The 72,089-nt window shown below is 39.3% G+C and overlaps 2 protein-coding genes across 3 annotated transcripts in view; one reads left to right on the top strand and one right to left on the bottom strand.

Moving 5' to 3' along the window:
* Window positions 1-11,553, top strand: part of LOC148044503 (carboxymethylenebutenolidase homolog) — a 13,813-nt gene extending 2,260 nt beyond the window's left edge. Inside the window, exons 2-6 of the mRNA XM_087721956.1 lie at window positions 1,733-1,947; window positions 4,321-4,428; window positions 7,786-7,928; window positions 8,729-8,820; window positions 10,297-11,553. Of these exons, the coding sequence (XP_087578082.1) occupies window positions 1,733-1,947; window positions 4,321-4,428; window positions 7,786-7,928; window positions 8,729-8,820; window positions 10,297-10,476 (738 nt within the window). The 3' untranslated portion in view covers window positions 10,477-11,553. The remainder of the gene's footprint in view (window positions 1-1,732; window positions 1,948-4,320; window positions 4,429-7,785; window positions 7,929-8,728; window positions 8,821-10,296) is intronic.
* A 7,750-nt stretch (window positions 11,554-19,303) lies between these two features.
* On the bottom strand, window positions 19,304-71,873 carry NFX1 (nuclear transcription factor, X-box binding 1). Of its 2 annotated transcripts, XM_087721954.1 has the most exons (25): window positions 71,706-71,870; window positions 69,099-70,097; window positions 65,458-65,619; window positions 64,342-64,419; window positions 61,084-61,189; window positions 60,433-60,504; window positions 58,590-58,729; window positions 55,290-55,371; window positions 54,975-55,192; window positions 53,661-53,758; window positions 51,900-51,930; window positions 50,568-50,650; window positions 46,090-46,198; window positions 44,468-44,587; window positions 42,474-42,553; window positions 41,002-41,232; window positions 37,599-37,672; window positions 35,534-35,635; window positions 35,029-35,070; window positions 34,775-34,873; window positions 31,656-31,722; window positions 28,026-28,171; window positions 26,247-26,348; window positions 24,024-25,228; window positions 19,304-19,581 (listed from the first exon to the last, which is right to left on the bottom strand). In XM_087721954.1, exons 1-24 carry the CDS (start codon window positions 71,731-71,733, stop codon window positions 25,156-25,158), a joined length of 3,342 nt encoding a protein of 1,113 aa, XP_087578080.1. In that variant the 5' UTR covers window positions 71,734-71,870; the 3' UTR covers window positions 19,304-19,581; window positions 24,024-25,155. The 2 variants fall into 2 exon arrangements, with proteins under 2 accessions (XP_087578080.1, XP_087578081.1); XM_087721955.1 differs by lacking the exon at window positions 19,304-19,581 and having other exon boundaries at window positions 25,063-25,228; window positions 28,076-28,171; window positions 71,706-71,873.
* Window positions 71,874-72,089: the final 216 nt, after the last annotated feature.

Here is a 72,089-nt window from a genome sequence, read left to right as displayed (position 1 = left end):
AAATAAAGGACTTTCACCCGTAAGCATTACATAATTTAATAGCAAGTGAGAATGATATAGTTCTGTTACAGCTGGTGGATTTGATTTTGTATTGGCCTTTTGGGCCTCAGCAACATTGGAGAAAAACATGTAAAAAGGGAACTCCTGAATTGCCATCCTCTTTGCATTTACAAGTTTTGACTCCGTTCTCAAGATGAGACTTGTTTTGTCTACTCAAGCAGAATGCTAGAATACTTGAACTTGCATCTCCAAAATGTATAGTTTTGCAAAGCCAGATCAAGCAAACACAGAGATGTTAAAAGACAAATCAATGTATAGGAAAAATAAAGGTCACCAATGTCTAAAAATATGATTACTTACAAGAAAACCTAAAGTCAAAGATAAGTGGGTCTGACTCGTGCTATGAAAAACCTTTCTTGCATGTGATTCTGACACTCTATACAATGAAAAACTACTTCCTCTACAGCAGTGGTGGGTTTCAAAAATTGTTCGAACCTACTCTGTGGGTGTGGCCTCCTTTGTGGGAGTGGCTTGCTGTCCATGTGACCGGATGGGAGTGGCTTGCCGCCCATGTGACCGGATATGAAGATGCCGACGACACTTGTCAGAACCACCTTAAATTACCTCACACACAGCACTGGCATGCATAAGAATTTGATGTAAACTTGTTTTTTAAAAGGCATCTTTGGTTTGCGTTAAAACAACTTCAACACACGCAATGTTCTGATTGCACCACAAACGCAGTAGCCATCCTTACCTTTCACAGAGGCACTGAGTTTTATAAATATGAGCATGATAGTGTAGAATAATCATATCCAAGGACCAGTGGTGGGTTTCAAAAAAATTTGGAAGCTCTTCTGTAGGTGTGGCCTGCTTTCCGGGTCCACTGGTGGAACCTCTTCTAACCGGTTCGGTAGATTTGACGAACCGGTTCTACCGAATAGGTGCGAACTGGTAGGAACCCACCTCTGCTCTGCAGCTACATTCATCCTACTACAGTTTATATTCTATGTCTAGGAGTTCCAATCTACAATACTTATTAATATTAAAATTGCTTAAGATCTTCCACTGCAGAACCCAAGTGAGTCTGACATTCCTGGCAAGTTGAGAGCTAAAAGTGGACCTCTCTCTCTCTATATATATATATGTTAAGATCTTCATCTTGTTCTCACTTGTTCTGACAAGAGTTTCTTTGTAGAAAGCAGCAGGTGTTTTGAAGCTGTGCAGAGGTGATCCTCTCTCTCCCCTGCCCCCTCTTCCTCCCCCACTCTCTCTCCTATATATAATTAAGTCAAAGAACAAAGAACAAAACTCAGATTACTTCTATCTGCATTTCTAACAAATAAAGTTTTTTTTAAAATGCCTATCTGATTGTGGCATCTTTCTCTTAATTTTCTTCACACAATATCCAGAAACAATAAATCTTGATCTGTCTCTTTCTCATTAAGACACTCAACATACATCTTGTATTACCATAATGACATGTGACTCCAAGATCATAGTAAGATGTAATTGAAAAGTAAAGCAGTTTTGGTATGTTTGGTTTGGATGTCTAATCCTCAATATATTACTGCAGCTATAAAACTATTGGTAAATTATTGTAATGATCAGTTACAAGGCTTATATGTAGCTCCATTTTTAAATCTGTAAGTTACAAGGTATATGCATGTACCCTGTCATCTACAAACATGCTAAAGGATTGTCTCCCAGATGTGTTCCATTACATTTGCAGATGGCAGAGAAGCCTAAATTTTGTCCATGTGACCTTGGAGATGTATTTGATTATCAACCACTTGGAAGTGAAGTGTCAATTGAGCATATTAAGGCCTATGTGAAGAAGCCCTCTTTTCAGACTGATGCAGCTGTACTTGTGATTCATGACGTATTTGGATGGCAACTGCCAAATATTAGATATATTGCTGATTTGGTTGCTTCCAATGGATACATGTAAGAAATGGATTTTATTTTTTCTCCATCATAATTTTCTCTCCTTTATGTAGTGTGATTCTTAATTCAAGGTGCCTTCTAATTTGTTCCTTTATATGTAGTTTGTATGTCCAAACTTACACACACACACAAACACACACACACACACACACACACAGGTGGGTTCCTACCAGTTCGCACCAGTTCGCTAGAACCGGTTCGTCAAATCTACCGAACCGGTTAGAAGAGGTTCCACCTCTCTCTCTCTCTCTCTCTCTCTCTCTCTCTCTCTCACACACACACAGACTCACACAGAGAAAGAGAAAGAAAAAGAAAGGAAGAAAGAAAGAAAGAAAAAAAGAAAAAAAGAAAGAAAAAGTGAGAGAGAGATGAAAGAAAAAAGGAAAAAGAGACAGAGAGACAAAAGGAAGGGGGGAGAGAGAGAGAGAGAGAGCGAGAGAGAGAGAGAGAGAGAGAGAGAGAGAGAGAGAGAGAGAGAGAGAACACATGGCCAGCAAGCCACTCCCACCAGGTCACATGGCCGGCAAGCCACTCCCACAAAGGAGGCCACACCCACAGAGTAAGTTCGAAAATTTTTTGAAACCCACCACTGACCCACACGTAATGGAATAGATATGTAGAATCATAGCACAGCATATGAAATAGCAGTAGACTTATAGCAATAGCAATAGCAATAGCAATAGCAATAGCAATAGCAATAGCAATAGCAGTAGACTTATATACCGCTTCATAGGCCTTTCAGGCCTCTCTAAGCGGTTTACAGAGAGTCAGCATATTGCCCCCAACAATCTGGGTCCTCATTTTACCCACCTCGGAAGGATGGAAGGCTGAGTCAACCCTGAGCCAGTGAGATTTGAACCGCTGACCTGCTGATCTAGCAGTAGCCTGCAGTGCTGCATTTAACCACTGCGCCACCTTGGCTCTGATGATAACAACATGATAACAACGATTTGCACCTGGAGCTGATTTTCCTGGTGATTGTTAGCTTTATAAAATAAAACCTATTTGGAAATGGCCCATAACTTGATTGATTGACTGATTATCAGTTATCAACTTCAGTAAGCTAATATTTAGATGCAAAGGGCAACTAATACTATGCATGACAACCTATATAGGATATGGACTCATATTTGCATTTAAAAGCAGTTAGCTACATAGATCTACCAAGTCATTTGATCTGTTGGTTATCCTGTTCCTCTAGAAGACCTTTGGAATGATTTCCCATATACGGAATTTTCTCTTTGTATGAGCTATAGTGAAATCAAGAAAGTTGCTTATATAGGTTAGTTATGCAACTTATAGCCGTGCCTTAGCATACAGATCAACCACTACACCAGGGAAAGGCAGAAGAAGGGGGGGAAGGTTAAAAAGAAGGAAGAGAAAGGAGAGAAGGGAAGGGAAAGGTGGAAAGAAGGAAGGAGAGAAGAAAGAGAAGAAAGTGGGATAGGAAGGAGGAAGGGAAGAAGGTAGGGAAGCAAGGAGGGAAAGAGGGAGGGAAGGAAGGAGAGAAGGAGAGTAGATAGGAAGGAGGGAAGGAGGGAAGAAAGGAGGGAACTTAAGAGAAGAGAAAGGAAGGAGGGTAGGAGGAAAGGAGGGAGGGAAAAGAAAGGAGGGAAGGAAGGAGGGAAGGAGAGAAGGAGGGAGGGAAGGAAGGGGAGTGGGAAAGAAGAAACAAGGGAAGGAAAGAGGGAGGGAGGGAAGAAGATACCTAACCTTTGATGTCTATAATGATTTTGATATTATGGGAATGTCTTGAAACACAGTCAGTTGTAAAGCGAAACAGTGGATGTTGTATTGTCTTTTACCAGTTATTGGTTGTTGTATTTTTCTTTTACTAATAAAAATACTTAAATAAAAAAATAAATAATAAAAAAAAGATCAACCACTACACCAATAGCAATAGCAGTAGACTTATATACCGCTTCATAGGCCTTTCAGCCCTCTCTAAGCGGTTTACAGAGAGTCAGCATATTGCCCCCAACAATCTGGGTCCTCATTTTACCCACCTCGGAAGGATGGAAGGCTGAGTCAACCCTGAGCCGGTGGGATTTGAACCGCTGAACTGCTGATCTAGCAGTAGCCTGCAGTGCTGCATTTAACCACTGCGCCACCTTGGCTCCTACACCAATCATGTATTTTAACCTAATGACAATAATACAGTTTCAGCTTCTATCCTAAAAGCATGTTGTGAATATGGGGTTAGGCTTTATTTATTTGCTAGTCATCCAACTTAACAACTCTCATTGTTTAAGGCATGTTATTGTTCTTTTCTCGCAACAAATTTTTGTAAAAGGGAGGGAATTGTCTGCATTACAGATGACCATTAAATAAGAAAGGTTTTCATGAATTATTTTGTTTTTATTTTTTGTGCAGTACGATTTGTCCAGACTTTTTTAAGGGAGGAGAACCTTGGAAACCATCTAATGATATATCTAAATTAAATGAATGGCTAGAGGACCGAGATCCCAAAAAAATAGATAGGTAAGACTTTATTTTGAAAGGTATTTACCCTTTTTTTTTGTACACACACACACACACACACACACACACACACACACACACACACACACACACACACAAATTTCTATCAAAACATACAGACAAACACACACAAACCCTCTTCAGATCCTTCAGATTTTAATATATCTTAGCTCATATCTCAGGCATTGCATCATCTGAAGCCCCGTTCTGGGCTGGGCAGTTTTTCTGCGATCCCTTCGCTTTGGGGAGAGAGGGAAGCAGCTTGGAATTGGACTGCCTGAGCGAAAGGGGTCCACGGGATCTTGAGACTTGATTTTTGAGCAGTACCAATCCTTTCTACTCTTTACTTTCCCTTTCTGTCCTTCTTCTATCTTCCTTTCCTTTTCCTTTCCTTTCTCTTTTCCTTTCCTTTCTCTTTTCCTTTCCTTCTTTTCCATTTCCTTTCTATTTCCTTTCCTTTCTCCTTTCCTTTCTCTTTTCCTTTCTCTTTTCCTTTTCCTTTCTCCTTTCCTTTCTCTTTTCCTTTCCTTTTCCATTTCCTTTCTCCTTTCCTTTTGTCTTTTCCTTTCTCCTTTCCTTTCCTTTCTCCTTTCCTTTTTTTCTATTTCCTTTCCTTTCTCTTTTCCTTTCCTTCTTTTCCTTTCCTTCTTTTCCATTTCCTTTCTCCTTTCCTTTCTCCTTTCCTTTCTCCTTTCCTTCTTTTTCATTTCCTTTCTCCTTTCCTTTCTCCTTTCCTTTCTCCTTTCCTTTCTCTTTTCCTTTCTCCTTTCCTTTCCTTTCCTTTCTCCTTTCCTTTTTTTCTATTTCCTTTCCTTTTTCCTTTCCTTTCTCTTTTCCTTTCCTTCTTTTCCTTTCCTTCTTTTCCATTTCCTTTCTCCTTTCCTTTCTCCTTTCCCTTCTCCTTTCCTTTCTCCTTTCTCCTTTCCTTTCTCTTTTTCTTTCCTTCTTTTCCATTTCCTTTCCTTTTTCCTTTCCTTTTCTTCTTTCCCATTTCCTTTCCTTTCCCTCCCCCTTCCTTCCCTTCCTTCCTTCCTGGGGTTCTGAGGGAGATGGAGGGGACCCTTTTCCTCCTTGTCCCCCTCCCCAACATCTGCTCTGATGGCAATTATGGCTAAAAAAAGTTCAGGTGCTCAGGCATGAAAATGTGCCGCTCAAACACTATACTTTTTTCGCACACACTGAAAAAAAAATTAGAGGGAACATTGGCTGACACCCAGCCTTTCTCTTCCTGGCTCAGAAGGGGATTCCGGGAACTGTAGTTTGAGCTCAGTCTACGCCGTTCCTAAGACCATCGGAAATATGTGTTTTCCAATGGTCTTAGGCGACCCCTGTGAAAGGGTCATTTGACCCCCAAAGGTGTGGCGGCCCACAGGTTAAGAACCGCTGCTTTAGGTTGACGTACTGTAAGTACTTTTTACCTTCATTTTCACCAGTGGTGGGTTTAAAAAATTATTCGAACCTACTCTGTGGGTGTGGCCTCCTTTGTGGGAGTGGCTTGCCGCCCATGTGACCGGATGGGAGTGGCTTGCCGCCCATGTGACCGGATATGAAGATGCCGATGACGCTCGTCAGAACCACCTTAAATTACTTCACACACAGCACTGGCATGCATAAGAATAGGATGTAAACTTGTTTTTTAAAAGGCATCTTTGGTTTGCGTTAAAACAACTTCAACACACGCAATGTTCTGATTGCACCACAAACGCAGTAGTCATCCTTACCTTTCACAGAGGCACTGAGTTTTATAAATAGGAGCATGATAGTTTAGAATAATCATATCCAAGGACCAGTGGTGGGTTTCAAAAAAATTTGGAACCTCTTCTGTAGGTGTGGCCTGCTTTCTGGGTCCACTGGTGGAACCTCTTCTAACCGGTTCGGTAGATTTGACGAACCGGTTCTACCGAATAGGTGCAAACTGGTAGGAACCCACCTCTGATTTTCACTGGCCAAACAATATGCCTGACACCTTTGCCACCAATTGCTATGTAGGTTTCCAAAATTCATTCCAAGTCTATTCAACCTTAGCTGTCCATTCATCTCATGTCACTACATGTCCTTCACTGAATCTAGAACAGCACTCAGCAAAGTTTGGTTGAGCTAGAGCAAAGGGGTGTAAAAGATACAAGCTTTGTACTTCCAGCTCCTGTTTTGCAGCCATCTAAGAACTTGTTCTACAGTATGTGGTTTGGGATGAAAGACAGGATAAAAGAATTACAGGGGAAAGGGGAACCTCTAAATCAGTGGTAGTCAACCTTTTTCTACTTACTGCCCACTAATGGATCTTTCTTGATGGAAAAATTTCCTTACCGCCCACCAGTTTTTGCGCAAGTGTGGAACATGAACATATTTCTTTTTTTCAGACATGGGTTCTAAATTTGTTTCACAATTTAACAACCACTTTTACTCTTACGTTTTGATCTGCACTCCACACAGTGCTTTTTTCCCTCCTCTTTTCCCCTTTATTACAAACAGCAAAAACAATGCTGTATTAGGTGCCAATTTTTATTAAGTGTCACCATCAAAACAAAATTCCTTTTCCTGCCTTCTTCTTATTTACCTTTCTTATAGTATTTCACTATATCAAGGATCTCTTTTTCCCTTTTTTATTTTCTCCTTCTTCTTCCTTTACTTCTTCCTTTCTTTTATTTTATAAGATAGCAAAACTTAATTTATGAGCCAGACTAAACACTGCTTACTCTCCTCCTTTATTTTATCCCCTTTTCTCTATTTTTCTCCCCTTTTTTAACTTTTTTTTAATCTTTTCCTTTTTATCTCCTTTTTTTTTTTTTTTACCTTCCTTAGGGCAATGTACAAAAGTAGGGCTGAGCTGGTTAGCCCACTTATTATTATTAGCCAACAACAATTCTCTCCTGCCTATAACTTTTCTTTCTCCTATTTTGCAACTGCTCTGCTCTGCTTTATTTTATAAGATAACAAAACTTATCTGCCTGTCCGTGCTATCAGTTTCCATTCCTCCCCTTCCTCTTCCCACGTGTTTGCTTGTTTGAGTGCACGCGCACGTTGGTTTACTGATGTGTGCGCTCGCGCCTGCCCACTCGCTCAAAAGGAGGTTTTAACCTCCGAAGTCCCTACCGCCCACCTGGAATCCTGAAACGCCCACTAGTGGGCGGTAGGGACGAGGTTGACAACCTATGCTCTAAAGAGTGCCTTTCAGCTACTTTTACCCTGTAGAGATCCACCACTACTACATCCTTGTGTTTGTGAGTACAAGGAGCCCTTTTCATTCATGAAATGGTTATCCTGCGTCCATTTTTGTGTGCTTTTATGTATTTTCCTCCTCCCGAGACTACTTTTTTTCTGGTTGATTCTTTGCTGACATACGTTTTTGTTCCTTAGGGAAATCGGTGTGGTCTTGAAATATTTGAAGGAAGAATGTAATGTGACGAGGATAGGCACCATTGGCTTCTGTTGGGGTGGATCTGCTGTACATCATTTGATGTTGAACTATTATATATTTTCTGTAGGCGTGTCCATCTACGGTACGTGTTTAATGCAATGGAAGCTGTGCCGTTTATTATTTTCAAGGAAATGAGAGATAATAGAAAAATAGTTGATATAAATAGATTGGGATGTGTTTTCCTAAAAAATCTATTTCCACACTAGGAATTTGGGGTCTTGCAAAATTATTGGCAGAGCCGGTATTCACATTATAAGGCAACCAGCGATTGAACATCAATCATAAGTCTTTTCTTGTCCTGGATTTTATTCTGATAGGAACATTATGCTGGCCTGGACTAATGGACAATTCTTGCTATGATATTATAGGTCTCTTCATATGGACAATTTACTTTCAAGTCTATATTTATCTACAGAAGATTAAGTGTTTAACTGTTTAACTGTTTATTAAATTTATAGGCCGCCCAATCCCGCAGGACTCCGGGCGGTTTACAGAAACAGAAATTAAAAACAGATAAAACACGACAAATTTAAAAAGACACAACATACACCCAATCTAAGCGGGGCTGGACCTCAATCCAGAGGTTAACAGCCCCAGGCCTGCCGGAATAGCCAGGTTTTAATAGCTTTACGGAAGGCCATGAGAGTGGGTAGGGTCCGGATCTCTGGGGGTAGCTCATTCCATAGGGCCGGAGCGGCAACAGAGAAGGCCCTACTTCGAGGCGTCGCCAGCCGGCATTGTCCAGCAAATACTTTAACTGGGTAGTTTGGGGGTAACATCTCTGAATTTGAATTGTTGGTATGATACAAAAAGGGGTTTTGCAATGCCATTTAGTACTAATATATTTGGTTTTAATAGAGCTTTTGGTCAAATATATTCTAGGAGTTGTCAATTTAATGGAGGACAATTTCAACCTGAAAAATCCCACATTTTTCATTGTTGCAGAGAAGGATGAGTACATTCCTGTTGAACAGGTAAGATATTGTTCTGGATAGTGAATTTAGAATCACATCTCACATGTACAAGTAGTATAACAATCAACTGTATCCAGTAATGGTATTCTATTTTCTTCACTAATGGTTTGGTAGTGGGAGCGAAGCAGAGGTGGGTTCCTACCAGTTCGCACCAGTTCGGTAGAACCGGTTCGTCAAATCTACCGAACCGGTTAGAAGAGGTTCCACTAGTGGACCCGGAAAGCAGGCCACCCCTACAGAAGAGGTTCCAAAAAAATTTGAAACCCACCCCTCTCTCTCTCTCTCTCTCTCTCTCACACACACACACACACACACACACACACACACTCACAGAGAGAGAGAAAGAGAAAGGAAGAAAGAAAAAAGAAAGAAAAAGTGAGAGAGAGATGAAAGAAAAAAAGGAAAAAGGGACAGAGAGACAAAAGGAAGGAAAGAGAGAGAGAGAGAGGGAAGGAGGGAGGGAAAACACATGGCCGGCAAGCCACTCCCACAAGGTCACATGGCCGGCAAGCCACTCCCACAAAGGAGGCCACACCCACATAATAGGTTCAAACAATTTTTGAAACCCACCACTGATATGAGTGATGGTGTTAACTTGGTTAGAACTGACTTGGATTTGCTTACCTTTGTATCATTGTCATTTAGTGCTGGTTATCACGTAATATTAGGTAGAAAGTTTTTCACCAAACAAACTGACTCTCTGTTTGCATTCAACGTGAATGCCGGAACGTGACATAGGACTCTGGCCACCATCTTGGCTCTTTAGCTACACCCTCTTTGTGTGATTATGTAAACCCATGTTAATCATCAAAATCTATAGTTCATCCAAAAATGGCACTATAGAATTTGAGTCCCAGGACACTGAATTGCAATACATTTCTATTTAATTACTATACCTATAAAGATCAGGATATCACAGGAAATATATAGGCTGAGGACCAGAGGTGGGTTCCTACCAGTTCGCACCAGTTCGGTAGAACCGGTTCGTCAAATCTACCAAACTGGTTAGAAGAGGTTCCACCAGTGGACCCGGAAAGCAGGCCACACCTACAGAAGAGGTTCCAAAATTTTTTGAAACCCACCACTGACACACACACACACACACACAGAGAGAAAGAGAAATAAAGTAAGAAATAAATAAATAAAAAAAAGAAAAAAAGAAAGAAAAAGTGAGAGAGAGATGAAAGAAAAAAAGGAAAAAGGGACAGAGAGACAAAAGGAAGGAAAGAGAAAGAGAGAGAAAGAAAGAAAACACATGGCTGGCAAGCCACTCCCACCAGGTCACATGGCCGGCAAGCCACTCCCACAAAGGAGGCCACACCCACAGAGTAGGTTCAAAATTTTTTTGAAACCCACCACTGCTGAGGACATAAATGTCTCAACTCCTAATGAGATGAGAGAACATAAGGGGGCTCTGGATATGACATAAGATGAAAATAACTTCATACCATAATAAAAGGGAGTTTTCTGTTACAGTATACTCAGCTAACAAAGAAGTTGGAACAGCAATGCAAAGTTGATTTTGAAGTGAAAATATATCCCGGGCAGACCCATGGCTTTGTACATCGCAAGAGAGAAGATATTAATCCTCAAGATAAACCTTACATTGAGGAAGCAAGGAGGGATATGTTGGCCTGGCTGTGTAAATATATTTAGTAATTGGTGTACCCAATCAAAATATGAAATAAGAGGGTTTTTTTTTTGATTAATGGAAAAAAGTAATGCTAAATGTATCTTTAACACCAAGGTGTAAGCTATGAGTACTTAAATGCATATTTTTCTCTGCTATAAGCAAATGTCTACAGCAATAATGTCTCAGCTGCTGTTTGGAACAATCTCCTCCCCTAGATCACATACCAACCAGAATCAGGTTTAAGAATGGAAATATGGTTCTTTGTTTTTACATGCAAACTTGTTTTATACTTTTTTCTCCAATGCCATCCTGTCAAATCAGCCATCAAACCAAATGTGATATGGCAACTTTGGTCATGGACTATGACCTGAATTATAGGGGTCAATCAATATAACTAAGGTCTCCCCATAATTACCTCATAGGAACACAAGAATGGCACAAGTTTAAGAATTATGGCTTGAGAAAATGAATCTTGGACTCTATTGTGAGGCAATGGCTTTAACATTTTTTCAAAAATTTCTTTAGAGTTAAGAATTGTTCATAAAACACAATAGAGGTCTTTGGGTTGGTTCCACCACAAAACCGCGCTCGACTAAACCGTGTCGCTGACGTCATCAACAGGGTGACAACAGCGCGGAGACAGAAGCACGCTGTAAACCCTAAACCTAAAATTAACCCCTAAACCTAAACCTAACCCCCCTAAACCTAATCCTAACCCTAAACCTAATCCTAACCCTTAACCTAACCCTTAACCTAACCCTAACCCTTAACCTAACCCTAAACCTAGCCCTTACCTTAAGTTGAATCAGCTTGCTTTCAAAGCGCTATTTAAAGCGCCCTTCTTTCTCCGCACTGGCTGTTGTCGCCCTGTTGATGACGTCAGCGACGCGGTTTAATCAGGTGCGGCTTAGTCGAGCGCGGTTTTGACGGGTCACGCTTTGGGTTATCTATGACGTACAAGTTTAAAACTTTCATAGATCCCCTAGATGGAAACTGTGATACTGTGTTTTTTATGTTCCTAACAGTTAAAATATGGAGATATTTTAAATCTATTTTCCATGCCGATTCCTTCATTCAATAAAATTTAAATTGTGATGTCAGTTCAGTGGATATCTAAAGGGAGTAATTTTAGGACATTTACTTTACAAAGCTTCTAGAATCATGTTACATTAATATTTTTTAATTACGCAAACACAAACTATATAAGCTTTCAGATCTTTCAACAGATTTTGTCAAGCTCATTAACAAGCCCAGAGAAAAATGGGGTGATGGCTGATCTCCAGGCCACGGAAGCTGCAAGCATTTTGCTGTGACATTCCATACGATTTCATAGTCCAGCGTGGAGAATCTGGAACCATGTAAAGATGTTTTGTTTGTTTGTCTATTCTAAATCTCCTTTTGATCAGTTTCATTGAATAACTCCTCCTCCCGTGGCCTCCCAGGTCTTGTAGCTTAAAACAAGGAGAAAATCTTATCTCGGCCAAATTTGTCCATGCCAAGTATATGTTTTTTTTGACACCTTGATCACTTTCAATCCTTTTCCTAGCATGTTTTACAGAGTCTTAAGAGGCAAAAAGCCTTAAAGGTCATATCTATATATATAGAAATAAAGGATATTACATGGGCTAAACAACACACTATTTATTCCCAGAAGGAAAGCATGAGATGCTCGTGAGATCAAAAGTCCATACACATCCCTTTGCTACTTTGCTGTGGCTGCTCCAAGTTCTGGTGCTCAGACTTTTTATCTTCTTACATCCCTTGGGACAACTGATCTAGGCAGATACCTGTCATCTAAGCCAGCGGTCTCCAACCTTGGCAACTTTAAGACTTGTGGACTTCAACTCCCAGAATTCCTCAGTCAGATTTGCTTTGCTGGCTGAGAACAGCTCAGAAGGCTGAGGAACAGCTGAGCCAGATTTGCTGGCTGGGGAACATTGGGAGTTGAAGTCCACAAGTCTTAAAGTTGCCAAGGTTGGAGACCCCTGATCTAGGCTATACCTGTCATAGCCCAAATAGTTAAAGATTAAGAAGCTGAGGAATGAAACTAGACTTGTTATAGTTTAACCTACGAGAGATATCCTGCAATATCTCTTGTAGGTTAAACTATAACAAGTCTAGTTTCATTCCTCAGAAAAAAAAATAACCTCAAGAAACAGGAGAGCCCCCCCAAAAAAATACTGGTCAGAGAAAAGAAATGCAAATCTCAGGGAGAGCCCCCCCTAGTTCCCACAAAGACAAAATGAAGGAAGGGGGAAGTATATTCAGATTTGCAAGATTCTATTACTGTAATTTTATAATAAAAGTAGTATTAGCATTCAGAATAGTACTACAGTAGAATCTCTGGTCACGAACGCTTTTGACTATGACCAAATTGGCTTCTGACCAAATAATTCACTCCCCGCCCCCCATGGCCGATTTCCCCTTCTGTGCCATTATTTTTGTAAGTGCCAAATTTCCAAAATTAGGTTGAGTTACAACCAAATCGGTTTGCAACCAAAGTTATGGAACCAATTATGGTCGTGACCAGAGGTTCTACTGTATTGGGTTTCCTGTTTTGAGGTGCCTTGAAGTGCTGAAGGTTATACATTAGAAGGCCCTATTGAATTTTCACAGAGGTTTAAATGTTTACAGAGGAAAACCACCAGAACAATTTATTTCAACATGATTCATGTCCATGGATTGCTTAATGCCTAATTGGTTTACAGGGAAATTACAAATATTAATACATCAAAAGTACTTCTTGGTTCCTTCTGAAATTCATGACACATTCTAACAATTATATGCCTGATTATTCTGTTATTTAAAAGGAACTTTGTCAACCATCTTATATAGTAAATGTCTTTATTGAATAGAAGATATAGTCCACAACCAGCTGTGCTTGTAATGTTCTTCTAAAAACCGCATTTTCTTGAAGCATGTAATTTGCTTTTTTCTCATATTCCAAGCCAACATCTTCAACGAGCTACGTACAATGAGTATAAGATATTTTTTTCCTGATTAGTTACAGATAGTTCATCCCAGTGGTGGGTTTCAAAAATTGTTCGAACCTACTCTGTGGGTGTGGCCTCCTTTGTGGGAGTGGCTTGCTGCCCATGTGACTGGATGGGAGTGGCTTGCCACCCATGTGACCGGATATGAAGATACCGACGACACTTGTCAGAACCAACTTTAAATTCCCTCACACACAGCACTGGCATGCATAAGAATATGATATAAACATGTTTTTTAAAAGACACCTTTGGTTTGCGTTAAAACAACTTCAACACACGCAATGTTCTGATTGCACCACAAACGCAGTAGTCATCCTTACCTTTCACAGAGGCACTGAGTTTTATAAATCTGAGCATGACAGTGTAGAATAATCATATCCAAGGACCAGTGGTGGGTTTCAAAAAATTTTGGAACCTCTTCTGTAGGTGTGGCCTGCTTTCCGGGTCCACTGGTGGAACCTCTTCTAACCGGTTCGGTAGATTTGACGAACCGGTTCTACCGAATAGGTGCAAACTGGTAGGAACCCACCTCTGGTTCATCCCCATTACAGCATGCTGACAGTTCATTGTTCACCTATGAATTCAATACAGCCTCTGTCATTTACTGACCTACGTATGTAAAATTCAGTGTCACAATTGGTAGGCTTGATCATAAGGGCAGGGAGGAGAAAGATGACTTGAAGTCTCAGGAGACATACATAAAGTGTATTCAATGTATGAAGAGGCAGTTATTTGATGAGTTCTGGTTGCAGCTGTACTTCACATTCAGAGCATACAAGTAAATAATATAAAGCAAGATAATCTAAAGTGGACCATACATATAGAAGCACGCACATGTTTATCTCTGTAGAAGAACTGTGATACATGTTGCATTCATGAAGTTCAGCATCAGGTAGGTAAACTAGAAAATGTTAATGCTAAGGAAAAAGAAATGGGGAAAGTTGTTACAAACAAATAAATTGATCACATTTATAATTAATTATAGTCTTAATTATAGTTGCGCAAAATGAGCTTTATGAGCCAGTTTCCAGAACCAATTTAAAAGGCTAACTCAAATCTCAAAAAACCTTGACTGACATGGGAGATCACAGCAATTACTGTATAAAAGTAACATGGGAATGCGAGTGGGACAGAGATGGAAGAATGCAATCCAAAGTATTCAAAGCAAAATATTTTAATAAAATGATTCCCTTGAATTTATATGCAAATTATTTAAAATATATAGTAACACTGTTTTTTTATCATAATCACTATAGAAAGAATTAACTCCTGTTCTATTAAATAAAAATGATATCCTTTCAGACCTTCAGTGCTAAATGTTTATGGTTTTTAATATTTTAAAATACTGTAAGCTTTAACTTCCATTTTGTTCAGCAGCTATATATTTTAAGTATATCCTTGGTATATTTTTCCTTACAATTCTTAAGTCTTTCCTTCGAAGTAAGGCGGTGTTTTTTTTTTTGCAATCTGAATTCTTACACATTTCTTAGCAAAAAAAATTCCCCTTTTCCTTCATTATTACCCGTAGAACTCTCATAAAGAGAATGCTACAAGGTACTATGAAGCGGTATGAAAGTCCAAGTGTATTGCTATTCATTTGAACTCATCACAAAACTGAAAAAAAAGTTACTCATGATCTTAACAACCATTTATTTATTTTTATTTATTTATTTTGTACATTTATAGGCCGCCCTTTTCCCTGAGGGGACTCAGGGCGGCTTACAATAAAAGGGGAGAGGGAGTGTAGGACAAATACAAAAAGAAATGTGAACAAGAATAAATTAAACAATAAAACACAACATTCACTCGACATTTGGGAGGGGCGAAAGTAAACTTATCCCCAGGCCTGACGGGCTAGCCAGGTCTTGAGGGCTGTGCGGAAGGCCTGGACGGTGGTGAGGGTACGAATCTCCACGGGGAGATTGTTCCATAGCGTCGGAGACGCAACAGAGAAGGCTCTCCTCCGAGTAGTCGCCAGTCGGCACTGACTGGCGGATGGAATACGGAGGAGGCCAACTCTATGCGATCTGATGGGACGCAGGGAGGTAATTGGCAGAAGGCGGTCTCTCAAATGACAAAAAGTGTCATAAAATTGGTCATAACCCACTTACAAACAACTTGTTGTATAATGGAAATTCTGCTCTCAATTATGGTTGTAGATTGAGGACTACCTGCAGTTGATAAGTTTGAGAAGTTGGTATCTGAAATTGGGAAAAGATAGAAGGCTATATAGCAATAGCAGTTAGACTTATATACCGCTTCCTAGGGCTTTCAGCCCTCTCTAAGCGGTTTACAGAGTCAGCATATCACCCCCACAGTCTGGGTCCTCATTTCACCCACCTCGGAAGGATGGAAGGCTGAGTCAACCTTTGAGCCGGTGAGATTTGAACCGCTGAACTGCAGATAACAGTCAGCTGAAGTGGCCTGCAGTACTGCACCCTAACCACTGCGCCACCTCGGCTCTCTATGTAGATGAATATTTATTATTCAGCTGTCTTTTGGAAGCCAACGTATTTCTAGCTATATTAAATAATAGTGGGATAAAAAAAAGTGAGCTGACATAAAAAAAGGCTAGGACGATGATGCAGTAAATAGAAGAGTTGGCATGTCATTAGAAACAAATAATCAAAAGTAACAATCAACCTACTACAACAAAGATGAAAGTAGGCAGATAATTATGACCTCTTCTGTAGGGAGCTGATAAGAGTCATTATTAGTTTTTTGTTTCCTTAGCAGCAGTCCCACATTTATACAATACTCTTACAGCCTTGAACAACCCTTTGTAATTTATGTCTAAGAAACATAAGTCCTAAACTCACTACAGTTCAAAACAATTTGTCTTTTCTTACTATTTATGCAGAACATGATATCCCACGTATTTATCTTTGGGTTGAAAATTGCTCTGTTCTGAATCACAAAACATTTCACACACTTTATAGGTTCTGGCTCCTGCATTATCACAACAATAAAAAGATTACAAAGCATATTTATAGTGGTTTTAAAAAAAAGAAATTGGGAGGTTCGTGGGGAAAATACTTATCTTGTTATATACTGTAGATAATTTTTTCATTGATTGGAGATAGAGGCTGAAAGAAACGAAAGCTATAGAATTCTCTTAAGAATTATTTTGTAAAGTATGATTTATTTGGATGGAGAAGGTAACATTCAAATAATCATAAAATAATTACAAGTTGGTTTGGTCTTTTTCTGTGGTCTTTCAAGAAATATGTGATGGGTATGGATTCAGCAATAATGTTTAACTCCTTAATTTGTCCATGTGCTAAGATGAAATGAATGACATCTGCAAGACCATAATTCTAATGACAGTTTTTTAAAACCACAAAGACTAGATTCCCGAGTCTCTCGGGAATAGGGTGACATACAAATTAAATAAAACCTCAAACTTGATTTAAAATAAATATTCACATGCCAGTGCAGCAGGGCAGAAATGCTTTAAGGTCATCTCATGGTAAAGGATGAGCTATAAAATCATGAAGGATTCTTTGTTTTCCAAGACCTTGATACATCACTGTTGCGGCCCATCAGGAGCCGTTGGAGCTGCCACCAGACTCCGACAGCGAGGGGCCCTATGAGTCGGCTCTGGAGGATGTGGAGGACCCTGGACAGGGTTCCGACTCTGAACAGGCCGCAGAGAGGCTGGTTGGCCACCAGGAGGCACCTGAGCCTTGGACCAGTGGGGAGGAGACAAGGGAGTGTGATCCTGACGTCATGCATTGGAGCAGTGGGGAGGAGACAAGGGAGTTGGTCCTGGATGCCCAGTAACGGAGGGCTAATAGGCGTTACAGGAGATAACTGAACTCAGCTGCTGGTAATTAGGCTCCTCTAAAGACTATAAAAGGAATGGCTTTCCACACGCTCGTCACAGGAGTCAACGTATTTACTAGAGCTGGGGAAGTTATCGTGGTTTTCTTGGCAGGCTGGATTGCTGCCAAGGTCAGTCTGTGCTGGATTGCTGCCAAAGTCTAGTCTGTGTGTTAATAAATCTTTGAAGTATCTTTGTCTCGGCGTCCTTTGGTGTAGGATGAGGGGGGTCAGAACACATCAATGCATAGCATATAACTGCAATGCTTTATTGTGTCACACATGTCCCAATAATAGGTTGTGTGTACCCTTTTGTCTCCCTTGAAAAGTTCTTGCACTGGCTGAAGTGATGGGCTTCCTCAGTGTGGTTGCTCCTTTTCTCTGGTTTCTTCAGATTCAGACCAAGCTCTGCTTTTAAGTAGTGTTTCTTTTAACCACTTCAACTGAGCTCCCAAGCCAAGTTCCATGCAGGAATCAAACCAGGATATGCTATTTACCAGAGCGTATGATCCTGATAGTTGACTTCTTGCCTGCCTAGGATAGCTGTAAATTTATAGATGTCACCTTCCTCTTCCGTGTTATCTTTTCTCCGAACCTCCAGTGGTGGGATTCAAATAATTTACCAACTGGTTCTTTACCCTAATGACCAGCTGGGTAGGCAGGGCTCGGTGGTCATGTGATCATGTGGGCGTGGCCAAGTCAATGTCACTCAGGTTGATGGGCAATTGTAGTTGTTACAATGGTGATAAAGGTTAACTGGAGAGGCAGTTTCTGTAAGCAGGGCAATAAAGATTAGGCTAGAAACAACACCAGAATGTTTCCTTCCTGCCTTCCTTACAGGATTAGCCCTGTAAAGTGGGAAAATACAAAAGGAGATTTCTTCCAACAACCGGTTCTCTGAACTGCTTAGAAAGTTACCAACCGGTTCTCCCGAATAGGTGCGAACCGGCTGAATCCCACCACTGGAACCTCCCCACCACACTGTCTTAACATTCATTTTTGTAAGCTAAAGGGCAGAGGCTGCCTCTGAACATTAGCACATTCCTGAAAGTGTCAGTATGGCTCAATTTGCCAGGCAGCTGGAATGCAGCATGGATGCTTGTGAGTAAAGTGAACGAAAGAACCAGCCAATCTCTCAAATTTCTGAGGCTGCAAATTTTTAACAGCCCTTTGAGAAAAACATGAGCTGTACTGGGAATGTGGGGGTGAGAAGACTTTCTGCCTGATGTGCTGCAGCTGTTTTTCTCAAGCATGGACTGCAAGTTCAGCTTCACCTCCTCAAGCATCTTAGTCATGAATTATTATAAAACAGCTGTTTGTTCTCAGTTTTCTCCCATATTTGCAATGTAGAGATAATAGTGCTCTTTATGTCAAGATTATAAGGATCAAGCATAGTAAGTTTCACTGCACAGAATACTAGTAATTAGTTTGCTACAGTATAATTATTCTGGCCTTCTCAATGTAAATGGGAGTATACCCTCCTCAGTGGCTCCTTATATTATTTTTTTCAGATTATTTTGCCAATTCATTGCTACTAAATGAAGAAATGAATTCTTGGCTACTGATACACCAGAAATGTGCTTTCTGTCTACAGCTGTGAAAATATCTGCAAAAGATTAATGACTCGCTCTTTGAATTCTTCAAAAATTCTTATCTGTTAGTGATATCTTCCATATTAGTTTTTCCACTGCGTAAGATTTTCTCTTCTGTTTACCGGTACTTGCTGTTTCATTTATTTTATAGTTGCGTATCAGGTGGGTTTTGGTAAAACATATTAAAATAAGAACTCTTGGGATGAAAGTGATAAGGTGATGAAGAAAGCAATTCATGCAGGTCATGTCTTTGGTGATAAGAATTTGAGATCACTAAAATCAGCAAAAAATAATTTATTACCCTGTCACCTACAGAGAATCAGAAAAAAATATATATTAATACTATTCATAATTCAGTTTCACCTATTATTCTAACCATAATCATTATTCCATGTGTTGGGTTCTAATCTAGCTGGGTTTCCATAGAACACAGATGCTCGGAGTAGAGATAAGAGTTTATTCTGACAGCTTAACAACGGAGTACAGCAATTGAAAGTTAGATTATAAAGTTAGAAAGCTGAGGATGATAGTACTTCTAGCAACGAGGTTTTCAATTGTGAGGTAATGGACTTTGAGGTGAAGGTGTTAGAAGTGCATGTCACCCTGGGGACGTGTGACGTACAGAAGAGCACGGTCCATTTCTTATCCTGCGATCTTAGATGGATAAATCTCTTCCATGGTGTGAAATTTTATTAGGAATCTTTTATTAGGAATGCCATTTCTGCAGGGAAATAAATACCACAACGTTTTAAAAACTAAGAAGTTTTAAGAACGACTCTTGGTTACAAAGATAGCACAAATGATATCCTTCAAAATAACATTTTTTAAGAAGGCCAAATCGTTGTCGTTTTTGGGGCCAAAATCATTCAAGATTTGGAAACAAAATCGTAGCAGAGGGTATCAATCTTGTACAATTGCAACTATTTTAAATTAAGATTAATTTTAAATTAAAATTGGGGTTCTGCAGTGGGAATCCTGTGAGCGAGCCCTCTGAACTGCAATGCTAGCCGTCGGCTAATGAGGTGATCTACAAAATATTTTGCGGCTGATGCAGTTATCTGTGTAAGCAGTTGAATGAAGAAATGCCCCTATTGATATGGCTGATAACACGGTGAGTAAGTACCACAAGTGTGAGAGTAGCTGTGCTTTGGAGTAGCTGTAGCAAACATTCTGCCTGAAAGCAAAACTCGGTCTATTTTCATCATTACTCCTCTGTCTTGAAATGACTGTGTCTAAATTATTCGCATACTTATGTCAGTATAATCTTTTCTGCAATACTTTTTAAACATTAGACCCTAGATGTTTTCAACTAATGTGAAACGATGTACATCAGTTATGTTTTTGGGAGGGGACCAGAGGTGGGTTCCTACCAGTTCGCACCTATTCGGTAGAACCGGTTCGTCAAATCTACTGAACCGGTTAGAAGAGGTTCCACCAGTGGACCCGGAAAGCAGGCCACACCTACAGAAGAGGTTCCAAATTTTTTTGAAACCCACCACTGGTCCTTGGATATGATTATTCTACACTATCATGCTCATATTTATAAAACTCAGTGCCTCTGTGAAAGGTAAGGATGACTACTGCGTTTGTGGTGCAATCAGAACATTGCGTGTGAAGAAGTTGTTTTAACGCAAACCAAAGATGCCTTTTAGAAAACAAGTTGACATCATATTCTTATGCATGCCAGTGCTGTGTGTGAGGTAATTTAAGGTGGTTCTGACAAGTTTCGTCGGCATCTTCATATCTGGTCACATGGGCGGCAAGCCACTCCCATCTGGTCACATGGGCGGCAAGCCACTCCCACAAAGGAGGCCATACCCACAGAGTAGGTTTGAACAATTTTTGAAACCCACCATTGGAGAGGACAGAACTCAAATTCAACCTGTTTTAGGAGCACTGAATTTGGGACAGAATACGTTAAAATTTACAGTATTTCAGGCTTAATCTGCTATAAAAAAACAAAGCATAAAATCTGGAACATACTATGAACTGCACAACTAGGACTATAGATTGATTAGTCATGAGTGCTAGTTGGCCACTGCTTACCATTCCATTTACACGTGCTCCAGCTCTCTATATACTATTGCTAAAAAGTATTAATATACTTACAATATTTACTTTTCCTTATATTCTCAATTTGATGGAGTCTGCAAAGTAATTGTACTGTTAGGGAAATTGAGTATTGTTTTTTAAGTGACATTTTAATGCTTTTAATTTATTTTTTTTTAGATTTTAACTTTGTATGCTGCTTAAGTTCACAGATGTGAGATGGGTGACTATATAAATTTACCAAATAAATAAACAAATCCCCAAGAAGTATCAAATCAGAGAATTAGAACAAAATGTTTAACTTTTCATACTCTTGTGTGGTTTTTCAGTATTCTAAAACACACTTTCCTTTTCCTTGCAGATTAGATTACCCCCACCCCTTTAATTTCACAGTAGATATTTCCATGACACATCTCTAAACAGATTTTTTGAATGGTCCAAAAGTTTTCGAATAATAGCTCAAGGTGCCCTGAAAATAAAACTTCTATTTCAAGGGCAAGAACAAACATATAAATTTCATGAAAAATACAAAATAAGATAACGGAACTTGCATTTTAACATACTTCTATCAATTTCATCTTAGTTTTTTAGTTTACTTGCACAATACCATGCGAAGGACTTGAAAACAGGTCTATGATGCTCCACTGTATATTCTGATATTTTGACGTAGAGAAACTATATGGAATGTTTTCCAGATCTTCATTTTCTACTTTGTAAATAGCAATAGGGCTTAGACTTATATACGGCTTCATAATGCTTTACAGTGCTCTCTAAGCGGTTTACAGAGCATATTGCCCGCAACAATCTGGCTCTCCATTTTTACCAACCTCGGAAGGATGGAAGGCTGAGTCAACCTTGAGCCTGGTGAAATTCGAACTGCCAAACTGCTGGCAGCTGGTGATCAGCAGAAGTAGCAATAGCAATAGCAGTTAGACTTATATACCGCTTCATAGGGCTTTCAGCCCTCTCTAAGCGGTTTACAGAGTCAGCATATTGCCCCCAACAACAATCCGGGTCCTCATTTTACCCGGAAGGATGGAAGGCTGAGTCAACCCTGAGCCGGTGAGATTTGAACAGCCGAACTGCAGAACTGCAGTCAGCTGAAGTAGCCTGCAGTGCTGCATTTAACCACTGCGCCACCTCGGCTCTGGAATGCATGGCTTACTAACGTAGTAAACTAGGCAATCAGTGACCTGTTGTGTCATTGTTTCAGAGATATTTATTTACCTAAACAGATCAAACAGAATGACTACTGCTGGGCCAAAAAACCCACACTGAAAACGGGAGCAATTTCTGCCCCAAATATTGGGGACTGCTGTCCTTACAGCTTTTCAGCAGCCTTCATTTTTATACAATTCACAAGAACTTTAAAGTAGATTTTTTTTTAATAAAAAAATGTCCATTGGAAAGTTTGTATTTTATTACAGACTTCTATTTCAGATTTATAAAGTCAGCCATTTATTACACCACTGAAATTGAAAGCAAGCAGAATGTGCACATTTGTGAATGTAAAAACTGAAATAATGTATTAAAATTAATCTATATTGGTATTTTTTTACTTCATTATTTATATTATATGAAATGGCATAAAGAATAATTTCCATTGTAATTTTCACATTAGATTATACAGAAGTCAAAGCACACAGAGCATTAAATAGTCTGAGCAGTTCTGAGTGTGTGTGTGTGTCTATTACTAAACCACATTCTTGAATTTGCACTATATCTGCACTATTTGCATATATAAACTTAGTTGCACCATCCATAATTTTAGGAAAGAACAGTGTGCAAAAATGTGTTCTAAATAATTCTCCCTCTCAGTTATAATAATTGCACAAACTAAATGAGAAATGAATGAAAAGTGTAATTTAAAAAACTGAGAGGTCAACTCTTCATGAAAATATCACAATTTAGCCAAACCACTAAAAATAAATATCTGTTTAACCCCTTAATATTCACACGGCACTTTTTCACCAAGCAATAGCAGGATCAATCACTTTGAAACCACGCCACATAAATAAAAAATGCAAAGCACTGAAAATGAATAAACTGTTTTCTGTATATGTGACTTCTTACAACAAGTTCACATACACAAATATTGCTTTTAAGTTAGTACCCTGTGCATATCAATTTATGCAGATAAACAATTCTGTCCAGAACAAGCAATGAATAGAAATGCACATCCACAATCTTCCTCTGCAAAGATACAATTGGTTTTATGTTGTAGTTTACTTGATAAGCACTGGCTTTCCACATTTACATACATTCCAATTGATCTATTGTACATTCTTCTTTAGTTTTATTCAAAGTTCACATATACCTAGCAGCCCTTCTGTCGATGCCTGTAAGCTCTCTAACAAATGTGGTAACTCATCAACAAATTAAATATAATCTGTCTATACCACAGGTGTCAAACCTGCTGCGTCACATTGCCTTCACGTGATGTATTGCAATGTTTTTTTCCCCCTTCACGGAGCTGGGGTGGGCGTGGCCTGCATGTGATGTATCTGGCCTGTGAGCCGCCAATTTTGACACCTCTGGTCTATACTTTTTAGAGACTCAAAAACTTTCCATGTATACACACTCCCCCATAGTGCACTGTAACACAACTTCAGTTTATTATTTGGAAACAGAAAAATGGCTCAATTTTTCATTATGTTGTCAATAAGTTTCTTCATAACAATAATGTTCCGTCATTCATTTGGTTATTAATATCTATGAGAATGCTAGTTTGTACTTTGTCATGGGCTAATTATAAATGAAAAGGAAGTAAGAAGATTTAATTATAATAGGTATGAGTACATGCCATATTATTTAATCCACTCTCTCTTGAATTAAATTCAAGCACATTCCTACATTTGAGAGATGACTATTTCTCATGTTAGTTTTCAAGCCATAAAAAATGCTTGCTTATTATTTTCCTCTTTGAATGCCATATGCTAAATAGATAAATAAATCATCATTGAAAAATAAACCAGAAATCAATATATTTGCAAAGTATTAATGAGCAAAAGCTATAATCCAGAAAAGGTCAGGATATCCTACGTGGAGTAAGATGTCACGGACATTTTGTGGAAAACAGGCTACCAATTTATAAAATCAAGGTAACCAACTTACCTTACCTCATATAATATTCTTCCACATTTGGTGGTAGCCTGATAACATACTTTTGACATCAGAAATTTCTCGCACAGGAAAGATTAAACAGAGGGAAGATATTAAGGAAAATTTTAGCTCTCCAGAAGCAGAATGCCATTGACAAATCTTCCACCACCACTTCATTCATAGTTACCCATAATTTCTTTATGTGGTAAGAATTACTAATTTAAACAAAGTAGCATTATCACCATAGTCAAACATAATCATATATGCTACTGTTAACTGAAGAAAAAACAAAAACAAATTACCACCCCAAATGTATAAATTTACAAAATCAACCATACAAGGGACAGAAAATCTATGGTGCTCCAGTACTTCCTTTACCACTAAGTTGCCTTGAGTTGCTAGGAATTGTAGTGTTGTCAAATTAAACGAACCACAAAATTAATTCCTTACTGCACAATCACAATCTTGAAAGGGTCTTGCAGTGAAAAGAAAGAGTGATGAAAAAGGCCACCAAAGTTTAGAAACAAATTGTGCCATTTTCTTGATCATCGATTCCATTGTAACTAACAGCAGGCATCTGAAATTCTTATGGGAATATTTTGTGTAATATTATGATTTTAACTGTAGTCTTTTAGCAGTTCATCTCAGTTTACAAATATAATCAGAATTCTCACTTATACTTTTATTAATAATCCCTGTAAGGTTTCTGCTGAGATTTTTTTTATACTAGTTCTTTTTTAAAGTTTTTCCCACACATATTTATGCCTTCAAGAGAGGTAGAATAGGTGATGCTTGCTGGTACTACTCCTAATCCTTGAGATCTACATACAACATAGATGAGATTCTAAGTTGCACCAGGAATTCTTTACATACCTCTGATTAACCACTCAATGGTTTACATAAGAAGCTGACTGTAGATGCATATATATATATATATATAATTGTGACTAGATCCCATTTAAATTATTCAATCACAAATAGTTGTAACCTTGCCTTATTTAAAAATGATGAATCATTTTTTCCCTCTGCTGTTTACATGATAGAACTTCAAATATATAAAACAATATATTTTGACAAAAAGTATCCTGAACACATTTGTAATTTCATTTCCAATTTTCAACAGTGCAATCCCATGTTAATCTCATCAGTCTTGTACATCAAAATAGTCAATAACAGTCTCTTCTTTGAACCGTCTCTCTGTGCTGCTATTCCCAGGCCTGAAAGTTAAAGCAAAAGATTAAAAGAATTTAGTAAAAACTTTGTGGGTGAAAAAAAAAAATCAATCTATGACTTTCCCTTACAGGAACATCTTGTATAGACTTGACTTATGCAACAATGCTTTGTTTTGTTTAGCAAGATTAAAGTACTCTAAGAAGGAAGTTTCCTGGTCACGAATGTGTGACTTAGCCAACTGTTCCACAAAAAAAAAGAGAAAGGAACTTGAAACAAGGAGCACAAGTAAGTTTCCAGAGAGATCAACAGCTCTATGGGTCTTTATATCCTATCTATACTTGCTACAATATTTCCCTAATATCTACTTCTTTTGTTCTCATTAATTCATGTAGCTACTCCCTTTACATTATTCCTTCTGTTCCACCATTTATCAACTCCATCATCACTGATTTATCTCTTCTTCTCAAGGTGGCATCCACAAAAGAAGGAAGCCATCCTTTGTGTTACAGAAGTATCTGATCAAAATAAATATGGGGATGAGGTGAAAAGGAGATACCACGATGAACCTTCTCCAAGTCTTCTGCTTTGAGAAGTACATCATTCCAACTTTCTAAGGATTGCCTTTTAATTAATTTTGAGGATTCTGAGGCCCTTCCATTTATATATTATATAAATTTAAATGATAAACATAAGAACAAAGAAAATACAATATGCTATGACATTCTAAATTACCAAGGATTATGTAGGGATTATTTCTTTTGATAAAAATACAGGCCAGAACCTGACTCTTAATTTTCATCTTCTGGTTCAAACTTGTCTTTCTACCTCCTATGCTGGCTTGGCGATAATAAAGTTTCAAATTTAGTCTCAAATGATTGATGAGAAAAAATAATCTCTGATAAAACACTTTTTACGCTAACATTTAAGTCATATTTTTTCTTTCTTATTGGATAGGTGGATATAAACTAGGCAAGTTACTGATAAATACATTTATGCTAACATCAAACTATCAATAAAATATATATTAAAACAACCCAGGTATTTAAAAGAAATGATACTTGCTTTTCTGATTGCTTGTGATGAGGAATAGGTGGGGGAGGCCTCGTCTGCTTCTCCTTCGTAAGTAGTGATGTCAGAGTAACTGTTGGGCAAACTGATTTCCCTCTACAGATAAAAAAACAGAAGCACTGTTACTTTACTGCATGTTTATATGATGCCTCTGGAATGATCTCCCTGTGGAGATTCGTACCCTCACCACCCTTCAGACCTTCCGCGCAGCCCTCAAGAGCTGGCTATCCCGCCAGGCCTGGGGGTAAAGATTTGATCCGCCCCCACCCGAATGTTGAATGAATGTTGTTTACTTTTTAATTATGTGTTATGTTATATGTTACTGTTTGTATCCCCTCCCTAAAAGTTGTTAGCCGCCCTGAGTCCCCTCAGGGAAAAGGGCGGCCTATAAATAAACTTATTCCTATTCCTATTCCTATGTACCCATTCATCTACTAGCATTTGCCTGCTTTCCAACCGCTAGGTTAGCAGAAGCTGGGACAAGTGATGGGAGCTCATTCTGTCTGGCGGCACTGGGGTCTTGAATTCCCGAGCTATAAACTTTTAATGGTCTAAGACTTAGTGTTCTAACCACTGAACTGCCACGGTTCAGTGAAGGCCCCAAAAGGCAAAAACTGGCTCTACGGACAAACTGGAAGTCACAATTCCCAAACTTCTGGGTTCCCCATAGGTCCATTTTTTGCCCTCCGGAGCCTTCAGGGGCCTTTTGGAGGCTTCCCTGAAGGTTCTGGAGGGCAAAAACCAGCCTTACGAGCAAACCGGAAGTCACTTCCGGTTTGTCTGTAGGTTTTTCGCCTTCCGGAGGCTTCAGGGAAACTCCTGAGGCCTCCGGAGGGCATGGGGGGGGGCTGTTTTCGCCCTCCCCAGGCTCCTAGAAAGCCTCTGGAGCTTGGGGAGGGTGGAAAAAAGTGCCAAAAGCAGGGAAGGGGTATCGCTGGTCATGCGTGCATGCGTGTGGGGTGCATAGCATTGATGTCGTGTCCATAGCATTATAGGTGTGGCACACCCACACAACTCCCCTGCACTCCCCCTGCTTTTGGCACAGGAGCCAAAAAAGATTCACCATCACTGCCTTAATCTATTCTTTTTACTGCATTACTGCGACTCCCATTTTGAAAAACAGGAATTTTGTAGGTATGGAGATAAGTATTTTTATAAAGCTACATAGATTTTCAGGTTAGATTAATGCTTTCATTAATTTCCCCCCATTTGCTAAGAATGAAAAAAATACACTCATGCCATATAGAAATATTAGTGACAAACATCATGTATGATGAGGTATATAAACAGGGTTTTCTTTTTAAAAAAATCCTGGCCTCTTTGGACTAGATCAGTGTTTCTCAACCTTGGCAACTTGAAGATGTCTGGACTTCAACTCCCAAAATTCCCCAGCCAGCATTCGCTGGCTGGGGAATTCTGGGAGTTGAAGTCCAGACATCTTCAAGTTGCCAAGGTTGAGAAACACTGGACTAGGTATTTATGTGGATTATTATTTTGTTTCAAATGATGTTTTAATCAAAGTATTATAATGTTCCTATATATAAAGAGAAACTAAATAATCAAGGACATTTTCAATGAAGAAGCGATCATGGGAAGATTATCTTTCCTAAAACACAAATATGTTAAAATCCCTGGCACACAAAGAATGCTTCAAACGTTTGCACAATATCAACGTAAAATCAAATTGATTCAAATGCAGAACGTAAAAAAATTATACTGTTTATTGGAAGATGGTAAATTTGCCATTTATAACAAGAAAACAGAACAACATACTTCACCGCACTGATAACAACATTGCGCTTTGGTTCGTTATCATAGCTCACACTCTCAATGCCGTAAGCCTGAGCAAGTTCGTGGATGATTCTACGGTGTTCTCGGTTCATGGGTGGAAAACAATGGCTCTTCTTGGTGTGCTTGCTCTGCATTGGAGAGATATAATATTTTGATGGGAGTTTGGGGAAGACTGAGCCATACCATCTATGCTCGCTTTATACATGGAGAATTGGGTAATGATTTTAAGTGTAGCCAATTCCTTGGTATATATATACTGAACAAAAAAAAATCCCCTGTGATTAAGTCTCAGAAGATCTTTTTAAAATTTATATGATATCCATTTTATATACTTATATGACTTTTATGCATCTCTTTATATTCTCACAATAAACAATTTTATAACTGAACAGAGCTGAAATAAAAACCCATACTTAAGGTATCAAACTTGAAAAACATTGCTAGTTGGTGTTCCAAACAAACACCTCCTTCCTACTGAACTGAAATTAAGAAATATGATACCACTTGTATACAAGAAACCTGAGCCTTGAAATCAGAAGGATTCAAGTCTTTTATTTTAAGGGCAATCTCACTTCCAATGATGAACATTTTTGTGGTGTCTTTGCATATTAACTGGGTCTAAGTTTATAATGCATTAATTTTCTTTTACCTATTTGTCCTCCAGTTTCATATCTCTACCCCATAGGTGAATTATTATGCATTTTATTATTTAGCGTCTACCGTATTTTCACCCATATAACCCGCGGGTTATATGCGGTTTTTACATGCACAGCGCCCCCCTGCGGTTTATATGCGTGGGCGGGGTATACAGAAAATATTTTACACGATCGGAGGCTTACACGATCGGAGGCTTGCTTCTTTCTCCGTTTCTTCCCCCACCCCGATCTCAGCTGTTTCCTTCTCCTCCGTTCCTTTCCTCTTCCCCAGCGTGCGCAGGCTTCTTTCTCCGTTTCTTCCCCCACCCCGATCTCAGCTGTTTCCTTCTCCTCCGTTCCTTTCCTCTTCCCCAGCGTGCGCAGGCTTCTTTCTCCGTTTCTTCCCCCACCCCGATCTCAGCTGTTTCCTTCTCCTCCGTTCCTTTCCTCTTCCCCAGCGTGCGCAGGCTTCTTTCTCCGTTTCTTCCCCCCCCATCTCAGCTGTTTCCCTTCTCTTTTACTCGTCGCGGGTTATATGCGTGGGCGGGTTATATGCGTGGGCGGGGTATACGGGAAATATTTTACACGATCCGGAAAACCCGCGGGTTATATGCGTGTGCGGGTTATTTGCGTGGGCGGGTTATATGGGTGAAAATACGGTATATTCCTCCTCAGCTGCTCATGTCCCATATTGAATGACATCTGGAACATCTGAATTTTATATTCTGAAGGGGTACATTGATGACACGCAAATTCGTGAAGCGTTCCATATTTTTCATGTTTGTAACTTGTCTGTTTTTCCCCTCCCTTGAATTGTGAGCCGCCCTGAGTCCCCTCAGGGAAAAGGGCGGCATACAAATAAAGTAAAATCTAAAAATCTAATCTATATTGCTCCTGCAAATCTCAAATGAAGCCAAACACAAATCTTTACTTGTTGTTATTATGATTTAATAACACCCTTCTTTGTTGTGAGGCAATATTCCCCCTGGAGGTTCCAAAGATTTTGGAATAAACTAAGGAGCTGGAAGCTATTCCAAATGACAGTTAAATGTGATTTTTATATATGGGGATAATTCTGTCACGGGTAGTTGTAACAAAGAGCACACCTACTGAAAATGGAATGATTGACAAGCATTTTTATTGGTTTCATCTGAATTGACGTGCATTGTAACTTCCTTTCTTATTGGCAGGTGTTTGGATAATGACCATATTCTAATAATCACCAGACTGGCAGTTTATGGCCCTGACCATAATCAGAAATTCTTGATTCATATTAATTCCTCATCTGGACAAGATAGTGTGGCAGGACCACATATGCTCTTGCAGTCTCTATAGGATCAGATTTAGAATCTAAAATTAGATACTCCAATTGTGATTGATTATCTATTAATAATAATAAGTTATAATAATAATAATAAGTTAATGATTTCAAATAAATAAAATAGAAACCCTACTGCTCAATATAGAAACTGGACTCAAGCTATAGCTTTAAATGTTAGTTTAATGCAGAATGTAACAGCAAAATAAAAAGTTATGAAAAACTGTAAAGTATATAGAGCTTCATGTTGCAGTATTTCTTGAGGCAGCAAACTTGAGTGATACAAATTACGAAATACCTCTAAAAAACGAAGCAGCAGTTTAAAAATGTGAAAAAAAATTGCCCAAATCATGAAAGCAAACATTTCTTCTTCGATCTGGCACTTTAGTTTTCTTGCTCTTTCTGAAGATCCTTCTTGATAGGCTAGGTATTTTAATTCAGTGACACTATCATTCCATTCTGTTCCTACTCTTCTATGCTTCTACATACTGAAAAGAACAAATAGATTGTTCCCTAATGTCCAAATTCTCTCAATGTTTTCTAGAGAATTAGGGAAGGTGGCTTCTGCAATGCTTTCCCTATCTCCGTTGCTTCTGTGGCTGAGATATCTCTTTTAGGACAGTTGTTGAAGCACTTCGTGCTGTCTCCCAAGGTTGTTCTGAGAGCCCATTACATCTACATTTCTAATTATTTGCTTAATGCAGAGATTGGCTAAATATGAGCTGCAACCAACAAAATTAGACATGGTACTACTTTACAGGAACATTTCATTTCATTTACTGAATTTCTAGGCCGCCCAATCCCGAAGGACTCCGGGCGGCTTACAGAAATGAAAAATTATTTTAAAAGAATTAAAAAAATGAGACACAACAAAGTTAAGAAAAAAGCACAACATACACCCAATCAGAGAGGGGCCGGACCTCAATCAAGAGGTCAACGGCCCCAGGCCTGCTGGAAAAGCCAGGTTTTGATAGCTTTGCAGAAGGCCATGAGAGTGGGTAGGGCCCGGAGCAAGGTGGCGCAGTGGTTAAATGCAGCACTGCAGGCTACTGCTAGATCAGCAGGTCAGCGGTTCAAATCTCACCGGCTCAGGGTTGACTCAGCCTTCCATCCTTCCGAGGTGGGTAAAATGAGGACCCAGATTGTTGGGGGCAATATGCTGACTCTCTGTAAACCGCTTAGAGAGGCCTGAAAGGCCTATGAAGCGGTATATAAGTCTACTGCTATTGCTATTGCTATTGCTAATCCATACCCCAGGATAGATTGATTATATTTTTCTCTTCTGTCTTTTTTATAACATATCTTGTTGTAAACATTTAATTATGTTACTTACATCTAAATATTGCCAAATATTAAATAAAGCCAAACGATGACAATTTTTCCAGCTCACAGGATGCCAACTACAACTTCTAGGAATATCACAAAATTTGGACAACTGCCATTCCAATCTGTCAAAAATGGTTTAGATTACGACAGTGTATTTAATTTTATGAAACTGTCCATAGTAAACATGTTGATTGTGTTACTGGCTGTTCCCTACAAAAATGTAATGTTTAGCACTGGATTTAATTGCTTTCTGCCTATATTACTATATTGGTTTTGATGGAAGATTTAAGACTTTATGTAGTTGGGAGTGAACACGTTTTCTACATTACCAACCTTATTGACTGCTTCGATAAGAGCTTTCATTTCTTTCTCAACTTCACTGACAAACTTTAAATCTTTTCTGCAGCAGAAAGAAATAATAATTAGGACAAGAACAACAGTTCTGTAACTAAGGATTTTTCTTTCAACCTACCGTCAGCTCCCCGCCACCCCAGCATAAAGTGAGTATATCATCAAACGTTTCTGATTTCCCATAAATTTCATTTTGTTTCTTAGAGAAGGAAATTCATTCTGTTTTTTAAACTCTGAGATTGTCATTCCATATATTTTGAAAATAATGTTTTTAAAAATGAAAGTATAGTCCAGTGTTTTTCAACCTTGGCAGCTTGAAGATGTGTGGACTTCAACTCCCAGAATTCCCCAGCCAGCTAGCTGGCTGGGGAATTCTGGGAGTTGAAGTCCACACATCTTCAAGCTGTCAAGGTTGAAAAACACTGGACTATAGTCTTCCCAAATCTGTGAAGATGTGGTAGGAAAAATTATCCTTTTGATGTCTTAGAGTTGTTAGAACAAACTGATCAACAATTTACAATGCCTTTTTAATGTTGTATACACTTTTATGCATTGTGGATTGTGTATGTCATTGGAATGAGCAGTGACTGATTATGTGCCACCAATTGGTGCTGTTAGAGGCCATGTACATTTTCTCCATGATAGTCTTTCTGTCCACAACCTAGTCCTTCAGGTCTTCCAATAGTCTACACTCATTGCAATTGAGTTCATCCACATTATTGCAGATTGTCTTCTTCTCTTTTCTTCCACCTTTCCCGATTTCATAGACTCCGCAAGAGAGCTGGGTTACTGCATCATGTGGCTAAAGTACAATACTTTCAGCCACGAGTGAACATACTGTGCTGCAGAGGTGGGGTCCTACCAGTTTGCACCTATTCGGTAGAACCGGTTCGTCAAATCTACCGAACCGGTTAGAAGAGGTTCCACCAGTGGACCCGGAAAACAGGCCACACCTACAGAAGAGGTTCCAAAAATTTTTGAAACCCACCACTGGTCCTTGGAGATGATTATTCTACACTATCATGCTCCTATTTATAAAACTCAGTGCCTCTGTGAAAGGTAAGGATGACTACTGCGTTTGTGGTGCAATCAGAACATTGCGTGTGTTGAAGTTGTTTTAACGCAAACCAAAGATGCCTTTTAAAAAACAAGTTTACATCATATTCTTATGCGTGCCAGTGCTGTGTGTGAGGTGATTTAAGGTGGTTCTGACAAGTATCATCGGCATCTTCATATCCGGTCACATGGGCAGCAAACCACTCCCATCCGGTCACATGGGCAGCAAGCCACTCCCACAAAGGAGGCCACACCCACAGAGTAGGTTCGAACAATTTTTGAAACCCACCACTGCTGTGCTGATACATCTGTTTGTTTCCTTGGCTATCCAGTATTGTCAGAAGTCTTCTTCAGCACAACGCTTCAAAAGCATTAATGTACTTTCTATCCTGCTTCCAAGTTCAGCTTCTATACCCATAGGCTGTCAAAGGAGACCGTAACCCTGTTCCATTCTGTTCTTTGTAGATACAGAAACAAAACAGCATTAGGGCCTTCATAGCTATCTTGTGATCTATTTCTTGACCGTTGCTTCTTTTATTGTTGATAGCTGCTCCTCAAAGTCAAACGTAATTCACCACTTCAGGATCTTTCTTGTTAAATTTAATTTAAATTGTTAAATTTAAGGATGGCTTTTGTACCAGTTGCTTGATCCCTTAATCCCTTAGTTTTTTTTTTTTAAATTGTGCTCCTTGATTTTCATTTGCTAGAACTAGAATTTCAAAATCATTTGAATTCTCAACTATAGAGAAGCATTGTCAGTGTAGCACAGGTTATTGATGCTTCCTAAATCTTCATTTAGATCAGGGGTAGTCAACCTGGTCCCTACCACCCACTAGTGGGCGTTCCAGCTTTCATGGTGGGCGGTAGGGGTTTTGTCCGATAGTGAAGTACTTTCATTTTTTAAAATTTAATTGACTTTTTTTAAAAAAATGTTATAACATTATTTAAAAACATTTTCATTAGGTTTTCATAAAATCACCATTACTGTGCAACCGGTGGGCGGTTAGAAAATTTTACTACTAACAGAGATCCAAAAGTAGGCGGTAGGTATAGAAAGGTTGACTACACTTGATTTAGATTATATTCAACATTTATAGGAAGAATAAACAATAGGATTGTAAATGTCTCCTGCAATTCCTGCGGTATTGGCCTCATTGTGGTACAATTAGTGTTTGTTTAGCTACTACAATTGGGACCAGTTGTTAAGCTAAGTCTGTAGGTGAAACCGCAACTGTGCTTATGTCTTATTTCAGCTTACAGACCTATAAAGGTTGTAAATATGAAGATGGATTTCATCATCATCATCATTGTGGCCGCCGTATAAGGCATTTGCTAAATAAGGACTACCTGTGTGGGTAGGGTATTCCTGGGAGGGATAAGCAAAATGCTAGGAATGTATGCCAGGAATATATAAAGAGCCGAGGTGGCGCAGTGGTTAGGGTGCAGTACTGCAGGCCACTTCAGCTGACTGTTATCTGCAGTTCAGCGGTTCTAATCTCACCCGCTCAAGGTTGACTCAGCCTTCCATCCTTCCGAGGTGGGTGAAATGAGGGCCCGGATTGTTGTTGGGGGCAATATGCTGACTCTGTAAACCGCTTAGAGAGGGCTGAAAGCCCTATGAAGCGGTATATAAGTCTAACTGCTATTGCTATTGCTATTGCTATAATCCCAGAAAATCACCAAAGGTGTAAAGATCATTCCAACTGCCTAGATCAGTGGTTCCCAAACTTGGCAACTTTTAAGGCTTGTGGACTTCAACTCCCAGAATGCTCCAGCCAGCTCTGCAGGAGAATTCTGGGAGTTGAAGTCCACAAGTCTTAAAGTTGCCAAGTTTGGGAACCACTGGCCTAGATAAAAAAATACCAGAAAGAGTCAGTATGTGTTCCATTGATTATAGAAAGGCTTTTGATGGTGTTGACCTTGTCAAACTTTGGAAGCCCAGAAACTTCATTGCCGTCATGCAAAAACTATATACAGACCAGGAAACCAATCTAGATAGAACATGGTAAAACTCCAGGTTGATGAAGAAAAATAATAATGCATACCTTCCATCCTCTTTCAAAACCTCACTGTACTTGGGTGCAGAGGAACGAACATTGAATGGATCAGAATTGTCATCTATGTGAAGAGCCTCGGCAAACCGTCTAATAATAAATAAACAAACATTTAATGTTATCCGGTCTAGCAACAGTCAAATCCCAATTTTTAATTTACTGTAAGAGATTATCTATTTCCTTCCAGTCATATAATACTTCACATACTGTTTATTGCATTCAAATCAATAAAGCAATTTACCTACCTGTTTCTTTCAAGAGCCAAGCATTCTTCATCACACTGCAACCTAAATGAACAAAACAGAGACATATGATAAACGCTTATTTGAAAATGCTGTTGCATTTATGCACAAAGAAAGAATATTTCACAGAACAGGAACTTAAAATTTATCATGTCTGGCACAGCACTATGCCAGACAGAAATGCAATTGATAATCTCAGGTTAGCAACAATAAATGGATTAAACAGATTGGAATATTAACACAATAGGTTCTGCAGGCATGCCTCCAAGCCAAAATTGCTATTTAAGAATCACATTTGATTTAATTACTTTATTAAAAGTTCATCTTTCCATTTCAAATGCTAAGGTGGTATAACAATTTTACATAATGAAACAAAATCAGTTAAAAACATATCAATAAATTGCATCAGTCAACTAAAATTAACTAAAATATAATCTCGCAAACAACATAAAAGGCAAATACTAGCTGAATTTAAAAGGTATTCCCCCACTGATTCATGAATTAGTACCTGGTTTGCTTCATTTCTTTTTTGGTAATCAATCTACTTATCTCTACTGAATCTCCAAGTTGGGGATCTGTTAATTTAGAGGCAATCGATATTGCAGCTATTCTGCAAAAGAAAAAAAAGAAAAAAAAAGGGAAGAGAATATTTTATGAAACATATGCAGACCTTTAAAAGATGATACAGAAGGTTCCACCACAAAACCGCGGAGGACAAAATCGCGCTCGATGAAAGCGCGCATTTGACGTCATCACAGCGTGACGAAAACATTGCGCTGTGATCGAAAAATGTAAAAATAAAGCGAAAACCTTACCCTAACCCCCCAAACCTAACCCTAAACCTAACCCTAAATCTAACCCTAAACCTAACCGTTAACGTAACGCTAAACCTAACGCTAACCCTTAACCTAACGCTAAACGTAACCCTAACGCTCTAAACCTAACCCTAACCCTTAACCTAACCCTAACCCTAACCCTAACCCTAACCCTTACCTTTATGTGAATCGGCTTGCTTTAATTTTAATTTTATTTCAATTTTTAATTTTTTTCGTCGCGCTGTGATGACGTCACATGCGCACTTTCGTCGAGCACGATTTTGTCCTCCGCGGTTTTGACGGGTCACAGATACAGAAATGTATGTATGTGTGTGCTAAGGCGAAAGTCAGAACGTATACTGTAATTTCACAAATCTTTTTGGACTGAATTATTGCTTGAATCAGAGGCAGTGAAATAATATAGCCTATGAGTGCATCTTTGGCATCAATTCTGCAATCTGAAAAAGTTAAAAGAAGTATCTAGTACATGTATCTGTGATTTTTAACTACACTATTATATTACTTTATTTCTTAACAGGCTTTAGTGTTAGATTTCAAGAATATCAGAATTTAATTTCCCCCTGAAATTGTAATTTTAAAATTAGATAACGCTCCCCTTTATATTTAGTCACCTTTTCAAAGATTACTCGACTTTTTCAAAGATCCTAACCTGTTGTGGCCCGGCAGGAGCCGTTGGAGCTGCCACCAGACTCTGACAGTGAGGGGCCCTATGAGTCGGCTCTGGAGGATGTGGAGGACCCTGGACAGGGTTGGAGCCTTGGACCAGTGGGGAGAAGACAAGGGAGACTGATCCAGAAGCCAGCAGTGAGTTGTTCCTGGATACACGCCATCAAAGAGCTACTAGGCATCAGGAACAATTACGCAATTACAGGAGGTAATTGCACTCAGCTGATGGTCATTAGGCTCCTCTCCAGACTATAAAAAAGGCTACTTGTGCACACGCCCTCTTTGCAGAAGTCAATGCAGGATTGAATGTCAGAGGACATTACTGTGAGCTTGGCAGGTTGGATCGCTGCCAAGCCTTATCTGTGTTTATTGCTGCCCGAGTTTGTCTGAGTTGCTGCCAAGGTCCTTATCTGTTTGTTCTGCTTGGCTTTCAGCCACCGAGGTTTTGGTGTCTTGCTATTAAAGTACATTCCAGTTAAGCTTGTCTCGGCATTCGTTACTGGACGGAGGAGGGGGTCAGAACACTAACCCTAACCCTAACCTCATACGCACAGAGATATAGAGAGATGTTTCTGGCAGGCTCTCAGTTAATCCAGACCGAGTCCCTACTTATAGGCCTGCTGAATTAACAACATTAGTAGAATTGATTTATTCTCTCACCTCCCCACACTTATGAGAAATGAGTGATGGGGATTCTACTTTCGTAAGACTGAGTACAGCCTATTATGTAGAGAATAAATAGTATAAAGTATTAAATATTAGCAACGTCATACAGAGCCAAAATTATCTCTGGCACTAGTCTGCTGAATGTTAAATATCTCCTAGGAGATGTGCATGCGATATATATTACAGAGCCATCCAATATGGAGCGAGAAAACTCATTATAGACATGTTCAATATGAACCAAGGGAGTAAAATTAGTTGAGCAGGAGAACTGTCCATGACAGCTAGATTAATTGATACTATTTGAATACATTCAGAAGGAAATGAAATCATAGCTACATAAGATGTTTTTTTTTATTCTTCTGCTTCTGTGCAATAAAGAAAAGGCAGGTCATTGCCTTAACAGACCTTTGATAAGTACTTGCTGCTTCTGAGCAAATCATAGTCTCTTTTTTCCTTCCACACTCACACTGAAGCTCAACCTATAACATCAGAAAAACAGTAATTAGTTTCACAGAAATTTAACATCGTAATTACTAAGGAGCAACAAAGAGCACATTTACTTACTGGAATGAAATGGACTCTTGTTAATCTCAAAACAGCTTAGTTTTCTTATGTCACAATTATGACACTAAACAATTCAAATCATTTGCTAAAATTTAAACTGAGCGGCCTAGAGGAGTTTTAAGGTAAAATCTATGAGATATTATGCCTCTCAATCATCTTGCAATGACAAAGACTCAACAAACTGCATTATCAAAAGTGTTGGGGGAGATATGTCCAGAAACCTGTATTTTGAAGAGTGCTTCAGGGCTTTCTACTCTCCGCTACTTTTTACACCTACATGAAAACACTGAGGAAAGCCAGAGCAAGGGTTTAGCCATCAGGAATATTGTGGTAATACCCAACTATATATCATGGTCCCAGGCCAAACAGGTTCTATAGTAGCGCTACTAACTGTGTACCCAGAAGCCATTAGAATCTGAATTGGACAATTGAAACTTAATCCCTTCAAGACAGAGAATCTTTGTGATGGTGGCTATTTTTATTTATTTATTTTATTTTTATTTATTTATTTTATTTTTATTTATTTATTTTATTTTTATTTATTTATTTTATTTTTATTTATTTATTTTATTTTTATTTATTTATTTTATTTTTATTTATTTATTTTATTTTTATTTATTTATTTTATTTTTATTTATTTATTTTATTTTTATTTATTTATTTTATTTTTATTTATTTATTTTATTTTTATTTATTTATTTTATTTTTATTTATTTATTTTATTTTTATTTATTTATTTTATTTATTTATTTTATTTTTATTTATTTATTTTATTTTTATTTATTTATTTTATTTTTATTTATGAAATTTGTTTGCTGTCCATCTTCCTGGGAGGTGACTCCAGGCAGCTTACAATAGTAAAAGCAATGACACCACACAGACATATATGATGCGGCCCAGCAGGAACCGTTGGAGCTGCCACCAGACTCCGACAGCGAGGGCCCCTATGAGTTGGCTCTGGAGGATGTGGAGGACTCTGGACAGGGTTCTGACTCCGAGCAGGGCGCAGAGAGGCTGGTTGGCCACCAGGAGGTGCCTGAGCCTTGGAGCAGTGGGGAGGAGATAAGGGAGTGTGATAGTGATGTCATGCATTGGAGCAGTGGGGAGGAGCCAAGGGAGTAGGTCCTGGATGCCCGGCAACGAAGAGCTAATAGGCGTAAAGAACAGTTACGCAGTTACAGGAGATAATTGAACTCAGCTGGTGGTAATTAGGCTCCTCTCAAGACTATAAAAGGAATGACTTTCCACACGCTCGTCGCAGGAATCAACGTATTCACTAGAGCTGGAGAAGCTATCGTGGATAGCTTGGCAGGCTGGATTGCTGCCAAGGTTAGTCTGTGCTGGATTGCTGCCAAGGTCTGGTCTGTGCTGGATTGCTGCCAAGGTCCTGTCTGTGTGTCAATAAATCCTTGCAGTATCTTTGTCTTGGCGTGCTTTGGTGTAGGACGAGGGGGGTCAGAACACATATATATCTAACTGCAATAGAAATACAAATTCCAGGGGAAGACCATCTCCGATCGCCCCATTCAGAGGTAGTTTGCAATTGAGTCTTCCCCCAGTTCACAAGTCCTAGTCAATCAGCAGGTGATTGTTGTGGCCAAGACTTTTGTATGGTTATATCTTGAGTGCCACTTGCAGTCCTGTCTGTACTGATTATAACATGAGTGCCCTAATCATTTCCCACCTAAATTAATGTAACAAGCTCTCTACAGGGTTGATTTTAGAACGTATTCAGAAGCTATAGGTAGCACAAAATACAACGCTTAGATATTTTGGGGGTATGAGAATATCGCAATAGTCTTGAATGCCCCACTGCTTTGGGAACTACATTGGTTGCCAGTTGGCTTCTGTTATTTTTAAGCCCTTATAAAACTGTGAGTTGGGTTATTTATGGACGAAAGCGCGCATTTGACGTCATCACAGCGCGACGAAAAAAATTAAAAATTGAAATAAAAATTAAATTAAAGCAAGCCGATTCACATAAAGGTAAGGGTTAGGTTTAGGGTTAGGTTAAGGGTTAGGGTTAGGTTTAGAGCGTTAGGGTTACGTTTAGCGTTAGGTTAAGGGTTAGCGTTAGGTTTAGCGTTACGTTAACGGTTAGGTTTAGGGTTAGATTTAGGGTTAGGTTAAGGGTTACGTTTAGAGTTAGGTTAAGGGTTAGGTTTAGGGTTAGGTTTGGGGGGGTTAGGGTAAGGTTTTCGCTTTATTTTTACATTTTTCGATCACAGCGCGATGTTTTTGTCGCGCTGTGATGTCAAATGCGCGCTTTCGTCGACCGCGATTTTGTTGTCCGCGGTTTTGTGGTGGAACCATTTATGAGAACATATTTTCACGTCTTCATCTACCCATTCAATCAGGTTGAAAAAGGTAAAAACCCTCCAGGTTCTGTTTGAAAATGCTGTCAAGTCGGGTTTAGTCATTGGCATTTTTTAATCCCCACTCCCTACTTTGGCATCCACAAAGATCTGATTTGACTGGGTATAAAAGTAAGCAAACAATGGAAAAGGTGGCCCAGGTAGCTTGGATGTCAACTTTCTTAGCTATTTTAGATCATTTTGCTAGTTTAAGCCCAGGATCAATCTACTTCAATATATCAATTAAATAAAACGTTAAGAAATCTTAGGATGAAGTGAAAACTTCAATGGAGATTTGGGCAATTAGTATAGCATTTTTTAAAAGTTGAGAGACCGCCTACTGCCAATTACCTCCACGCGACCTATTAGATCTCATCGATTAGGCCTCCTCCGAGTTCCATCTGCCGGTCAGTGCCGACTGGCAACTACGCGGAGGAGAGCCTTCTCGGTGGTAGCTCCGACCCTATGGAACGATCTCCCCGTGGAGATTCGTACCCTCACCACCCTCCAGACCTTCCGCACAGCCCTCAGAATCTGGCTATCCCGTCAGGCCTGGGGCTAAGACTGTAACCCGCCCGAATGGTATGAATGTTGTGTTTTTAATGATGTATTGTCTTATATGTTAAAAGTTTGTCTCCCCCTCCCCTTTGGGTTGTGAGCCGCCCTGAGTCCCCCCAGGGAAAAGGGCGGCATATAAATAAACTTCTACAATCTATAATCTACAATCTAAATAAACAATACAATTTGAAATCTAGAAATACACATAGCAAATATCTCAGCAAAAAAAATGTAACAAAGCAGTATTTATCTGAAATACTGTGCTTAAGTTATTTGCGGAAGTGGCATCTGTGCTTGCTTGAGAGGTGTAATGAATTGTCACAGCCACCTACCTTTGAACGGCAAGAAGTTGTAGGGCAAGGTAAAGATGGATGGCATGGAGACATACATGGATGATTACAGTGAAGTCTAAGAATAGTGCATGGCTGTCTGCATTCTTCATCTATGAGGCACTCCCCCTTGTGACAGATCCTTTTACATTTGTGCATTCCACATTTTAACATTCGATCGCAGGAAAGACCACAAGAAATATCAGTGAGGTAACAAGGGATATTGCTCCGTAACTGAATTAGAAAGAAAAAAAAAGCAAAGAGATGGATGCCACCTGTGTTAGAAAGGAAGTAGCTTAACCTGCTCCTTTTTTAAAATATGGAGATATATATATACCATTACTGCCAACTTGATTGCAATCTCTCTGGCTGTCATATTGAAAGCATATATAGCAGTGGTGGGTTTCAAAAAATTTTCGAACCTACTCTGTGGGTGTGGCCTCCTTTGTGGGAGTGGCTTGCCGGCCATGTGACCTGGTGGGAGTGGCTTGCTGTCCATGTGAACGGATATGAAGATGCCGATGACACTTGTCAGAACCACCTTAAATTATGTGTTTTCTCTCTCTCTCTCTCTCTTTCCTTCCTTTTGTCTCTCTGTCCCTTTTTCCTTTTTTTCTTTCATCTCTCTCTCACTTTTTCTTTCTTTTTTCTTTATTTCTTTCTTCCTTTCTTTCTCTTTCTCTCTCTCTCTCTCTCTCTGTGTATGTGTGTTTGTGTGTGTGTGTGTGTCAGTGGTGGGTTTCAAAATTTTTTGGAACCTCTTCTATAGGTGTGGCCTGCTTTCTGGTGGAACCTCTTCTAACCTGTTCAGTAGATTTGACGAACTGGTTCTACCGAACTGGTACGAACTGGTAGGAACCCACCTCTGATATATACCCAAACCAAGGATGCTGAATCAATTCATCACAAATTGCTTGAAATTTCAGATTTCTTCTTCATAGTGAGATATGCCGCAGCCAGATAAACTCATCTATTTTTTCATGTCCTTCCTTTTTTGTTTTATTAAATCAAAGGCAACGATAAAAGAAACCCATCTAAAAACTTTTGTGCAGATCTGTGCACAGAATTGTTCACAAACAATTCAAACTTGTTATTGTGTACCTCAAGAAAAAAAGTAGGACAATGCTGTTTGGTGAAAGTGAAAATTTATCACATTGGTAGCTGTGGTTTCATTTACTATTGAGACTATATTAGGTTAGGTTTTAATTGTACAGCCAATTAAATACATTCAAATGGGTTTTTATTTATACCTGATGTATTAATTATAGCGCCTCTCAAAATTAATTATTAAATATTTTGCTTTCATCATTACTTAACTTTACAAAATAATGAAGATTTACAAATTTCAGGAAGAAATTAGGAATGAAAAACTTGCCTGAAAATGTTTTCCCCATATCATAAGGCATATATTAGAAAAAAAAAGAACGAATAATAAAATTTATCCCTAACAAAGGTAAAGTATAATATTCACTTACTTCATGTCTTCCCATACACCATTTCTGAACAAGGTATGTACATGGTGGACATTTATCTTCACTGTGACAGGAATGATATACTATACAGAAAAAGGAAAAAATAAACACAGAAATAATCTCTCCAATAACACCTAATGCATTTTGGTATGTTATTTCAGCATTATATTTCCATCTTTTACTATTGAAGTAAGAGTGTAAATCAAGTTTATGTTTGAATTTACTGTATTAAAAACTTCATGAAGGTGTGAAGTTGCAATCCCATCCAAACTATTTCTTTTTTAATTAGCAATAGCAATAGCAATAGCAGTTAGACTTATATACCGCTTCATAGGGCTTTCAGCCCTCTCTAAGCGGTTTACAGAGTCAGCATATTGCCCCCAACAATCCGGGTCCTCATTTTACTCACCTCGGAAGGATGGAAGGCTGAGTCAACCCTGAGCCGGTGAGATTTGAACCGCCGAACTGCAGCTAGCAGTCAGCTGAAGTGGCCTGCAGTGCTGCATTTAACCACTGCGCCACCTCGGCTCTAGTAGCAGCTATTCTAACATTCGAAAAATAGTCAGAAATCCTTTACAACAATAACTTATATGAAGTTAAACATGTCCAGGTATCCAAATGTAAAGTATAACAAATTAGTCATAATGTACACATTATCTGTCAGGCATTAAAGAAAAATAAAAACATTCAGAGCCATATGCATCCTAAAATCAAAACAAAGCTGGAAACAACCTGTCACACTTGGATCTTGATCCAAACAGCAAAGGAAGGTAGCCCTTTATTAATAAACAAAATCTAAGCTGGGATTTCAGGCTTAATTAATCTACTAGAAATTGTGGCATTGTTTTAAATTAGAACATGCTCAGTGGCTTCTTCAGAATACACCGAGGTGTATTCTGTATTCAGCATACAGCCGAGGTGGCGCAGTGGGTAGAGTGCAGTACTGCAGGCCACTTCAGCTGACTGTTATCTGCAGTTCAGCGGTTCAAATCTCACCGGCTCAAGGTTGACTCAGCCTTCCATCCTTCCGAGGTGGGTGAAATGAGGACCCAGACTGTGGGGGCGATATGCTGACTCTGTAAACCGCTTAGAGAGGGCTGAAAGCCCTATGAAGTGGTATATAAGTCTAACTGCTATTGCTATTGCTATTACACTAATTGGAAAAGGCTCTTCCACTTTTCTGTCAGCAGTTTTTCCATTTCTAGTAAAACATCTAACACAGGGTTGTCAAACTCGATTTAATTGAGGGCCGCATCAGGGTTGTGTTTGACATCGGGGGGAGGCGGCGGGGGCGTGGAGTGGGCGTGGCCAGGGTAGGTTTGACCAGCTCACCATCACCTGAGCACAGAGAAAACGGACTCCTGGGCTCCATTTTTGCTGCCGGAGACACTGTGGGCCAGTCCTTCACTGTTTCCAGGGAGGTCCCGCGGGCCAGATCAAAGCACCCCGCGGGCCAGATCCAGCCCCCAGGCCTTGAGTTTGACACCCCTGATCTAACACAATGTCCATATCTACCCTAATCAAGTTGCACTGATTTGTACAAAGGTTCGTTCAGTAATCTGTGATAAGACTTGTGCAGCTGAAATTAAACTACGGGATATGACACTCACATATAGATGAAAATGGGGCTTAGAAGGTAATAGAAGCTTTCTGCTAGCAGAATGGCATTTCAATGCAACAGTACTAATCTTAGAATATTTCTGAAATCATCTGACCATATTATTTTGTTCCCTACACTATATATATTAAAATATTTTGCACCTTTAGCAAATAAACAACAGTGTAAATCAGTGGTGCAATTCAGCCAGTTCTATCTGGTTCGGGTGAACTGGTAGAGGTGGCGGTTGGAGGCTCCGCCCACCCGCCTGGATGACATCACGTCCCGTTTTTGATGCTCTGTGCTTGCACGGAGGTGACGCTCACGAGCATGTGCTCACATTTGCGAACTGGTAGCGAAGGTGAGTTGATTTCAGCCCTGGTTTAAATGTGTACTTTACCTGGATGATCACATTCATGAGGCCTGGTACATGGATTTTTACATTCTGGTGGTCGTGTACCACAAGGTACTGGGGGATAAATCACTGACCCACCACAATAACAAGTTAGTTCCTCAAAACCTAGAGGGAAAAAAAGGTAAAATAAATTACTTCTCAATATTAATTAATATTAATATGGATATGCAGTAGAGTTATGTGGGTACAATTGTGCCCAAAATTTCTGTTGTTAAGTGAGACATTTGTTAAGTGAGTTTTGACCCATTTTATTACATTTCTTGCAACCATTAAGTGAATCAATGAAATTGTTAAGGTAGTAAGCGAGTTATTAAATGAATCTGGCTTCCCCATTGTCTTTGCTTGTCAGAAGATCGCAAACAATCACATGACTGTAGGACCAAACAACTGTCATAAATATGAACCAGTTGCCAAGCATCTGAATTTTCAACACATGACCATGAGGATGCTGCAAAGGTTGTAACTGTGAAAAAGGTCATAAGTCACTTTATTAAGTGCAGTTGTAACTTTGAATGGCCACTAAATGAACTGTTTTAAGTCGAGAACTACCTGTATCGTCCATCTGGGAGACTTGCTCCCTCAAGCGAGGTCTTGTAGAGCCGAGGTGGCGCAGTGGGTAGAGTGCAGTACTGCAGCCACTTCAGCTGACTGCTAGCTGCAGTTCAGCGGTTCAAATCTCACCGGCTCAGGGTTGACTCAGCCTTCCATCCTTCCGAGGTGGGTGAAATGAGGACCCAGATTGTGGGGGCGATATGCTGTATGCTGACTCTGTAAACCGCTTAGAGAGGGCTGAAAGCCCTATGAAGCGGTATATAAGTCTAACTGCTATTGCTATTGTGGTGCTGTAGTGGTGCAGTGGTTAGAATACAACATTGCAGGCTAACTCTCCCCATTGCCAGGAGTTCAATCCTGACAGGCTCAAGGTTGACTCATCCTTTTGAGGTGGGTAAAATAAGGAGCCAGATTGTGGGGGGAAATATCCTGACTCTGTAAACCACTTACCAGGGATGAAACTGTACATAAGTCTAAGTGCTATTGCTATTGCTAGTGGTAAGTGATATCCACAAGATGCTTTGGAAAGCATTGTAGTGCAAAAGTAGTACCCCCTGCTCCTCCCCCCACATTGCTCAGTTAGTGTCAAATCTAAGACTAGCAAGTTGAAATGGATTTAGATAATTAGGAATCATGAATATGTGCAGCTGTACACTTAGTAACAACTCACTATTCCCAGAAAGAGAGTAGTCTTACAATCAACCATTATTAAAACAGTCTGGGTTCTGAGAAGGCTTTGCTATATATAAATGGCATTCTAACTTCCTTAAGGTTTTTATAGGCATAACAGTGAACAAGACTACATGAATAGTCTTACGTAATAAGACTATTCTTATAAACGTAATAAGGGAAGACAGTGCATTCAATAAGAAAATTCCCATTGAAACAGACCATAAATAGCAGGGACCTAAACATAAATAGATGCTTAAAGCAAATGCCACAGGGCTTAGTCACTAACCTTCATTAGATTATGCGTAAAGTACTGAATCATCAAAAGTATTTTAAACAACGCATTACATACTGACAAACTACAGACAATCATGATGAATGCTTACTGGTCTGCCAACACTTTTGACAGTTGCCACGGTGACAGGGTTCCTCACATCTGTGGATACCACAATTCAGTTTACGTCCACAAATCAAAGAGCACTTGTGCTCCTTATCCTAAAAAAAAAAAAAAAATTATTTGGTGATCAGGAACTAAAAAAATGATAAATAATTAGAACTCTTCACTCGGCATAGAAATTCTAAATCAGGATCCAGTCAAACGCATTTCCAATTTTTCCAATTTTAATAGATTTGTATGCCGCCCAATCCCGAAGGACTCTGGGCGGCTTACATAAAAAAAGTTTAAAAGTATTTAAAAAAAAATTAAAATACAAAGCAGAAACGAGTTAAAAGAAGGACACAACATGCACTCGATCTTAATGGGGCTGAAGGTCAACCTAGATCAACAGCCCCAGGCCTGCTGGAACAGCCAGGTCTTAACAGACTTACGGAAGGCCGAGAAAGTGGGGAGGGTCCGGATCTCGGGGGGTAGATCGTTCTAAAGGGCCGGGGCAGCTACAGAGAAGGCTCTCCCCCGAGGAGCCGCCAGACGACACTCCGTAGTCAACGGTACTTGGAGAAGGCCCGCCCTGTGTCATTGACACATACTTGTCTTCTCCCAATAATGATAGTTGAAAAGTAGCATTTTATAATGAAAATTTGGGAGTAATATACTGAGATTTTTTTATCCTTTCAAAATAAATTTCTAGCACTGCCAGCACACTGTTTTACCAAATATCAAAAGGAAAGCCTTTATATAGAATCTTCAACACTTTGAGGAAGCCTTCTTTAGCTATCATGTCCTTCATATCAGAAGATGCAAACTGTGGAACAGCTGCTTCAAAAGATTCTTCAATACACACAGAAAGACATGGAACACAGACAATCCTGTCTTAGACTACTTAAGAATTGCCAGAGCCTGAATTAGATTTTCAATAAGAGGGCACTCTCACGGACAGAAAGATGAAACAGTCACTAAATGATCTTGCCCAGACAAATTTTCGGTGCATTAATCATAATACTGACCATTACAACAGAGGACGGATTATGGAAGAAATCATCAGGTGGGTCAGACAAGGTGGATTAAACCTAATTTGGGCAATATTCTGTTATAGTAATTGAAAAATGTTTACTTGTCCAGGCCAACAAAGCAGTCAAAGGCTTACTGTGAGAAGTTTATAATGTTTTTTTTTATCGATAGTCACCCATATTTGTCTTAACTTGGAATTTAATCTGAGGCAGAACATGATAATCTAACTGTGGCAACCATAAACCTTTTGACCTTGCTTTTTTTGAGTTTGTGAATGGGAAGCATATGGCTTAAGCCTCGTGTGATTAATGCTGCCATATGTTAACTGATCACTGCCCCTCCAAGCTGATTAAATCAATTAGAGAGAACGGGAGCTGTTGTGGCCCAGCATGAGCCGTTGGAGCTGCCACCAGACTCCGACAGCGAGGGGCCCTATGAGTCGGCTCTGGAGGATGTGGAGGACCCTGGACAGGGTTCCGACTCCAAGCAGGGTGCAGAGAGGCTGGTTGGCCACCAGGAGGCGCCTGAGCCTTGGACCAGTGGGGAGGAGACAAGGGCGTGTGATCCTGAAGTCCTGCATTGGAGCAGTGGGGAGGAGCCAAGGGAGTTGTTCCTGGATGCCCGGCAATGCCGGACAGATCGACGTAGAGAGCAGCTACTCAGTTACCAAAGATAATTGGACTCAGGTGATTGTAATTAGGCTCCTCTCAAGATAGTATTTAAAGAGAGACTGGGAGGAGCCTGGTTTTTCAGGATTCAACATCAATCCTAACACTGGAGAAGCTGTTATCTGTCGAAGTCTGAGTTGCTGCCAAGGTTCTTATCTGTTTGTTATGCTTGGCTTTCAGCCACTGAGGTTTTGATTTCTTGCTAATAAAGTGCTGTGAAATTCCAGTTAAGCTTGTCTCGGCATTTGTTACTGGACGAAGGAGAGGGTCAGAACAGGGAGCTATGATTAAAGGTATTAATGCTTTTTTGTATCTTTCCCCATCAAAAAGAGACAGTGAGAAGACCAATATTATATGTCTTTCCTTGATTCAGAGTGAAACAATCACTTGATCTCAAATGTTGAAGGTATTATTGCTAACTACAATCTTCTAGAAAATGACAGGCATCTGAAGACACATCTGAAAGATAGTGATTATGTGCACCTATTTCACTTGTATTTTTAGCTAAGATATGGGACTGAAATTGCTCTGATCAACTTCACTGACGTATACAAGAAACTAAATGGGTTGACTACTACCTATGCTCTTGAACTCCTGAATGCTGTCATTACCACATTATGACAGCCTTATCACAACAACTAGAAATTGGTAGCCCTATTTTATGGTGATAGTTGCAGTCCTACATGTTGGACTGGAACATGATGTAATCTAGGAGACTCTTTTTCAGTATCCGTATGAACCATTGTGAGAATTTATCTGGAATTTTGAAATAAGATTCCAGACAGACTTAAAGAAAGAATTGATTCACTTGTCTGACGTTTAAGTAAGGCAATAGGCTCAGTAATGAAGAACAAAACAGTGTTTATTAGGAAATCAGGCTCTAGGATTGAAATTTACAAGGTTTGGGGTAGGATCCCGCCTCCCCTGTCACAAAAGAGTAGAACTGCCATTAAGAAGTGCCCCTTGATTCTAGTTGTTCTGGATTTCCAGTTGGTGGAACTGGCAAGAAATGTGCCTGAACAATTACATCCATGGTACTAGTTGTTACCATTACAGAGAGTCTTCATTTAGCAACAGCAATTGGGCCCCAGCAACTCCATTGCTAAGGGAAGTGGTTGCTAAGTGAGAAATCATATGGTTGCAACTGTGCTTCCCTTTTCTTCACTTCAAGAACTGGACTGGCTGGTTAGAAACTGACAAGACTAAACAGTTTCATACCTTCTGCTTTTTTAAAATAATAGTTTTTTATTGAAATTTAAAAACACAAAAATAAAAAAAACTAATACAAACTAACTGTACCCTCCATTGTGTACTAAGAATTCCAATAGGGTGAGCGAGAAGTGGGTTAGACCCAGTATAGATTACTTATAGAAATTGTTGGGGGGGGGGGGTTTCAACCATACTCTACTCTGGAGAGATTGGAGAGCAAAAGATTGCAAGAAACTACAGGTAGTCCTCAATTTATGAGCAGTTGCTTAGTGACAGGTCAAAGCTATGACCAACCCCCAAAAAAGGAGACTTATGACCTGTATTTGAAGTTCTGATGGTTAGGCAAACTTTGGGAACTTGGCGATAATTATGGCTGTTTGCAGCATCCAGTCATGTGACCATATTAACAATTGTTTTGTCAAAAGCTAACATTTCCATTTTTTGGGCACAACTGTATCCATAGCAAACCCCTGGTTTGCTTAACAACTACTGCAACAACTGCCACAAAAAAGGTCATTAAATCACACGTTTTATGACCATTATGACATGCTACCATAATGGAAGGTTCCATTATTGGTCCTATGTTAAGGACCACCTGTAAGCAGACATAAGAGTGGATTAAACTGTCTGCATGCATAGTGTTGGCACTAATGCAGTGCTTTCAATGTGTATGCCCCATTGTGAGTCTGCTTACTCTCTTGCAATCCCTTCCTTTGCTACCTCTCAAATGGGGGGGGGGGGGGGACGGACAACAACAGATTAGGCATAGGACAACACGTATTACCGTAATGATAATCACATGACTGAGGGAAAGTCATAAATGTTGGCATTAGTTGTAAAGTTATTTTTCGGCATCATTGTAAATGATTGCTTGTTGATAAACAAGGACTACTTGTATTATGCATGTCATTTTTAATATAAACATGCCTTTGTTACTGTCAGGTCCAAGTCTAAAGGCTAAAAATCGAGATCCAATTGAGTCCAATCCTTTATTTGTTTATATGAAATGGGCAGAATCTAGCCAAACTAAAGTTAAAATCTTGTAGCCTATTGGACATATCCTGAGAGATTCTAGAGTGTGGATATCTTGAATTCTTCCCTCTCTCCCATCCAGTTTCGGGCGGTGCAGTCTCTTAATCTGGACCTGCCTAGACAGTAAAGCTAAGAAGGACCTCTGAAAATTTGTGCTCAATCCTATACTTTGATTTTAGGAAAAGTGTCAAAACAATTTAGTAAGACCTTTTCCGGAATAGAATTAATGAACAATAACATTAAATACTTCTATTACATTGCAATTGCTTATGTCTTGGTTTTTTGCCAGTTATCTTGACTAGCCACTTGATAAAAATCAGAAGTCGAAGCATACTCATGAATAATAACAATAAGAGAACTACTTCCAACCCATGTCTTCAACCAATTCAATTTCAGTCACTAAAAAAAATGATTTCTTCAATTGATTATTAGTGAAATTCAGGATGATTATGCATTCTGATTATTGGTCAATCTTGCTAGATCTACGCAATTAAAATAGTGCAATTATACTGACACAGCTCCTTCTTTCACACGTTCATGAACTTACCACACAGCATGTTTCATTGCATTTGTGTCGTCCGCATGACAATTTTTTGTTGCATCTTTTGTCACATAAAAATGGAACTTTAACTGTTAAAAAAGGAAAATGTTTAAATTATTATTATAAATTGACAGTTATTTAATGTAATTTGAAGTAAACGTTTTATCTTCTCCGTTTATTTGATATATTTAGCCATTGCAAAATCTTTATAATCAAAAGGGAAACAAATAACACTAACTTCAGAATTCAAGAAGATTTTAAAGGAAAAAAATACTGAAAAGTTAACATTTCAATATATTTAGTTTGTTGCTTATTCAACATATAATAGAAAGAGAAAAGCTAGAAATTGATTAATGGTAATTGCAGGCAATTATTCTGTACCTAAAAATAATCTGTGCATTTCATAAATGTGAAATACTTTTCTTCAGCTTCATGAAAATGTCTGAACTATAATCTTGATGGAAATATGTTAAATATGTTCATTTATAATATAGTTATTTCCATCTTCTAATGAATATCCTTCATTTATTACCATATTTTTGGAGTATAAGACACACCGGAGTATAAGATGCACCAAGGTTTTGAAGAGGCAAATTAAAAAAAAAAAGTAGGTAGGTAGATAGAGGAATAGAGAGGGAGAGAAAGAGAAATACAGTAGGTAGGTAGGGAAAGAGAAAGAGTAGTTAGGTAGGTAGGTAGGTAAAGGGATAGAGAGAGAGAAAGAGAGAAATACAGTAGATAGGAAGGGAGAAGATAGGTAGTGAGAGAGAGTAGGTAGGTAAGCACGTAGGTAGATAGAGGGGGAGAGACAGAGAGAGAGAGAGAAATATAGTAGGTAGCTAGGGAGAATAGGTAGGTAGAGGGAGGGAGGGAGAGAGAGAGAGAAATACAGTAGGTAGGGAGAGAGAGAGAGAGAGAGTAGGTAGATAGGTAGGTAGATGTTTCCAGGTGTATTTATCCATGTGCTGGAGAAAGAAATCGCTGACAATCTGCAGCATCTTTGTTTCTGCTGGCACAGCACTTGATCAACGTAATTTTCATTAATCAGTTAAAGAGTTTTCCAAAAGGGGGAAAAAACGTTTCCGCACTCTGCAAACCTCCTAAAAACGGGCCTTTTTTTTTTTTTTAAAAAAAAGGCATGAACAGCCTTGGGGCCCCCCCTCAGCCTTGCAGAGTGCTCCGGGGGGGGCAAAAACGAGCAAAAAACAGCCCGTTTTTCATGAAAACGGGCCCGTTTTTTAATAAAAAAATGCATGCATAGCTTTATGGAGGCTTATAGAGTGCTGCTGGAGGTTCGGGGGGGGGGCAAAAATGCTAGTATATGTTAAGATTATTTACCTTGATTTTTGAGAGAGGCACATGGAACTTCCTAAAAAGGAAATTAAATTGTAAATATTTATACTATCATTCTGACGCTTAAGGAAGATAAAGCAGTGTGTTGCCATGTGTACTTCACAATCTTATTGTTTGCAAAGAACAAAAGGTATTCTATACACCAGCTTAGCAGTTGAAAAATTCCCCTTATATTAAAAAAATGCTACTGATTCTGCAGGAGGTCAGCAAAGTTTTGGAAACAGGTAAGTATGCATTTTCTTAGCTGAACTGAAATTAAACCCACATCTAGAAAACTGAGACCCGGAAAGCAGGCCACACCTACAGAAGAGGTTCCAAAAATTTTTGAAACCCACCACTGGTCCTTGGATATGATTATTCTACACTATATACGCTCATATTTATAAAACTCAGTGCCTCTATGAAAGGTAAGGATGACTACTGCGTTTGTGGTGCAATCAGAACATTGCGTGTATTGAAGTTGTTTTAACGCAAACCAAAAATGCCTTTTAAAAAACAAGTTTACATCATATTCTTATGCATGCCAGTGCTGTGTGTGAGGTAATTGAAGGTGGTTCTGACAAGTGTCGTCGGCATCTTTATATCCGGTCACATGGATGGCAAGCCACTCCCATCCGGTCACATGGGCGGCAAGCCACTCCCACAAAGGAGGCCACACCCACAGAGTAGGTTCGAACAATTTTTGAAACCCACCACTGACTCAGATCATATTCAAATGAAAGCAGGGATGTTGGTCATAACTTTGAGAACTGGTTCTAAGTAACACTTGGTTCACTGAAGTCATAACTTTGAACAGATGCTAAACAAATGGTTTGTTAAATGAGGACTACCTGGAACTCTGCTACATTATATATAAGCTTTGCCCGCAAATCCCTGATGGCACAGTGGTCAAAATGCAGTATTACAGATAAACTCTGCCCACATCCTGGAGTTCGATTCTGACGGGGCTGAAGGTTGACTGAGCATCCTTCCAAGTTTGGTAAAATGAGGACCAAGATTGTTGGGGACATTATGGTGAGATTGCAAACCGCCCAGAGAGTGCTGTAATTTAATTTAATTTAATTTAATTAACCACATTTATATGCCGCCCAATCCCGAAGGATTCCGTAAAGAACTATGGGGCAGTATATAAGCGCTATTGCTCTTACAACAGTCTTTGATGCTATGGGTAGTTTTATTGACTATTTTCATTGGTCAATAACCAAAATAAAGTTTCTATTTATTTTTATCAATTATCAAGATACAAAAATACAAGAGACATCTTAATTTAGCAAACCCCTAATTAAGAACCTTAAGATGCAACATTTTCATTTAGATATCGCCCCAAAACAGCTACATTTAATACAATGTAGTTCAGATAAAGAGCTTAAAAATAAAGTGAAACTTAGCTGACAATTATCTTATTTGTGGCAATTTGTATAATATGTGAAATGGTATCAAGAGAAATTATGCAAATTGTCATAATGATGTAATTTTAAATTTAGAAAATTTGGAAAAAAATGGGATGCTCTTTTTCCCTAAATGATCCATTCAATATACATACACATAGCCTTTCGGATCAAATTGTTTAAACAGTGTTGCAATGAATAATTGGAAAAGCAATTAATGTTTCACAAATATATTGGAGAAGACGCAAAACACAAAAGATTTTACAACACAAGATTAATCATGTACAGGAAACAGACATATCATGTTTTATTTACCTGTAAGGTTTTCACTTTCAACATTTTGCTGTTTTATTATTACCTTTAATTTTAAGGCACATCTGCAGTAGATCTTTGATGTGCGAGAACACTGCCCACATTCACCTTCGTGGCAGAGATTTTCACATGTATGCACAGCATCTATGTAAAATTTGAGAAGTATTTCTCACGTAAGTTTTCCACCTGTGATTTTTATTACTAATTGACAGTCACAATGAAATCGATTTAAACTTTAAAAAAACAAACAAAAACAAATGCATTGCTTTCAGAAAAAAATCTTGAAATGCAGTTTTTTAAATTATGTATACAGATAGCTAAAAAAAAGAGATATTGTGAGGCAGTTTAGGAAGATAACTCCCTACTACATGAAGTCCTCTAAGACAATGAAGATCAGAATTTCCATCACTAAGCAAAGTGGTCATAAAGTGTGACATCACATGACTACATTGATTAGTGATGACAATTCCGGCATACACTGTTTTAAGTAAGTTTTTATTTGTAAGTATTACATTTCTCAGGGATTTTCTGAAAAGCAAAAATCTGGTCTGCATAGCATGCATTACATGCGTTTCACTGCAGCATCCCCCAAACTCATGCACAACCTGCATTAGGGCCCCCCGGGGTCTCCCCCACCCCTGAAGCACTCCTAAAATCTTTATCTGGGACTCCCCTTAACAATTTGCAAAACCACTTAACCACCACAACCGGGAGAGCTGGGATTGCGGTCGTTGAGTGAAACAGTCACACACCTCATTTAATATTTTTCTCTACAACTAACGTTCTAGTTTCAATTGGGGTCATATGTCAAGGACTGCCTTTATTTGTTTTCTTAATCCATAGTCTCTTTCACTTCCTCATTCCCGGAGTGTGAATTCATACTTCCCTCACACTTCTGAAGCATTCTGAAACTTATTTCATTCTGTTCCACATGTTTTCTTATGTCCACTTCACATTAATTGTGTGGAAGATTAAACTATTTATACTGTTTAATAAATAACTGCAATCATTCTTCGTTCATTCCACTTTCTTCGTTTTCTTTTCTGCCACATCTATTTTCCGGAGAGTATTTTTAAAAAAATAGTATTTTTTTTTTTTTAAAAAAGACTGTCTCTCATTCAGAACATTCACTGTTGTTTTTACTGATTCTTTCAATCTTCCGTTATAAACAAATCAGCCACAAACATCAATTTCTTATCCATTTTGCTCTCAGAATGTCTGTTTCTCTAAACTAAAATTTATCACCATGGAAATGAGTTATTTTTGTTCAAAATTAGGCTTTTAGTATTTCGCTTTGCAAATTTGATCATTAAAGCACGATACACATTTTTAAGCATGGAAGCAAGCAATGTTTAATTACCATAGCTACTACAAGGTAAAGGCTTTCCACACGTTCTTCCACATGATGGGATAGGATCTGTACAGAGTTTACGTTCCGGGCACCCCAACTCTAGTAATTTACTAAGAGAAGTCTGTCCACAAGGACAACAGTGCACTATTTGTGGAAGCCGTGGGCAAGGCTGGCAGGGCTGCGGATGGCACACTTGTTCACAGCTATGCATTCCACAGGATAATTTTCTGAAATTAGAATTGCGATTGGTTTGTAATGTTATATTGATAATAAATATGGAAAAACAGATCGATAAAATATACGTTAAATAAGCTATTTTCTTACTTCCCACAAGTTCTCAGGCATGAAAACCAATCTTCACTTGCTCCACATAACACTTCTCGAGAGGTGCTCCCACAGTAACATACTGAACGGAAAAACACACCAGAGAATTAATTATAATAAAGATGCTTAAGAAAAAGGCTTTTTTTCTGAGAAGAATTATTTCTTTAGAAATATAATAGATATATAGAGAGAAAGAGGAGGAGAGATAGTAGGAGAGGAAGAAGTGTGGAGGAGAGGTAGGGGAAGAAGAAAGAGGTAAGGAGAGGTGGGTGGAAGGGAGAGAAAGAGAAGGAGAGGTGGGTGGAAGGAAGAGAAAGAGGAGAGGAGGGAGGAAGAGAGAGAAAGAGAAGGAGAGAGGGTAGGAAGGAGAAGAAAGAGGGTAGGAGTAGGGGAGAGGTAAGGGAAGGAAGAAGGGGAAGGAGAGGAGGAAGGAAGGAAGTAGAGAAGGAAGGGAGGGAGAAAAGAAAGAGAAAATAAGGTGGTGTCACAGCAGGTGCGAAGGATGGTAAACAAAGCAATCCAAACTATACCTTATAACCTTTTAAATGGAAAAATAATAATATAAGAATGGCAAAGAAAAAGAATAACTATGTGAATGTATACCTATAACTGTATGTAAGAGAATAAATGACAGTAAAAATATAAAGCACAATATAGGTAAATAATATTTGGTCATAAGTAGCTAAGTATAAATAAATAAAGAATTGTACATAAAAATGGATAACGAATAAGGAGATTATGAATGCAAGATAGAAATGTATAGAAGGGAAAACACTAACTGCAAAGAAACCGATTCAGAACTGCTGTTATGATATACGATGGAACTTATTGTTCCTATGTTGTTTTTAAGTCATGTGTTTGTTTCTGTTGATGTGCTTGTGTGTTTAAAATAAAAATTTATAAAAATTAAAAAAAAAAAGAAATATAATACATATCAAGCACTAGTATTTGGGTCAGATCAAAATTTAAACAAAATTAATGCACTCACCTGCATTTTTTCCTATATATTTAATAAATGTATGCTATTGAAAATTATTTGCATCTTTTACCCAATGGCTTTTGTTATTTTTATTTTGAAGACACTTATTTAATAAAATATTTGCGAACCGCTTTATGCCCATAGTTGTCTCAGAAATAATTTTTAGTATTTTAATATTGTCAAGTAGACACTAAAGTCCCCCTTGAAGGGTCTTTTTCACCCAGCCACTGTGAGAGCAAAAACACTACCGATCACCTCCCACAGACCGATTCGATCACACAGGTTAGGTCTCCTCCGGATTCCATCTGCCAGCCAATGTTGGCTGGCGACTCCCCGGGGGAGAGCCTTCTCTGTTGCAGCTCCGGCCCTCTGGAACGAGCTCCCCGTGGAGATCCGGACCCTTACTACCCTCCCGGCCTTCCGCAAAGCTGTGAAGTCCTGGCTGCTCGAGCAGGCCGGGGGGCCCTCGATATATCCAGCCCCCCGGAGATTGTGATTGTTGTATATTTTAATGTTGTTTGTGTATTATTCCCCCCTCCCTTGTTTTATTGTAAGCCGCCCGGAGTCCTTCGGGAGTGGACGGCATACAAATCAATAAAACCAAACCAAACCAAACCAAACTACCTGCCAGAGACCCCCATCCTACCTGCGGCAGAATCGTCTCTGGCAAGTAGCATTTTTACTGTTAAAGAAGCTGGGTGAAAAAAAAAAATCCCTTATTGAAGGGACTTCTTCACCCAGCCTCGTCGACAACAAAAACATTGTCTGATAAACCGATTTCACCTCATCTGGGGCGGAGTTCTCTCCACCAGGAGGAAGGGGAGTTGCAATGCTGGGCTGCAAAAAAGAAGTTTGAGTCACAAAGATGATTGCCCACTTTCTATCCATCCTGGGAAAGCCATAATACAGTCATAAAGTTGAGAAAGGTCATGCGGTGACTAATTTAATGACCATGACAACTTATGACCTAAATGTCAGGCTGAATTGTGATCATCAATCGGTGACTACCTTTAATACCTAAAGAAATTAAGAGCTGGGCAATTCCCTTTTAGACACACTGAATCAAACTGCAAGCTGTACTATATTATTTAATACAAACCAATATATACATTCATTGAATTATTGTATTACATAATTTAAATACTGTATTAAATATTTGGGTTATGGGTAGTCCTCGGCTTATGACTAATCGTTTAGAGGCAGTTTGAAGTTACAATAGACCTCCCAAAAGTATTTAGGATTGAAAAGTACTTATTAAATTTACAAATAATAAAGTAGTGAATATATCTAACATAACTTCTCTTATTTTCCCCATAACAACAACTACTCTGTGAGGTGGGATGGGCTGAAAGAGAGTGACTGGCCCTAAGTTAACCAGCTGCTTTTCATGGCTAAGCCGGGACTTGAACTTACAATCTCCTGCTTTCTAGCCTTAACCCCTAGACGAAAATGTTTGAATTTTTAGTAATAGCTGACTTTTTTTTAGCCTTGAGGGTTTGCTTTTACATGGAAATTAAGAAAAGCACAGTTGTTTCGACAAGATTTCTCACATAGTAATATCATTATCATTCTACCATCATAGCAATTGTAGTTTCTAGTGCAAACTGTAAAAGGCCATAGGAGAGTGTTACATTCCGTGACCCAACAAAAGCATGCCGACAAAACCGCGTCGCTAAAACCGCGACGTCATCAACGCACCGACAACAGCGCGTCGACAGAAGGGCGATTTAAGTTAAGGTAAGCACGTCGACAGAACGGCGATTTAAGTTAAGGTAAGGGTTAGGTTTAGGGTTAGGGTTGTGTTTAGGGTTAGGTTTAGGGTTAGGATTAGCGTTACGTTTAGGGTTAGGGTTAGCGTTACGTTTAGGGTTAGGTTTAGGTTCACAGCGCGCTTCTGTCGCTGCGCTGTTGTCGGCATGATTCAGCGCTCATTCGTTGGCGCGGATTAGAACTCGCGGTTTTGTCACCGCGTTTTAGTCGGGCGCAGTTTTGTCGGTCACCCTTTTGTCGGTGAACCTTACATTCTTCATTATGTGCATGCATATATACATATATATGCTGGTCTTGCTGTATTCAGGTCTTTTCCCATGTAAGATTTATACACACACACACACACTCGCACACACACTCGCACACATATATACAAATATACATACAAGTGTGCCCGTGTGCGCGCACACACACACACACACACACACACACACATATATGCATACCTAGACCTAACCGTAGTAGAAAATTAGTCCTATAAAAACAGTAATTCTGTAAATCTCATACAAGTATACTTATAAATAACTTTAAAGAAATCATGAAATCATTACCTTGCTTTATAGTCAATTCACATGGCAGGCATTTTCCTGAATGGCATATCTGGGTACAGTTGTGTTTACCACAATTCAAAACATTCCCACATATATTAGTACACTGAATTGCAGTAGAATACCCACAGCGAACTGAATGGCTGTAGAAGAAGGAAACTAAATCAGTAATCAGCAATGAACGATCAAATTCTATATTCACACTTGAACTCTTTACTCAAAAGTTGGTGTTTTTTTTGTTTTTTTGTTTTTTTGCACAAAGCTATTGATTAGCAGGCATGAAACTTCCTGAAAACTTTCGTATTTCTTTAAGGAGGGGCATAATTTCATAATATTGCAAACTATAGGGAATTTTATTTAAACAGAAAAATTCTTTCCACACAATAGGATCAACGTTTTAAACCTAACATTTTTGCGCCACTGGAAAGCTCAAACCCATTCTTTACAATTATACGGTTGTAGCTACACATAGCATTTTATTCCAAAATTTAAGTTAAAATTAGCAGTTTCAAGAAAGGTAACTGTATTTATCTGCTGTTGCAAAAGCCAGTCTTGTAGCAGCTTAAAATAAAAACTAAACCAAACCATTCCCGCAATGAACTTTGGTTCATGAAAAACTTTATAAAATATGAACTTTATAAAAGCTTTAACTATTTTTAATTAGTAATTTGGTTTTGGGAAAACATTTATTTCCTCCCTTTCAGGTGCACATTTTTCATTAAGCTCAGATTAACTGTGTGTCCATATGCCAATATAACAAAAAATACAGAATAAAGGCAAAAATATCTAAATTTATCCCCTTTATTTTGTAGATCATTTATTATTATTTTTAAAATAGTATTATAAAATCCTCACTAATAATAGCCTGGATATCAAGATGTAATGGTTGGGTTTACAGAACCTAAGCAATAAATTATTGCTTATAAATTATGGTTTATAAATCACAATGGCTGAGTTCACATATCATAGTAAGTCAAAATCTAACAAAATAGTTTACCCATCGCATCTGAATTCAAATTTTATTTCATCTAGAACTATGCATCGTAATGCTAAACCTTATACATTATCCTGTTTATACATTAGGATAATATAACATTAGGAATCTGTATATTGCCTTACAATATTAGCCATTCGTTAGTTTTCTTAGTTTGAATGAAAGGACATGGGTTTTAACTCCAAAAGTGTTTTAAGAACAATAACTTAATTTAATTTAAAAATAGGATTGTCAAATTTTGGCATTCTCAATCTCAACAGCATGCGGAAAAAAAAGTAATGATAAATTCATAAATTACCCTTCACTTCTTTAGCTGGATCAAAATTATTTCTAAACGCTAAACTCTTCTGTAACATTTTTATTTTAGGGGAATTTTTATTTTATGGAATCGACAGCCGGGGGCACAATTAATCCTAGGAACTACTTGTAGTGTAGATCACAAAAGATCATGTTATTGCTAGGAAATCAAAGATACCATCTTTTTCTCATATATTTTTTGCTGTAAACCTTCAATATCATTCATTGCATCTACAGAAAATATAAAGAAACATTTAACTCCATATCCTAAATATTAATTCCTTTCCCATGAATTTTTTTTTCCTAGCAGCACTATTCCAATTTTGGTAACAGATTGACTGTCATTAAAAAGCATTGGCTGAACCCCAAATCAGGGAGGGCACTATACAAGCATATTCTAACTACGCATGTTCATATGTTGTCTAGGAGACTAGAAAGAACAAGCCAATTCCCCAAGAATAGATATGTTATACTTAACATTTGTAATATTCCAAATAATTTTTTTTAAAAAAAACACACCCAAGGTTGTAAGTTTTCTAATGCAGACTAAATTACCTTGTACGTCCACATTCACATTTTTTGGTCATAAAAGCAGGGCACGATGGGCAAGGTCCTGGATGACAAAGACTAAGAAACAAATAAAAGACATGCAGTATTTGTATTTCATTTTTACCCAGCTGTGCTAACATATATTCCTATATAATTAACATATTATTATTATTATTATTATTCGAATGTATTTCTGATTTAGAACCAACTCGTGTTAATTCCGTACAAGTATAAATTCTGCGTGTTATGAAGAATGAACTATTAACATTTGTATTAATACAGTAAACTTGTTCTTATAAAAACCTAGCTTAGCATGCCAGCTGCTAGCTACCTATTTATGTATACATTTTATGCATAAATATACACAATTTACATAGATTTCCTGATTCTTTGCCTAGACTCATATATTCAGGAAATTATGCAATTTCAGAAAGAACTACAATGTACAAAAGATAGAGATGGACAGATGAAAAATAAGTACCGGTAGATAGCAACTGACATGCTAAGCTAGGTTATTATAAGAACAAATTTATTGTATTTACTCAAATCTTGTGCCCAACTAATAAAATGACTGCAGTGTCCCATATTATCTAAAACCCATATTCAAGCTGTATATAAATATTTTTCAAAAAAAAAAAAAGGTATCAGCAGACTTACATATTACATAAATGTGGACAATCTTGAGCTGTTCTTTTCTTTCTACACAATTCTCCACAACTATGTGGTATTTCATTTCTATTCCATTCAGGATTTTTTACCCGGCCTAGGAAGAACCCAGAAATATTTATTTATAACATTTAAATGTTATGCTTTCCACAAGAAACAAATCACTATGTATATCCACAAACTGGCTTTACACAATATAGAAAGCTATAATGTGAACTGTAAGACATATTTAATGTACTATATGAATACACTCAAGCCTTTAATACAATAGACTCAACTCATATTGTATAGTCAAGTTTAGTTTAGTTTATTATTATTAGACTTATATGTCGCCCTATTCCCGGAGGGACTCAGTTCCTAGAGATACCTTTTATCATTATCTTTCCTTCTCTATTTCTATTATTCAATGTTTACTTTATATATATTTCCATTCAATAATGGGAAACAGAAATAATTCTACTTGTAGCTACACTGTATGTCACCATGGCTATATAAATATGATAAATTAAATAAATAAATTCAGCTTTCTGTTATTCTAACAAGTTTAACCTATAGTATGCATCCTTTTTTCCCCATTAGAGACCTTTAAAAATATACACCTCAGTTTTTAAAGGACTAAAACAGATTCATAACTATTAGTATCTTACTAGGAGTCTTAAATCTATCTAATGTTATTCAACATGCACTTTAAAACATGGAACTGAATGTTTCCATAGTGATAAGCTATACAGCAATGAAAAACACGACAGCGTCTCCATTATGTAAGGCAGGTATATTTTATAAAGACTGTTACCAATACTGGCAAATGAAAACTGCTGGTAGTCCTTGACTTATAACCAAAATTTATTTTGCTAAGTAAGTTTTGCTCCACTTTCTTGCAACAATTGTTAAGTGAATCCCTGCAGTTGAAAAGTTTGTAACATGATTGTTAAGTGAATCTGACTTCACCACTGACTTTGCTTGTCGGAAGGTTGCAAAAGGTGATCAAATGACCATGGGACCCAGCAACGGTCATAAACATGAACCAGTTGCCAAGTATCTGGATTTTGATCACGTGACCCATGGGGGTGCTGCAATTGTTGTGTGAAAAATGGTCATATCACTTTTTTCAGGGCCATTGACTTCGAAGGGTCACTAAATAGCTTAGCTGTACTAGTAGTCCTTAAATTATGATCACAATTGTGACTTCAATTTCCATTGTAAGTTGTTGCAGTAGTAAATCGAACCAGACCTGATTTTAGGGCAAATTTTGGAGTGATCATTAAAGAGTTCACATTGTTGTTAAATGGGTGCCTTTTGCTACAAAGTGGCAAAAAGTTGCAAATTCCAATCACATGACCAAAGGATGCTGAAACCATACAGAACTGGTTTCCTAGTAATTCGTAATTTAATGGGTTTATATGCCGCCCAATCCCAGGGGGACTCAGGGCGGCTTACAAATACGAATGAAATAAAAAAATAACATAACAGGGGGAGAATACAAACATTAACGAACAGTTTAAAAACCCAACACACATCCGGTTTAATTGGGGGTTGAACCTGATTTGAATCAGCAACCCCAGGCCTGCCGGAACAGCCAGGTTTTTGGTGGCTATTTGGAAGGCCGCAAGGGTGGGAAGGGTCCGGATCTCTGCTGATAACTCATTCCACAGAGCCGGAGCAGCTACAGAAAAGGCTCTCCCCCGAGTGGTCGCCAGGCATTGTCCGGCCCACGGCACCCGGCGGAGGCCTAACCTGTGAGTTCTTATTGGACGTTGGGAGGTGTGTAGCAGGAGACGGTCTCTCAGATATCCAGGTCCAGTGCCATGTAGGGCTTTAAAGGTAATCACCAGCACTTTGTAGTGCGTCCGGAGACTAATAGGGAGCCAGTGCAGCTCGCGGAGGATAGGTGTAACACGGGTGTACCGAGGTACACCTGATATCGCTCGCGCGGCTGCATTCTGGACCAACTGCAGTGCCTGGATTCCAATCACATGACTGCAGGAGGGATTGTGATTGTCGTAAATGTAAGAACAGATTATAAATTGCTTTTCTGATGCCATCACAACTTCAAATAGTTGTTGAATGAACAGTTATAAGTTGAGAATGACATACATAGATACATACATACATACATGTATGCCAACAAAAAAAGAGGTATACACAATGTTTTCCTGATTTTTATATCACCACTTTATTTTACTATTCCAAAAGGAATCTTTTCATTTTTGTTAGTGGAAACCAATTGGAGAAAAAAACAACATTAAATTTATATGTAGGTAACTTTATACTGATACCAGAATAGGAGAGCAGCTTACAAAAACATCAAAAAGACTTCTCATAAATGTAACCTACAATAGCCAAGATTTATCTCTAAAACCCTAAAAGTACAATTCACGATAAAAATGTACATTAATATGTCTTTTAGAGGTAGCACACTCAAAACAAATAATCACACGAAACAATCTGAAAGTAAATACAGGTATTTTAAATGTAGGAAACTTAAAAATCAGTCATTCGGGTGCAAATGTTGAAGTCAGCCAAGAAAAGTAAAGGGACGAAGATCAGGGATCATATTTTAGGATTGTTGTGAGCCAACTTCTTAAGTAACAATGCCTTTCAGAGCATGAACAATAGCTACATATGTTCAAGAAAACAAACCTGGCCGTACACAATTACCATGCACGCCCAAAAGATATGACTCCTTTAAAGGGTTCCTGATCGATACAGTAAATTTACCCTAGTTAAGCCAAATCTGATGCAACTTTACTAGTTCCAGACGCAAATACTGCAAATTCTCTACTAATAACCTTCTCCCTCTGGAGTTTCAATAATCTCAAAATTGAGAAGACCCTACAGAGATTCCAAGAAGCGATAAAAGAGAGAAGGGATGGATATTTTCCTTCCATTATGGAAATCAAGCCTATATTTATATTTATATAAATAAATATATATAAGAGCCGAGGTGGCGCAGTGGTTAAATGCAGCACTGCAGGCTACTTCAGCTGACTGCAGTTCTGCAGTTCGGCTGTTCAAATCTCACCGGCTCAGAGTTGACTCAGCCTTCCTTCCTTCCGAGGTGGGTAAAATGAGGACCCGGATTGTTGTTGGGGGCGATATGCTGACTCTGTAAACCGCTTAGAGAGGACTGAAAGCCCTATGAAGCGGTATATAAGTCTAACTGCTATTGCTATTGCTAAACAGAGCACGCATTTAAGACCCAATGGTTAGATATTTGGTTATGAAACTAATTAAAAAAAAAACACTCACCACAAAAACAGGTATAAATACTAGGAACTTGTGATGAAACATTTTGACACGCAGGGCATCGCCAGCCACTGTTACCATCTAGAAAACAAGCAAACACCCCACCCCCCCAATTTAATTTTCCCAACTTATTTCAAGGTATATTTCATCACATAGGGTTTATTTTTATCTGACTATTATTTTTTAAAATAACTCCAGGTAGTGAACACACCTAATATTCCCTCCTCCTCCTATTTTCCCCATAACAACAAGGTGTGAGCTGGGTTTGAGAGAGAATGACTCACCCAAAGTCGCCCAGCTGGCTTTCATGCTTAAGGCGAGACTAGAATTCACAGGCTCCTGGTTTCTAGGCTAGTGCCTTAACCACTAGACCAGTGTTTCTCAACCTTGGCGACTTTAAGCCCTGTGGACTTCAACTCCCAGAATCCCCCAGGGCTTAAAGTCGCCAAGGTTGAGAAACACTGCACTAGACCAAACTGGCTCTCATGTTTTAAAGGGTTCCACCACAAAACCGCGGAGGACAAAATCGCACTCGACGAAAGCGCGCATTTGACGTCATCACAGCGCGACGAAAACATCGCGCTGTGATCGAAAAATGTAAAAATAAAGCGAAAACCTTACCCTAACCCCCCCAAACCTAACCCTAAACCTAACCCTAAACCTAACCCTTAACCTAACCCTAAATCTAACCCTAAACGTAACCCTTAATCTAACGCTAAACCTAATGCTAACCCTTAACCTAACGCTAAACGTAACCCTAACGCTCTAAACCTAACCCTAACCCTTAACCTAACCCTAACCCTAACCCTAACCCTTACCTTTATCTGAATCGGCTTGCTTTAATTTTATTTCAATTTTTAATTTTTTTCGTTGCGCTGTGATGACGTCAAATGCGCGCTTTCGTCGAGCGCGATTTTGTCCTCCGTGGTTTTGACGGGTCACGGTTTTAAAGGAGTAGCAATATATTGAATAACAAAGTCTTATGAACTGAACCACTTGTTATGCTTAAAATTACTTGATGCGTTCTTCCAATAATCTGGCTTCATACTGTATGAGAAAATCAGAATGCTTGATTCTAATGTAGTGAATTTCTCAATACATTTAACAGGGCATACTAACCGTCAGTCTGTGCTGCAGGAGATCTCGCCCACTTCTTAATGCAGCTTAAGTGGAAAACATGGTAGCAATTTTGGCAGCTCCAAACTGGGGCTACCACACGGATCACCTCACAACAAACCATGCATTCGTATTTTTCTGAGGTAAGTTGCTCTATCAGAGACCCTAGGAGAGATTTCGGTTTAGAAATATTAAACATAACTAAATACTAGTACACAAATATTTATTTAGTATATTTGCTAAAATGCAGCAAGTCAGAAATATAACTATATTAATGTAGCATATTTGTCGCAAATTTAGTGGCAAGGCAGGGACGTGCAGTCACTAGAGGCAAGGGAGGCGGGGCCTCACCAGTCTCCTCAGGGAAAGGAAAGGATTTAAAATAATTTTCTTAAAATAATTAAAGCCAGGGTAGTTGCCACCAGATTTCAAGTCACAGTGGCTTGGTGTCTGCTCTCAGTATTAACTAGGAGGAGGCCAGAGAACTAGGGGTCTCTTTTGCATAAGGAATTTTTCGCCTTTTAAGAGTTAAGCAAGGGTTAACAAGCAAAGAATTCCTTATGCAAATGAGGCACCTATTCTCTCGCCTCCTGTAGAGGGCATTTTTAGAGGCTTTTTAGAGTTCACTGGGAGCAACTAGCTCAGTCTGACAGAGCTCTGGCTTTTCAAGAGGGGAGGGCAGGGCAGGGCAGGGAGAAGCAGAGTTGAAATCATCTCTGAAACAGGTGGAAAAGGTGCGTGTGGGGAGGGAGGAGGAATTCAAAAAGTTTGATCAGAAGGCAGCAGGAGAAGGGGGGGTATGGCAGAGGAGCTGCTTTCAAGCCTTCGGAAAATATATCCAATCCAACTTCTGTGTTTGTGTTTGTTTGAGAGTGAGTGAGGGATCCAATTTCTCTGTGTGCATGTGTCTGTTTGAGAGAGGGGGGAGGGAGGGAGAGAGGGAGGAAGGAGGGGGAGAGAGAAGAAAAAGAATGGGAAAACTTATTTTGCAAGGGGGAAAAATGCTATCGCTTTAAATCGGAACTGAGCATGCCTGGCTGTGGGATTCTGGGAGTTGAAGTCCACAAGTCTAAAAAGTGCCTCACCAGGGCTAAAGCTGACCGCACGTCACTGTGGCAAGGTCCACTCAAGCATAGTGTTGTAATGGAGACTATTTGGTCTGAACTAGTATATAAAGCCAGTAACCCATTTGTTATGTCAAAGGCACCTTTTTCAGATAGAACATCTGTCCCTGTGGAGCTAAATCATTCCAATGGTCCTCTTCAAACATCAACATTAAAAAAACATCATGTACTATGCTATTCCCAGATATTCTTTCAAATCCTGGCAATAACAGTACCATTATCAAAATATTCACTTTTTTTTTTCATTACTAAAGCAGGCAATCTGATTTTCTACAATCTGATTTTCTGCAAACACCGGTCCACTTATGCAGCAAGAGCATAATTGTCATTAAACATCCGACAGTGACAGAACATCAGGCTGCTCAGCAGTACAAGAAAGATTAAAAACATCACACAGCTGCTGACATTACAACATTAGTTCAGTGCTTTCTCGGTGATGCTGCATTTCAAAGAGTTGTTTATAAATGAGAACAGTCTCAAATTCATTGTTTTCAAAATGTTCAACTGTGAGAGAACACCTCGACAGCAACTTCATAAACCACAACATAGTCTAAAAGTCTGAATGCATATATTGTGGTTTGTAAATGAACCCAACAAAATATGGCTTAGGCAAAATATGATTAAGCAAACCATGTGTGAATTATGTCATTGCCTGTAACTTTTTTTTTTTTTTTTAGTTTTATTTGTCATTTATAGGCCGCCCTTTTCCCTGAGGGGACTCAGGGCGGCTTACAATTCGTGGGAAGGAGTGCAAGACAAAACATAAAATATGTGAATAAAATAAAATAAAACAGTAAAACACAACATTCATTCAACATTCGGGTGGGGCGGATTAGGATCTTATCCCCAGGCCTGACGGGATAGCCAGGTCTTAAGGGCTGTGCGGAAGGTCTGGACGGTGGTGAGGGTACGAATCTCCACGGGGAGATCGTTCCAAAGGGTCGGAGCTGCTACTGAGAAGGCTCTCCTCCGCGTAGTCGCCAGTCGGCACTGACTGGCGGATGGAATTCGGAGGAGGCCTAATCTGTGGAACTTTACATGCTTATGAGCTAAAGAAAATTTGGGGTATGTTTCACATTTTCCAAAGGCAAAGATTAAGTCTTAGGATTAACCAATAACCTTAAATAAACAAAGAGTGTCTTGCACCATGCACCCAAAGATCTTTACAAACTTGAGACTTTAGACATTATGAAGAACTACTGATACATCTCCAACAACTACACAGTTGTCTAGGACAGTGATGGCGAAGGCACGCCGAGCCATTTGTCAGGGCACGCGAGGCGCTGCCCTGTCAGCTGGCCAGCGCGCATGAGTTCACCCTTTTAAAGCCATTTTTCACCCTCCCCAGGCTCCAGAGGTTTTATAGGAGCATGGGGAGGGCGAAAAGATGCTCCCCCCCCCCGGAGGCCTTCATGAGCTTCCGTGAAGCCTCCGGAGCGCAAAAACCTGGCCCTACGGGCAAACCGGAAGTTTGGGAACGGACTTCCGGTTTGCTCGGAGAGTTGTTTTGACAGCTCCAGAGGCTTCAGGGAAGCCTCCTGAAGGTCCCTGAAACCTTCGGAGTGCACAAAACAACCCTCCGAGCAAACTGGAAGTGACTTCTGGTTTGCTTGGAGGGTCATTTTGACTGCTCCGAAGGCTTCAGGGAAGCCTCCTGAAGGTCCCTGAAGCCTCCGGAGGGCATCGGGGGGGGGAGGCTGTTTTCGCCGCCCCCCCCCAGGCGCCTATAAAGCCTCTGGAGCCTGGGGAGGGAGAAAAAAGCATGCAAAAAATGGGGGAGCGCCTGTTGTCCGCGCATGCACACTGGAGGGGTCACACATTGCATTATGGGTGCGGCACACCCGCACACGACGCTCCTCCCACTTATGGCACGCGAGCCAAAAAAGGTTCGCTATCGCTGCTCTAGGACATATTTTGAAGGCTATTAGCGCTCTAGTTGGAAAGCAAATAAACTATCCCGTTCAGTTCAAAACCTGAACTGTATCAAAAAGTAATCAGCAACATTATTCAACAGAAAGAAGAGCCGTGAAAGTGATTTTTCTCTCCCCTGTTTAGGTTTAGGTTTCATTTTATTTATATGCCGCCCTATTCCCAGCGGGACTCAGGGCGGCGCACAAACCCAAGGGGGAAAGAGAAACACAAAAACTACAAATACAGGCATTTAAAAACGACCAACAGCCACACAGATCGAGAGGGGAAGGGAACTCATCAACCCCAGGCAGGCCAACACAGCCAGCCTGTATATATCACTAACTGCTATAACAATTTGCAATTGCTATGTAAAAATAGCGGCACGGGAAATGGGTGGAAAGAGAGAGATAAAACCATGCTTATTGAGAGATGGCAATTTCTATTGCTACACAACAGTACAAGAACCATCTTTTTCTCCTTTATCAATGGCTTCATATTGCAACATTACAACCACAAATTCTAGGTAAGCTTTTTTTCTAAAGCATCTTTCTGCCGCATGAGGTGGCTACAGTAATAAACCTGCTCTATTAAAAGAGTTTCTAAATTTACCTGTATGAGTTTCTTTGCTCTTTGGTGCATCGTTTTGCTTTTTCCAGCGCCTGTTCTTATACCCTTCTTGAAGGAGTGGTTTCCTCCCATCACGTGTAGTTGCTTCACAGAATGGCTGTTTCTCTGCTGCAGCCACTAAGTTTGGGCCTCTTTCTTGCAGCACAGATTCTTTCCTCTTCTCACTGGCGCGTTCCCTGGGAGGATGTGGAAGGGACGCGTTCTTAACGTGTTTTGCGTTTCTACTTCTGGGTGTATCTTGTTTTTTGCCAATTTCTTTATTCCAGGCAGTTTCCCTGAAATGCCTGTTTGCAAAAGGGTATTTTCTCCTTGCAATGCTGTTGTCAGAAAAGCCATCGGATACCGTTTTCCCAACAGATGTTTCAGACGAATCTGATTGGGTCAGATCTACTGCTGGGATATTTTCAAAAGCCTTGTCCTTCCACTTAGTTGGTATTCTTTTCTCTCTTTCAGATGGGTGTTTCTCTTTTTCTTTCAACCCTCTTCCACGTGAATGCATCAGATATGTCTTCTTCGGCTTTGCCCCTCTGTTATTTGCAGTAGCAGCTTCTTTCTCACTGTCTGAAGACAAATCGCTGTATTGTCTATGATTCATCCTACGCCCTACAACTAATCTAGTGTTTAAACACGGAGAATCCTCTGTGCTCCCTACAGGTATTTGCTTCATTTGATTTTTCCCATGTGATCGATCGTTCCTTGATCGTTGCCACCGCTGACCGTGTAAGCTATTGCTTTTAGTTTTACCGATACTATAAAACCGTGAAGAATTTGGCTGACATCCATGCTGGCTTTCCGGGCCGTAGAAAGCATTACGATCTGTAACTGAATCTTCGCATTTACTATGTCTAGGTTGAACAGAAGAAGGTAAAGAATTTCTGCTTGAATCACAATCAAATCCCAGCCTGGATTGGTTGCTCCAACTTGAATTGAAAATCTGTCTTTCTCTTGGAACAAAATCAGTTGCATCTGGATTTAAGACACCTAAGAAAAAGGAAAACATATACTATGAAACAAGCATATTCAGTGTAATATAAATATAAATATATATGTAAGCATATTCAGTGTAAAGCATATTCACTTTAATCAATTGGAGCAAATAATGTAGAAGCTATTCATCACTTTTAGAAAAAGATGGTGAGCCAATAGAGAATATGCATTTATTATCAAAGACAGTTGTTTTCCTTAAACCACAATAATACCACTTTCTCAAACAACAGTAAGACACAGCAATTACAATGTTTTAAAAAGCAGTATAGTGATCATCTTCATTAATACTGTGGTATGCTATTAAATGGGTTACATTTTGTAAGCAAGTCGTCTTGAAATATCATATCTAACTTGTTTTTCAAGCTGTAGCCCAGTGTTAAACTCTCCATGAACATCTTGCTGTTATTTTAGGAGACCAATTATTCTTTTAATCACAATTAGTAATCCCTACCTGGCAACGACTCTGAAAATATGAATGCATAAAGCTAAAATTTTTAAAACAAAGCATTTATTAAACCCAGGCTGCTCTTTGTAAAGAAAATAAATCCGGAATAATTATACATTTCGTTTCAAACCATCGCCGTGGCTCGACTCCAGAAAAGGAGGAAAAATATATATTTTCGGAGCTTCCGGGAAGAACGTTGAACAGTCTTTCTACAGTCTTCATCTTTCCCAATTGCAATCTCTTGTTTGCACACACAAGACAGAAACCAGCTTCTCCATATCGTGCCATGCAAGCCTAATTCCTTAGGGCAGTGTTTTTCAACCACTGTGCCGTGGCACACTAGTGTGCCGTGACATAGTGTAAGGTGTGCTGTGGGAAAAACACTTTATATATAGTCAATATAGGCACACAGTTAAATTTTTTTAACATTTTCTAATGGTGGTGTGCCTGGTGATTTTTTTTCATGAAAAAAGTGTGCCTTTGCACAAAAAAGGTTGAAAAACACTGCCTTAGGGTGACCTCTGAGCTGGTATTTTTGAAGTTTTTTATACAAGCATTCCGGTCTTGATTATTTTGCTGTCCCCACTGGCAAATCATCTGGACTGGATAGTCGTCCCCCCCTTTTATATTATATGAGCGTCACATCTGTTGATGCAAGATGCATTGCAGCAGCAGAGCCCGGCTGGAAATTGAATATTCATCCCTCTCTCCCGCATATGTTTAAGCACGACACACACATTCCCGGGTGTCTCTCACCTGGGAAATAAATGCATGCCGTTTTTAATCGCCTTGGTCATTGCAACGTTGAAGAACTGCGCCTGATCCAGAGCAGGCGAGGATGAATGAGAAGGGAATGCAATCAACAAGGAAGGCAATTCTTGCTCTCTCTTAAGTCCCACTGCAGACAAGGGAGGCAAGAACTTGTCGCTGCACGGGAGACGTCCCCGTCTCCTCCTCCAGGCCTCGGGGAACCTCAGCTTTACCGTGAAGGGACCAAGAGCCGGAATGCCCGAAGAGTCCAAGTCTTTTTTTCCCCCCCTTTCCGGGAACGGGACGGGAAAGTCCCACGCTCTGGTTTTCCCACACTCGTCCCAGGACCGTGGGAATTCCCCCCTTCCTCTCTTTCTTCTCCTTTCTTCAAAGTCCCCCCCTCTTACCTGAGTTTGGCGGGGCCGCCTCCGCCATGCCTCGCGCCGAGCCGCGCTCTCCCAACCGACCCGCCACCTCGAGCAGACCGAGCTCCCCGCCCTTCCGCGAAGCCTACTCCGAAGCGCTCCTACAGCCGTCGTCCCCCGCTGAGAACGCGCATGCGCCGTGCTCAGCCCGCCACCCCCCCCTCCCCTCTTCTTCGCCTCACGTCACCCTCCGGGCGGCCCTCGGCTCCTCCATCCCGTTGCTGTGTGGTCCCCACCTGGTAGAGCGGGGAAACGGGAAAAGTGTGTAGGCTGGCTCTGTTTTCGACGGCCCGTGTTGGCAGAATAGGGCAAAGGGTGCTTGTAGCCAGCCTGCCCTGCCCAAAACGAGGCCGCAGGGGGAAAAAA

This window comes from Thamnophis sirtalis, unplaced genomic scaffold (genome assembly GCF_051295495.1).
Source record: "Thamnophis sirtalis isolate CommonGarterSnake01/CBP01778 unplaced genomic scaffold, rThaSir2_p1.2 scaffold_8, whole genome shotgun sequence".
NCBI lineage: Eukaryota > Metazoa > Chordata > Lepidosauria > Squamata > Natricidae > Thamnophis > Thamnophis sirtalis.
This window is presented reverse-complemented; position numbering and strand designations above follow the sequence as displayed.

Excerpts from the sequence above, each read along its gene's own strand:
- NFX1 (XM_087721954.1), bottom strand. The coding sequence starts at position 71,733 with ATGGCGGAGGCGGCCCCGCCAAACTCAG. Across the intron at positions 70,098-71,705 it reads GGCGGCCCCGCCAAACTCAG|GTGTCTTAAATCCAGATGCA; the intron begins GTAAGAGGGGGG and ends CCTTTTTCTTAG. Across the intron at positions 44,588-46,089 it reads TCAAAAGTGTTGGCAGACCA|GTTTTGAGGAACTAACTTGT; the intron begins GTAAGCATTCAT and ends TTTTCCCTCTAG.